Raw genomic sequence first — 72,089 nt, 5'->3', positions numbered from 1 at the left:
TTCATTCTGTCCCACCAATATATTTCTTTGATGTCATGATACATCTTTGTTGCTCCTGGATGGATAGAATAACGGAAATAGTGAGTTTCTCCCATAACCTGCCGACGCAGCCCTGCAACATTAGGCACATATAATCGCCCTTGATATCTGAGAACCCCATCTTCTATAATTTCAAACGGTGTCTTCTCCTTCTGAAGAGTGGTATCTCTACAATGAACTAGCATAGGATCCTCGTACTGGCGTTCCTTTACTTCAGTTACTAAAGAGGATATTGCCATATCCTGAAGAGTAATTCCAATGTCACCTGAGTCAAGTAACCAAACTCCAAGACTAGCTAGCTGATGAACCTCATAGGCTATTCCCTTCTTTTTTGGCTGCAAATACGATAGGCTACCCGTAGATTTACGGCTGAGAGCATCAGTAACTACGTTCGCCTTCCCCAGATGGTATAAAGTATCAACGTCATAGTCTTTAAGTAGCTCCAACCATCTCCTTTGACGAATATTCAATTCATTTTGCTTGAAGATGTACTGGAGGCTCTTATGATCCATATAGATATCAACATGAATGCTATACAAGTAGTGCCTCCACATCTTTAGTACATGAATCACCACAACTAACTCTAAATCATGGGTCGGGTAGTTCTTCTCGTGCTTTCTTAGTTGTCTAGAAGCATAAGCCACAACTTTACCATGCTACATCAGCACATAACCCAATCTAACTCCTGAAGCATCGCAATAGATAACATAACCATCGGTCCCTTCTAGGAGCATTAGAACCGGTGCTGAAGTTAACCTATCCTTTAATGCCTGGAAACTCCGTTCACAAGCATCAGTCCATTGAAACTTTGCTCCCTTCTGAGTCAACTTTGTTAAAAGTTCTGAAAGGGAAGAAAATCCTTCTACAAATCTTCTGTAATAACCTACCAAACTAAGAAAGCTACGAACCTCTGTCGGTGTTGTGGGCCTAGGCCAAGTCTTTACTGCTTCAATCTTTTGTGTATCTACCCGGATGCCTTCTCCTGAAATGGTATGCCCTAGGAAAGTTACAGAGTTCAACCAGAATTCACACTTAGAAAACTTTGCATACAACTTCCTTTCTTGTAGAACTCTAAGCACAGTACGCAGATGACCAGCATGCCTATCCTCTGAACGAGAATATACCAATATATCGTCAATAAATACAATTAAAAATAGATCTAAGAAAGGCCGGAACACACGGTTCATCAAATCCATGAATACTTCTAGGGCATTGTTCAGGCTGAACGACATAATCCGAAACTCAAAGTTCCCATATCTAGTCCTTAATGTTATCTTCAGAATATCTTCATCCTTAACCCTTACCTGATGGTACCCGGACCTGAAGTCTATTTTTGAAAAGCACTTGGCACCTTGTAACTGATCAAATAGATCATAAATTCTTGGGAGCGGGTACTTATTCTTGATCATCACCTTATTCAGTTGCCTATAATCAATACACATTCGTAAGGAACCATCTTTCTTCCTTACAAACAACACAGGTGCTCCCCACGGTGACGTACTAGGTTTGATAAAACCTTTTTCAAGCAAGTCCTTTAGTTGTTCTTTTAACTCTTTCAGCTTTGCAGGGGCCATTCTATAGGGAGGAATAGATATTGGGTGAGTATCTGGTAGTAGGTCAATAGAAAACTCAATTTCTCTCTTTGGCGGGAGACCCTGAAGTTCATTAGGGAAGATATCTGGAAACTCATTTACCATAGAGATGGACTGAATGGTTGGTGACTCTACTTCCACATCCTGAATCCTAACTAAGTGATAAATATAACCCTTTCTCATCATCTTCCTTGCCTTGAGTTAGGAAATAAATCTACCTCTCGGCGATACCGTGTTACCTTTCCACTCCAAAACAGGCTCCCCTAGAAATTGAAATCGAACTATCTTTGATCTACAATCAACGTTGGCATGACAAGAAGCCAACCAATCCATACCTATTATAACATCAAATTCTACCATATCTAACTTTATTAAGTCTGCTACAGTAGGTCGACCATGAACTACTATTATACAACCCCTATATACATGCTTAGCTATCATCGAATCCCCAACAGGTGTAGATACCTCAAAAGGTTTAACCAATTCAGGTTTTATTTCAAACTTACTTGCAACCAATGGAGTAACGTATGATAAGGTGGAACCTGAATCAATTAGTGCATATACATCGTAGGAGGAGACTAAAACAATATCAGGCGATGACTCTTGGTCCTATCATCCTGCCAACGCATAAATGCGGTTCTGAGGGCTGCTCGAGCTAGATGCTCCGCCTCTGCCTCTACCACGACTCATTGGTGCTTGGGGACCTTGCCCAGAGGGGCGTACTGATGATGATGATCCAGCTATAGATCCCGCTGGCTGATCTATGCTTGCATCACCTCTCATCGAACAATCCCTCATAATGTGGCCCGGATAACTACAAGTATAACAAATACCTAATCCCATACAGCACTGCCCGGTATGCTGCTTACCACATTAAGTACATCGTGGCAATGGTGGCCTCATATGATTTGACTCACCCCTATATTGAGAACATGAGGCCCTAAAATTCTGACCAGGCCCTGAATATGTAGAACAATCAAATATTTTACCGCCAAACTGAAGGGGTGCGCTAGCCGAGGGTTGGGATGAATATCTCGAATACTGCTGCCTCTGACCACCTCAAAACCCACCAGAAGGACCTGACGACTTTGCTCTCTTATTCTGGGCCCTATCATGCTCACGATCCGCCCTTTGTTTCTATTTAAGCTCCTCTACACCCTGAGTGTATGCCTGAATACGAGAAATATCCATGTTTGGCTTAAGTGAAACCGACATAAAATCATTAAGCAAGTGAGGCTCTAATCCCATCACGAACTGGTGAACCCAATCTTTCATCTTAGATACAATAGTAGGAGCATATGTAGCCAATGAATCAAACTGAAGACTGTACTCCCGAACACTCATGTTTCCCTGCTGAAGGGTCAAGAACCTATCAACTCTGACTCGCCTAAGCTCTGGTGGCAGATAATGATAAAGAAAAGCTTCTGTAAACTCCTGTCATACCGTTGGAGGGGCATTCTCACCTCTGGACAATTCCCAAGACTTGTACCAAATAACTGCAACATCTTGGAGTTATAGGAAGCTAGCTCAACTGACTCAGTCGCAGTGGCCTTCATTACCCGTAACGTTCTCTGCACTCTATCAATAAATACCTGAGGGTCCTCAATCGGGTCTGCTCTAGTGAATACCGGAGGGTTTAAATTAATAAAGTCACGAACCCTCGCACTCACAGACCTATCTACGTGACCAATACCTGCTTTTTGATGCCGAGCATGTGCGATTACTAATCGGGTCAATAACTGAACAACATCTCTCATCTCCTGACCCGACGCATCCGGCTGAGGTGCTGAATGTACAGGGGCGGGCGCTCGAGCTGGTTCCATTCGGAGATCTTCTAGAAAAGGCGGGGTATGTGAAGTCTGAGATGGAACCTCACCATGATATTCTCCCTGAGCCCTGGTAACTCGTGGCGCTCGACTAGTAGTCTCACCAGCCACGGACTTTCCCTTCAGGGCAGCCGTACTCCTTGGAGGCATTGCTGAAAATTTAATGTATCGTTAGGAATATGAATTCTTGTATTGCACTATCTGAGATAAAAAGAGAGGATAACATCCTATATGTCATGTAGCCTCCTGTTTATAAGTGTGGTGCACGACACGCCCATAAATAAGACTCTACTAGACACGGTCTGTAGACAACCCTAGGACATATCTGCTCTGATACCACTTTTGTCAACACCTAAACCGATGGGCCGCGACCGGTGCCTGAATCCTATCTGTCAAACACCCCTAAGCATGCGTCTAAGATATGAACCTGTATAATATCTGCTGCATTACGAAAATAACATACATGAAGGAAACCTGCCATCAAGGCATATGTACGTATACGTGCAAAATATAGTAGGCGAGCCGGCAAGGCTGTTATAGACAATTATACATCCAAAACTAAAAGCCGACAAGGCCACATACAACCCATCTAGACATACTGTCTACAGACCTCTAATAGAAACATAACTGTAAAAAGACGGGACTGAGCCACATTATACCCATATACAGACATACACACACACACACACACACATATATATATATATATATATATATATACACACACACATAAACGTATCATAGCAACATCAAAAGCAGCTCCTGATCAAATGGAGCACGCCAACTCTTGCTGATCAGGGATCCTAGGAAGGGGGACCGTCAGCTTGCCTACCTGCACCTGCGGCATGAAATGCGGGCCCCGTGAAATAGGGCGTCAGTTCGAACATGAAAATAAGTACATAAATTACATAGATGAAACATGGAATACAAAAATACCTTTAAATTTAAATAACTCTATAAATTTTGAAACGTTTATAATATCATGCACATGCGTATAAATATTGTGCCATGCATAGGTATCGGTGTACATAATACCATCAAGCCACTGAGGGCATCTCATCATATCGTCTCAGCCACTATGGGCAATATCATCAACATATACCAGCTGATCAGGCGGTGGTGCGTATATAATGCCATAACCTCTTCCCATATTTTATAGACATATACATTCATATATACGTATATATAACACCGTTTGAATCATATTTCAGCCACTGTAGGCAACATCATCATAATATACCAGCTGATCAGGTGGTGGTGCGTATATAACGCCGTAACCTTTTTCCATATCCCATATACATATATTTACATATATACGCGTATATAAAGCTATCTGGTCATGTGTCAATGAACATGTATAAATGAGTGAAACGCATGAAAAATACATAATAATCTCGATATTTCTTCCATATAAACTTTTTCAACTGCGTATTCTTCTGAGACCCATGAATAGAAGATAATTCTCATGGGGAATCAAGAATATAGACATCCCTACTATTTCTATAAATAGAGTAATTTATAGAAACTGTGTATTTGCTCGTTTCTTCAGTATAATTTAGACCATGCCAAAAGAAAAAAGGGAGGGCCTTAACATACCTGAAGTAGGAAAAACTCCGTATAATATTTCGTTGGGAAACATTCGTTGATTGAACAAAATTCGCCTCTTCTCCTTAGAAATTCATGGATGAAATTGCTTCTGGTTTAAGATTTTGGAATGAATACCGTTTTTGTCTTGAAATTTTGAAAGAGTAACGCTTCTGGTTCTTTGAAACATTGGAAGGAATATGTTTTTGATTTGGAAAGGAATACGTTTTGGTTGGGAATTTTGGAGAGGAGTATGTTGTTTGTTTCTAGAAATTTTGATTCATATATTGGATTTGTAACAGACAACTACATAGCTATCATTTCTTACATAGGCCTAGTTTGCCATCTAGGCATAGTGACTCCTTAGTCACTCTTTGACATTGGTGGCTTCTTGCCACGCTTGAGAGGTTATTTTATTAATTTTTCTTTATTTATTAGTTAACTAGGTAATGTCCGGTTACCCAGTAATTAATCAATTATTCGCATAATTTAAAACTTACCACAAATTACTTAAAATTTTATTTATTTTTAAAATACTTCATATATACTTTATATATTATACTACTGTGGTCATATAGTACCTTGCATAGTACTAGTTCATAATTATCGGGTATTATCGCTCGACCCATATTTTATTCCAAATTGGCCACTTTCAATGAAACTTGTTTTCTTTAATCCGCGTACCCCTTTATCCTTCATAACACTTATTTTATTGCTTGTTATAAATAGTGTAAATACGTTAACGTCAAGATGATCTCATCCTCGAGTCTACGTTGGTTAACTGAAAACGAAATTTTAACGTACGAAAACGCGAGATGTAACACATATAAAATCAATACATACACTATTATTTCGGTAAAACGTCTATATAAAACTATATATATATTTTCTCAACTTCTAATTTTCCTAATCTCATATAAAGAGTAAAAAATTTCGTACGCTTAATTCTTAAAATGGTCAAAATATAACCTTCTTTTCTTTGAGAAAATAATTTTTATCTTTACAATAAAGAAAATCTCATTTATAAACTTTCTCATATTATGTGTATGATTTACCATATTAAAAAATAGTAATAATGGTAACTATCCAAAATTATACTTATAAAACTTTTACTAAAATATTTCACTTAAAAGAAAATACCACACTAACGTAATATCTAACGGTATCAAGGGTGTAAACTTACAGGGTCTCATAATAATAATGTCTTAAACCCTCTATAACCTCCTAATAGACATAATCCCTTCGAACTTATGTGGATTTACTACGGCACATCCTAATGCTAAGGTACGGGATGTAACATCCTTCCCCCCTTTGGAAAAATTGGTCCTCGAATGTTAACTCTTTGAGATTTTCAAAACATTCGCTAGAATCTCCTTTGTATATGAAACTAAACCGCAACTACTATTTGAGCACCTGACTATTCACAACCTTTTTGAACTTGAGTATCTTGTATCTTCTTCACTTTTACCTTACTTACCTTTCAATCTTGCATCGTATCTTCTATTTCTTTCATAACTTCCCTTTTACATAAGTAGAAATTACATCTACGCCTTAAAGCTCTATTGTGATATGTTTATCGTGAAAGTAGTAATAACAATTAAATTTGATTATGAGACTCTAAAAATACGTGATCTATTTTTATGCTAGTTGTTAAGCAGTTGATGCTAAGTGTGAGGTTTAGAAATGAGATAAAAGTAAGGAATGAAGTGATAACCAAACCAATAGGTTAACAATCGGGGCCTCGAGCTTGTCGATTCGGGGGTCTTGAGGTCGATTTCGGAGTTCGGCTGGGAGCTATCGAGGGGGGTCAAAGTATGGCTAATAGTTATGGTGAAATCAACAAAGGCTCTTTATGGCCAATGATAAGCAATAAATGTTGAACAACAATGAAGATAATAAATAGAAGCAATAATATCAAGAGAATATATTAGAGAACAAAGAGAATGTTCTTGTATATTTCGTGTAGAGCAGCTGAAGTAATAGGCCTCCCTAAAATGATAAGGATACCCTTTATATATGAGAGGAATCCCAACATAGTACAAAATGCATTAATTACAAAGATAATGAGATGAGACAGCTAAATGACACCCTGATTATAGGTTAGGGTAGTCCACTAGGCTTTGTTAGTCCTAACCTTGTACATTGGGAACTCCCCAATTCTACCACAGCTGTGGTCGACATTATCCCAAGGTCAGGCCTCGACGAACCTCGAGGGAGGACACTTGATCATAGCCTTGTAGCCTCGAGGCTTCGAGATGATCTTCTGAAGTGCCTCGATGGCGAGGAATTAGACCTTCCGATTTTTCCATATACAGATAGTCCCCGCATTTCTTACAGAGGAGTGTAGACATGTGATTTTTGACCCTCCCCAAGATTTCCCATATTTTATCACGTAAATATTTAATTTAGGCTCAATATAGCTCTTTCAACTCATTCTTACTCTTTTACTTTATTTTATTACAAGAAAATAAAAATTACAAAAAATATTTTTATTTTATGTACCTTTCTTAAAGTAAAAAAAAAATACAAAAATAGTACCTTAATTTTATCTTTATATAATCTTGAAAAATACAAAAAACTACGTAATAGTTTCATGTTTTAATATAGTTTAGTTTAATTAATTAGAATTTATTTTTGCATCATGTAGTATAGTTATCTTATATTAAGTGAATTTAGCTATGATTTTAAATAATAATTTTTGGAGTCTTTTTAGTCCAAAATTGAAATAAAAGACATGGTCCAACCCAATTGCCCTTAGCCCATTCTTCCCAACCCATTAGCCCATTTAAGTGCAAGATTTAATCCTAGCCATCTATTTTCCTTCTAATCCAATGGTCATCATCCCTTTCCACCTCCCTATAAAATACCCAATTATAGAAACCCTACCCAATTTTTCATCTCCAATACCTAGACTCTAAGCTAGCAACGACAGACCTCCCCTCCATCGATCAGATCTGAGGCATAGGAAGAGTTACCAAAAATTCCATATAAAATCATAAGAGGGGACATATCTGGGGGGCACAAAAGAAAAGGAAAAATAGATCTAGAAAAGATCTTCTTCTCTAAGAAGAAAAGAACGAAACAGAGGGATAAAGAGGGCCTGGGATTAGCTTAATTTTAGCCGCAAAAATCAGCTCCTTTCTCCTCCAAAATACCTGTAAACCAGCCCCTCTTGCCCGTAAAACTAACTCCAAATAACCACCAAATTTCACCAACCTTCAGTAGCTTGTTCTCCATTGAAACCAGCTTCAAAAAGCTCTTCAAACACTGCAGAAAATGCATCAGCAATTCTAGCAAAATGCAGCAGTGGTCGGATTCTCAAATTCCATTTCCGAAATCAGTTTCGAAGTCTTGTAAATGCAGTTCCGCTAATTCACTGCCTTGCCGGTGTTTCGCCGGAATTTCGCCATATCCGGCCAGTTTTCTTTCACTATAAATGCAGCAGCTCCATCCCCACTAACCGTTGTTGCTCTTTTAAGTTTGAACTCAGTCCGTCAAGGTCTTCGAGGTACCCCGGCCCGAGGTTTACGTTTGGTTGATGTTTCGGGTAGTGTTCGAATTATATCGATACTCTCCTCCATGATGTAATCAGAGAGATTCAATATTAGCCAATTTTCCAAGCTTCTGTTCGTTTAAAAGTTAGCTTATGTTTGCTTGTGTTTTTTACAGTACTATTGCATTGGTGTGGTCATCTCTTAGCTAATTTTTGTTGCTATCGATTTTGCATATCCATGTTTAGTTCACATAGACTATTTTATTATCTTTGGTTTTCAATAAGTACATGTTTTCTTTCTTTTGAATTTAAAATATAAAGTTTTTTTTAAAAAAATAAAATATATACGTATATAATTAAAAGGGCTATGTGAACTGTTAGCCAAAAATTGAAAAGATTTGTTAATTGTTTAAACATATCCATGTTTATCTCTTCACGTGAATTATTTACGTGCTTCACTTAGTTGTCAAAATTAGTGTCTTTATTAGCTAGATTGACAGTTAACCTTTAAGGTGCAAACGGAAACTACATAGTGTAAATGACCCTTACGACTTCAAATAGCTAATATCATATACTTATCCCACAAATAATTCCTAGTTTATGGCCTCACATTAGTCTCAAATGTAGGAAATAATATTAAAAAGCGTAGTTTCTTTAGGCACGTAATTTAGATTTTTTTCCTAAACTCGGGTGTGCATTTATGTGACCCAAATTCAAATCTCAACAACGTTAGATAAAATGTGTCATGGATCGCGGGTGCATTTATGTGACGTGGTTCAAAATATATTTTAAATGAAATTGCAATTTTCTTTAAAAATGAATAAAAGCGGTTAAAGGTTTAAAATTGCACCATAGGTTAAAACATGTACTAAAATCAGATAATAGGCCAATTATAACAGTTGAGCGACCGTGCTAGAACCACGGAACTCGGGAATGCCTAACACCTTCTCCCGGATTAACAGAATTCCTTACTCGGATTTCTAGTTCGCGGACTGTTAAACAGAGTCAATCTTTTCCTCGATTCGGGATTTGAACCTGTGAATTGGGACATTATAAATTATCCCAAGTGGCGACTCTGAATTTTTAATAAATAATCCCGTTTCGATTGTCACTTAAATTGGAAAAAACTTCCTTATACACATCCTTTCGGGGTGTAGGTAAAAAGGAGGTGTGACAAGGAGTGACAAGAAACAGTTTTGACATCTAACTCTTCGGACTTCTCACGATGATGTCACATTGATGATATCATACTTATGACGTAAGCCTTCACGATAACTGGGATATCCTATGGACTTGTCTTTTCAGCGTCATTCAACATGCTACCGATTCCCATTCTTCAAAGCGACCGTATCGACGTCGATTTAGTTTCCAATGATGCATTGATTGCGCCTGCCGATCTGTCTTCCTAAGGAATTGATGGCGTTGTTGGCCATACTATCACCCCCTATAAATGGGGGCCTTCCGGTACTACCTTTTTATCCAAGTGCCTTACAACACCTTTCCATCCCTTTCTTCCCACTATCCCTCTCCATTGCTACCCGCCATGTTTGGGGTCTATGGCCTTAAGGTCTTATGGCGGCGTTCTCATCAGCCATGCCATGGCCTTTTGCCTGGGTTTTTCTTTGCTGAGCTAGATTATACTATCTTGTCGCTGTTGTTGTTGTTGTTACGGTTGTTACTGCTGTCGTCCTTGGTTCAGGTGATGAGATAGGGTGGCCGACTTCTTCCGACTTAGGAGGACATTTGGGCTCTACACCGCTGCTCGGGAGAGCGTTCAGACTATACACCGCTGCTCACTCTCCTACCATGGCATGGTGTGGCACTTCATCCCCTTGGTTTTCCAAGGGATAAAATGGCACCACCGATCATTAGACTTGAATAGCACAATGTCCCAGATGGTGGACCCGGAGCAGCCATACAAGTAGGGGTGATGCCCACCGAATCTTCAACCTCTGGCTTCGGCGGGCTATGTCTCTTTTTTCTGCTTCTTCTGCGTCACTTTCCTCTTCTTCACCTTCACCTTTTCCTCTTCTTCATCTTCACCCTCGGATATACTATTCTGGAGGACCGAGGTGAAACCCTAGAAGAGATGTCGGTCGAAGATATTGTCGCTAGGGATGCATGCTCGAAAAGATGGTGCTCGAAGATGCTGCTGCCGAGGATGCACCTTTGGGAGTAGATTAGGCTCTTGTCTTTCGTTACATGTGTACTTTTTCTCTTCTTTGTTTTTGTGTAAGGACCCTTCGTGGGCTTTTGTAATCATATGTTATTACCCATCGTGGGCTTTTGTAATTAAATTTTTATGAATGCGAAAATGTTTCTTCAATTTTATCCTCGATGTTTGCTATATTTCCTATTATTTGCGTTTATGGAGACTCTAAATGCATGACCCTATCGGCTACTACCAATATCGAACCCAAGTGCGAGTGTTTTTTTAACCTCTAATTGACTAATACGACCTCTCGTGGAACCCTTCGCCATTCCTTGGATCGAGCCTAGATTGACCCGATAAAGTCGGATCACCGGGACCCTTACTTCGAGTTGAATGAAAGTAACGCTTTGAGCCTTGAAACCGAAATTTATCACCTAGGCCCCGCGGTAGTCTTTGAGGGGAAATTCTCTCGGAGGTCCGAGGATGGGGACGACCTTTGAGCTTTCGAGAGCAGTCCCCGAGTGGAGGTTCATGGGACCAAGCCCATATGGGTGGAGCTTGAATGCTTATTTCCTTGGAGCCTAACTTCTTTTTGACGAAAGTCCCCGAGGTCGGGTATCACCTCGAGACTTGTAATGAAGTCATTGGCTTCCTGGAGCCTAACCTCTTCCTAATGGAGGTCTTTGAGGTTGGGTACCACATCGGGACTTGCGATAATGCCGTTGGCTTCTTATAGCCTAACCTCTCTTTAGTGGAGGTCCTCGAGACTGGCAATAATGTCGTTGGCCTTTTAGAGCCTAACTTCTCTTTGGTGGAGGTCCTCGAGGTCGGGTACCACCTCGGGACTGGCAATGATGTTGTTTTTCCATATATAGGGTTGTTTCTGCTTTTTTGGAGATCCCACAATTCTAAGTAGTTACCCTTCTCTTTCTGATTTAAGTTTTTCATTACTGCTGTACTAACGCACTTGCACAGATTCCTGCTTTAGTTCTCTTATTTTGCCATAGCCATGGCTGCTACACCGGGGTCTGTTCGGCAGAGAGGGGAGAGTTCCGGTTCCGACATTCAGGACCAACGAGAGTATACCTTGAAGACTACTTCTTTGATAGGAGAAAAACATCTTGAGTTAGTGAGAAAAGACTGCGGATGGGGGGAGAAAATAGTGTTACAGACATTTTCCCTGGATGAGTTTATCACGGATTGTGCCGATGGATTTTTGAATGCTTACACATATCCTTTCACACTGGGCCCCTTTGATAGGGATGTGGTCGACTTCTGTTTAGAGTATTGGGTTACCTTGGCGCAGATCCACCCGTCGTTTTGGCGAACAATGTGGATGATAAGATTTTTTGCGGAGAAGGCAGGGCTTGAACGTATGCTCAGTCATCTTATTGGGTTGTACCGGCCCTTTCACCATTGAGGTTTGCTAACCTTGTAATATCGATCGACCACACCCTTCGTTGTTGATGATGGGGAAGATGGAGATCAAGAGTGGATGAGTTTCTTCGTTCAGGTTTGGACCGCTAACATTATCCCCGTGGAGCTTATGCCATTCCCTGAGGAATGGAACTATACACGTAAGTGGTGCATTTCGTGCCTTCTCAGTTTTGTCTATGGCGAAAGCTGGTTTCGTAACCATGCCTTCTTTTCTTTTTTTTACAGCGGTTTCATGGGCGCCGGGCGATGTTCCTTATCTACCGAATTGGGTGTAGAAGTTGGCTACCCATTCGACCTGTAATGAGCGCAAGTGGCAAGATTTGCCCCGGGGCAGATGTGAAGCAAAATAGCATGGTACGTGTTGTGCTAATTTTTCCTTTCCCTTCCTTTATTTGGAGAGGCATTTTCCTTTTATACATATTAACCTTGTTGTTGTAGGCATCGGGGGGCCTTTCGAGGTGAGGCCACGCTCCTTTGGAGAGGGGGAAGGGTTGCCAGCTTCCGGGCTAAAGAACGACAACAATAAGTGAGAGATGCTTTTATAGGGCGATGGCACTCAAAGCAAGGCAAAACGAGACCGGGGCTTTAGAACAAAAGCATTGTCCGAGCCTGCCGCATCCGTGGTTCCTGGTTCTGGAAAGAGGGTTTATCCGTTGTTGTCGCCTTCTTTTTCCGCCGACAGTACTTCGAGATACACTAGAAACCTGGGGTCACATACATCGAGCGACCGTGCTTTGACCGAAGTCGGCCCTTTCAGAGCTAAGGGAACTAGGTTGGCAAATGTGAGCTCGGCCTTCGAGGAAGCCCAGTGGCTTCACTTAGTGGTGAGTTTCGGCACAGGCCTTTCGAGCTTCGCGCCTTTCCTTCCTTATTGGGATTTCTTTTGCAGGACTTGGACAAGCTTAAGTCCAGGCTGCTCTATCATGAAGCCAGGCTACGGAAAGCTCTGGATGAGGAGAGATACCTTAGGCTCTTTTGTGATTAAAAGGAAGTCGAGTTGGTACACTTGTGGTATGAGGTGAGCCGGAGCTTGAATTATGAGAGTTACTTGAAGGAGCAGGTAATTTTCTGTCCCGGGTGAGCGTGCATTTCGCCTTCTAGCTTCTGAGGCTAACGCTTCATTTATTTCAGTTGCAGAAAAAGATGGAGGCCCTGGAGAACCTTCGGGATGAAGCTGGCCGGGCCAGGTGTGAGAATGATAAGCTAAAAGCTCGGGTGGAGACTCAGGCTTTAGAGAAGAATTGAGCTCTGGCTAAAATTCTCGCTTTTAAGTGTCAAATTTGCTTAGCTCGTGAAAATGTTTCGGTTCAAACAGATATGATTACGGAGCTCGAGTATGAGATTTCGAAGGTCAGGGCTGAGATTGTTGATGCCTGGGCTGAAGTCGTAATAAGCCGAGCTAAGGCTGACCAAGAGATAGCGATTTATTTAAAGGATTCTGCCGATGCTCAAGCTGAGTTGAGAAGGATCTTCGACTGCGAAGAGAGGATTGAAGGATATGCTCTCTACAAGTCTCGAATAAAGACCCTCGAGGAGATTCATGCTAGGGGTTTCGCCTTCTCAGAAGAGTTGGCATGAGCGAGGGAGGATGAGCGTGATGCTTGGTTACTTCTGTCCGACGCCGAAGGAAGCGAAAATGAGGCCGACAGGCCGTAGCTCCCCGAGGGAGTAGATTTTGCCATATGTATATAGCATTTTCAAAGCATATTTGTACATGGAGATTGTGATTTTTCGCATATGTGTGTAAAAGAAAACCTTACTGCTTTATTTTTTCTGTATCTCTTTCTGTCTCGAATTTGGCTAGGTGAACTGGTCTTTGAGTTGGTACGAATCGTTAGATTCGTGGTATGGCTCTAGGGCTCACTAGGCTGGCCCGTAGGCTCTTACGCGCTTGGTCGGAGCGACCTTTTAGTGTAAGCTGGCATTTGCGCTGTTACGCTTTTGCCCTTGGGCATATTTAGTTTACTATTTTGGGTTCAGTCTCCGAATCGGGTTTCGACTCGAGCTCATTCGACCCTCAAGTTTTGTATTTTTGTGGGCTGGCAATAATGGCTCTTACGCCTTGGGCCGATGCAGCCTTTTAGTGTGGGCTGGTGACAATGGTTCTTACACTTTTCTCTTAGGCATATTTAGTTAACTATTTTGGGTTTGGTCTATGAATCAGGATTCGACTCGAGCTTATTCGACCCTCAAGTTTTGTATTTGTGCGGGCTGGTGACAATGACTCTTATGCCTTAGGCCGTTGCGGCCTTTTAGTGTGGGCTAGTGACAATGGCTCTTATGCCTTGGGTCGAAGCGACCTTTTATTGGCTTTATCTTTCCCTCGTTAAGGACTTTTGAAATAATTTTTGCCTGACTCTTCGACGGTTCGATAAAAACCTCGATTACGAGTCATTGGCGCTAACAGAGCACCTCGGGAGGTTTTGCTTGGAGGCTGAGTATCTCGAAGCCTGTGAATTGGAGCTGACATGGTTGTATCTCTTTTTCCTATGTCGAGGGTAGCCTGTTTAACCGGTTTTTTCCAAAGTATATTCGAAGTAATTGAAGTCCTGTGATTTATAGCGACAGTCGAGCGTCCCTGAGTCGCATTAGTTCGGCTGGTACACCTTGTGACCAGAGTCATTTGTGATTTGCCGGAGCCTTTAAGTCCTGAGTGAAGTAGTTTTGACATCTATATCGAGGGTATGCCTTTTTAGGGGTCTTACAAGTTCGATATATAGCCGAAACTTTGAGATTGGGTTTATGCCTTTAGTAAGGTCTTACAAAATTTTCATGTCTTTGAGGTCTTACAGTTTTTTTTAGATACTTGGTACAAGTATGGTTTATGCCTTACTTGAGTTCTTAAAGATGCTACTACAACCTTATGTAGGTCAAGATTGAGTCTGCCTACTCGGGGTCTTATGGCCTCGGGTTTTTTAATAAATGGTGATTGGCGACAGTCCCCGAGTCATCGAGAGTGTCCTGGCTCGGGAGCCGTTACTTGTAAACTTGGTATTGCCTCATTGAGGGATTACAATTTTGGAGATTCTAACCCTGAGGTCGTGCGATTTTTGAGATTTTAATTCCAGTCCCCGAGTGTTCGGGACACTTTCAACCTTGGAGACGTTTTGTGATTTTCATGTTGCCTCGTTGAGGGCTTATGAGTTTTGGATCCCGACCCAGAGGTCAATCAGGTGTTGAATTGTTGACGCCAGTCCCCGAGTGTTCGGGTCGTTTTCGACGGAGGAGTCGCTGTTGCGAATTTCTCTTAGAGTGTGAGCTGCTTTGATAATAGGTATTTGATTACTTGATACAAGTATTCGTGGTTTTTCTATCGGGGGCCCAGCTATACAGATGTGGTTCGTTCGACCATTTAGCCCGGTACATCATTTTCCTATTGGAACCCCATTTGGCGTTTCTTGGCTTTTTCAAGTGGGTGGCCCTCGGGGGGGATACCCCCCTAGTGTTCGAGGTTTATTGCAAAATAAGCCTTGGATATTTGTTGAGTCGTCCTTAGGTAGCATGTGAATGTTTCCTCATTAAAAACCTTGCCGTTAAAACCCTATTTGGGATAAAAACTCGGTCGAAGGAAAAAAGTGTAACGGATGCTTTAAAACCTTAAGGTCTTCGGGCTGGGTTAGTGGTTTGACTGCTTCGGTCGGGCGCTTGCATAAGGGTTAGTGTGAAATATAAAATGAAAAGGGAGAGGGTTATACCTTAGTGTGAGATGTGCGACCTTTCGAGGCTCGATATGTTCTACTCGCTTGTGATGAGGATGCGGTACTGTCCTTTGCTTTGTTTAAACGGGCTTAACTGAAGATACAATTTGATTACCATTTAGCTCCTTTGCAAGCAAAGGTATTGGTGCCGGTGCCACATCGTGCACCGCGAACATTTCTCTTGCCGCATGTTGTTCCCCGTAGACGGTCTTAACTCCATCCTTTGTCGGGAATTTCATCATTTGGTGGAGGGTGGATGGTACTGCTCTCATGTAGTGTATCCACGGCCTCCCGAATAAGGCGTTGTACCTCATGTCTCCTTCGATGACATAGAATTTGACATTTTAGGTTGTGCCTGCCACGTTGACTGGGAGAGTGATTTCTCCTTTCATTGTTTCATTGGCCATGTTGAATCCGTTGAGGACTTGAGTGGCGGGCACGATTTGGTCAAGCAGTCCGAGATGCTCTATTACCCTCGACCTAATAATGTTGGCCGAGCTACCTGGATCCACGATTACATGTTTTATTTGAAATGTATTTACAAGAAAAGAGATTATCAGTGCGTCATTGTGGGGTTGAGACAAGTTCTCAGTGTCTTTTTTGCTGAATGTGAGGGCATCCTCGGGTATATACCCTTGGGTTCACTTTTCTCTGGTGATGGATATTTTAGTCCTTCTCATCATGGGTTCCTGTGGGGCATCGATGCCTACCAAGATCATGTGGATGACATGTTGCGGCTCATTCATTTCGTTCTTCTTGGCCGCCTCTCTTTCCTGGAACTGATTTTTTGCTCGGTCGCTAAGGAATTCCCGGAGGTGACCTTTGTTAAGTAGCCGGGCTACCTCTTCTCGGAGTTGGTGGCAATCCTCGGTCCTGTGGCCGTGCGTGTTGTGAAATTCACACACTAAGTTATGATTCATTTTGAAGGATCTAATTGTACAGGCCTGGGCCACCTGGTGTCTCTGATTTATTGATGGCAAACACGATGCCCGATACATCGACGTTGAAGTTGTATTCTGATAAGAGAGGTGCCGCCGTTCGCCTTGCGTTCCTATTGAATCAGGATCTGTTGATGAGTCCCTGAGGATTCTGTCCTCGGTCTATCCTTTAATCGTTGCAAGGTGGGTTGCGCCTCGGGGCGTTCCTTCTGTCTTCGGTGTATGGCTGATACCTTTCTTTGTTTGGCTTCGGCTCCTTCGCTAGAAGCCTGCATGGGTATACTGAGCCTGAGGGGGCTCCTAGCTGGTTGTTTTCGACCCTGATCTTCGACTGGTATCGGTTGTGGACGTCCGACCAGGTCACAGCGGGGTACTCGACCAAATTCTGTTTCAACTACTTTGAAGCCACTGAGCTTCATTCATTCAGACCTTGAGTGAAGGCCTGCACTGCCCAGTTATCGGAGACTGGCATTAGTTCCATCCGTTCCATTTGAAAACGAGATACGATCTCTCGCAGCATTTCGTTCTCCTTTTTCTTGATCTTGAACACGTCGATTTCCTTGTTGCCACTTTGTTGGCACCGACATGTGCCTTTATAAAGGAGTCTGCCATGATGGCGAATGAGTGTATGGAGTTAGGAGCTAGGTTGTGATACCATATCATGGCCCCCTTCTTGAGTGTTTCCCCAAACTTCTTTAGTAAGACGGACTCAATCTTGTCATCCTTTATGTCGTTGCCCTTCAGTGTGCAAGTGTAAGCAGTAACATGCTCATTGGGGTCTGAGGTCCCATTGTATTTTGGGAGGTATGGCATTATGAACTTCTTTGGAATGGGTTTCGGAGCCGCTTCCTCTGGGAACGGCCTTTGTACGAACTTCTTCGAATCCACACCTTTCAGGACCGGGAGTGCGTCCGAAATTTGGTCGACCCTAGAGTTGTAGGTCTCGACCTTCTTATCGTTGGCCTCTATCATTTTCTTGCCCACTTCGATCCTTCCGATGAGGTCCTTGAGCATTTTTATGATGACGGGATCGGTCATCGATCCATTATTGCTCGATCTCTCCGGTACCTATTAGGCCGGGAGCTGTCCCCTTGTGCTACCGTGCTAGGAGTTTTCTGGTGACTTTGCAGCTGAGAAATGGCTAGCGGTTGTGCCTGCAACATTTCAAAAATAACATGAAGGCTAACCTCCCATTCTCCCCCAGTTGGGGTTTCTGGGCTTCTTGTTGATCCCCTTTGTTCACGCTCCTATCAGTGTGGGAGCTTATGTCGATGTGTTGGGTGTCGCGTGAGACCGCGTCCACGGGGATTTTTTCTGGTGCATTCCTAGGTTTTCATGGTGGCACACCAACACCTGGAATGACCACACCATTTTTTCCGTGGTCCTCAAGATTGTCGTTTTCACCTCCGTTCATTGAATTAGACATTTCGACCAGAAATCAAAGATCATGGACAAGAGAAAGCGTGATAGATAACTTGCGTTATGTAGTAAACCCAGCAAGAAAATAATCATTAGTATTTTTAGCCCTACGGTGGGCACCAAACTGTTTACCATGAAAATGGTAATAACAATTAAATTTGATTATGGGAATCTAAAAATACATGATCTATTTTTATGCTAGTTGTTAAGCAGTTGATGCTAAGTGTGAGGTTTAGAAATGACATAAAAGTAAGGAATGAAATGATAACCAAACCAATAGGTTAACAATCGGGGCCTCAAGCTTGTCGATTCGGGGGCCTTGAGGTCGATTCCGGAGCTCAGCTGGGAACTATCGAGGGGGGTTGAAGTATGGCTAACAATTATGATGAAATCAACGAAGGCTCTTTATGGCCAATGATAAGCAATAAATGATGAAAAACAATGAAGATAATAAATAGAAGTAATAATATCAAGAGAATATGTTAGAGAGCAAAGATAATATTCTTGTATATTTCGTGTAGAGAAACTGAAGCAATAGGCCTCCCTAAAATGATAAGGGTCCCCTTTATATATGAGGGGAATTCCAACATAGTACAAAATGCATTAATTACAAAGATAAGGGGATGGGACAACTAAATGGCACCCTGATTCAGGGTTAGGGTAATCTAGTAGGCTCTGTCAGTCCTAGCCGTGTACCTTGGGAACTTCCCATTTCTACCATAGTTGTGATCAACATTATCCCAAGGTCGGGCGTCAACGAACCTTGAGGGAGGAAACTCGATCATAGCCTTGTAGCCTCGAGGCTTCGAGATTATCTTCTGAGGTGCCTCGATGGTGAGAAATTGGACCCTCCGATTTCACAATATACATGATAGCACCTCTAGTGCATACGAAATTCGGTGGAAAATTTTATACTGACTTCTCACGACATAGCTCTATGGCACGATTTGGAAAAAAAGAGGGGTAATATTTCATTGATGCCCTATAGCCTCTCAATTATAAATGTGGCGCACAACACACCCATAAGTGAGACTCTACTAGGCACATCTTTGTTGACTCCCTAGGACACAACCCGCTCTGATACCAGTTTGTCATGCCCCAAACCTGAGGAGGCGTGGTTGGCACCCGGTGTTGAGCTGGCCCGAGTGAACCACTCTGTAACTCATAATCATTTGATCAAAACAAGAACATACATAGGTTGAGTTGGCTGAACTCATTCCTTTTTGTAACAATCATGGGCCAACATGGCCATAACTCATAATGTACAACTGTAAGTGGGCAACACTGTATCAATAAACTATCGTTCTTAAGACATGAATACATATGGGCCGTCAAGGCCTCTGACATGCTTTACAAACTGAACATCTGTCTATAAAGCCTCTAAGATTATTTGACATTAAATGGGATAGGGTACCGGACTACCCAAAAGTCTGAAGCAAAACTCTTACATGATGGCTCATAGACTCGGCTGCACTCCGAATGAGGTGGAGTCTTACCGATCCTTCGCTGAATGCTAACCTCGTCTATTATGAGGGCTCATCAAATTGATTAGTTATACCTACAGGCATGAATGCAGCATCCACAACAAAAGGACATCAGTACGAATAATTTACCGAGTATGTAAGACATGTAAATCAATATATAAATGACATAAAAGAAACATGGAGTACATGACTCAACCTGTAAATCTAGATAACTCTGTATATCATTTAATACTTATAGTGGCATGCATATGCATATGAATGTCATGTCGTGCAAAGGTAAATGTGTTCATAACATCATCAAGTCTCTCAACGCATTCCATCATATCATCTCGGCCATTGTGGGCAAAATCATCAACGTATACCAGCTGATCTGGTGGCGGTGTGTATATAACGCCATAACCTTTTCCATATCCCATATAGATATATATACATATATATATATATATATATATATATATACGCATATATAACACCATCTGATTATGGGTCGATGTACATGTATAAATGTATGAAAATATGTTAATAATCTCAATATTCCTTTTGGATAAACTTTATCAACTGTGTATTATTTTGAGACCTATGAACAGAAGAGATAATAATATGTTACATGGGGAATCAAGAACAAAAAGACCCCTAGTATTTCTATGAATATAGTCATTTATGAAAACTGTGCGTTTGCTCGTTTCTTCTGTATAACTTGGATCATGCCAAAAAATAAAGAAGGGATAGCCTCAACATACCTGAGCCGGTTCTCCGGACAATCCCTTTAACACACGATAATAGAGACAAAATACGTGACGGCAAGACCGAAGTAGGAAAAATTCATACTATATTCTTGAGAAGAATTGCACCGTACTCCCTTAGAATTTCAAATCTCGTTGCTATTACACAGTCACTTCTTTAATTGTCCTTGATACATGAAAAAACCTCTTTAAATCATCATGATCAACTTCACACACTATCCTTATCAGAACATCTTTAGACAAGGCTTCAATAGGAGATTTGTCATCACAAAAGAAAAATTAATTGTGACTGCAACCTTCTTTATAGGTGTTGTTATTGGACTGAAATCAACATCCATTGTAATTCTTTTCCTCCCAAATGAGGTACTCCTCACTAGCCCCGACCCATAATGTTTAATGTGAAATGGTTACAATAATTAAATTTATAAATGTGATTCTAAAAATATGTGATCTATTTTCTTGCTAGTTGTTAGAGCAGATAATGCTAAGAATATGAAGTTAAACGATGAAATGCATGCTAAAACGAGATAGTTATTGGACCGAGGGGCTTATAGCCTTGGCTTCGAACTGGTCGATGGGGGACCTTGGGGTCGATACCTGGCTCGATCTCGAGCTATCGGGGGTAGTCAGGAATGGTATAACAGTTAAGATATGATTAAACAAGGCTCTTTATGGACAATACCAAGCTATAAATGAAGAACAAACGGGAGAACAGTAAGTGCTAAAGTGGCCTCGAGCTAATAAGAACAAACAAGTTAGAGAATAAAGAGAGAGAGAGATATTATTGATATTGTGTAGAATTGTTGGAGCTATACCTTACAGGGTGTTAACGACTCCCCTTTTTATAAGAGGGGGGAGCCCAAACTTAGTACAAGATACGTTGCGTGATAAAAAGAAATTGGATGGGACAACCAACTAGCTTTATGACGTATGCGTGGGCCAATGTTGAGCTGCTCAAATAGACTTAATCTACCCTAGATGCATTCTTCGGGGGCTTCCCGCGTTCTTCGAGATTTCGGTTGATGTTATCCTTGGCTAAGTGTCGACAAACTTTGAGGGAAATGACCGGCTCGAGGTTCCGGGCCTCCGGGGTGACCCTTTGAAGCATTTTACCACTGAGAAATTGCCCCCCTGATTTCACCATGCATAGATAATCTTTGCGTTTCTTAGAGGGAAGTGATAAGAAGCATTTTTGACACCCCACTTCGTGGGCTCCTGAAACGATGTTGTGCTGATGATGCAACCCCTTTTACAAGTATTGAGGTGTTTCACCTTTCCGCTTCTCCAGGATCATCCGAAATGTCGCGAATCTTCGTTCTTCAGGGTTGTGTTATTTCTATAGTTTCAACTTCCATGAATGCATTGATTGCGCCTGCTGTTATGCTTTTTGAGGGCGGTAATGGCACCGTTAGTTACTTTGCCCTCCCCCTATAAATAGGGATTTTTGTGGTCGGCTTCTCATTCAAACTTCCTTTGATACCCATCTTTTCCTCCTTTCCTGCTATCTTTAGTCCTTGCCATCCTATTATGTTTGAGGCCTATGGCCTCAAGATCTTACATCATGTGTGTCTTGGCCTAACTCTCGATCCCTTTGTGGTTGGACGAAATTGTGTCGCTGTGATGCTATTATTGTTGTTGTTGTTGCAGTCGTAGTCGGCTCGGGGCGATGAAGCAGAGGGCTGATTTCCTCTAACCCTAGGAGATACTTGGATTATGCACCGCTGCTCAAGAGGGGGCTCGGATTATACACCACTCACCCTCCTCCCTCGGCTTGGCATGTTACACCCCTTTTGGATTCCTGGTGGGTATGGCGATAGTCTCTGCTGGCTGTTGCCTCCCAGGCCGAGGCAACATCTCGAGAAGTGGCTTTAAAATGGTAGTACTAACAGAGTTCGTACTAGCCAAATTTTTCACCCAGCCACTTCTTGTCTTCTTCCGGCCTCTCCTTCGTCATTTTGCTCTTCTCCCCCGCCTTCTTTTTTCATATCCTTCCTTTTGACGATGCATTTTGGAAGGATTAGGATGAGGTCCCCGAGGGGATTGGACTTGGAAGATATTGTCTTTGAGGTCATACGCTTGAGGGGATTATGATGGAGATGTCGCTTTTAGGGAACATGCTACTTTCTTAGGCTCTTGTTGTGTGCATATCCTTTGAACTTTTTTATTTTCACATAAGGAACCCCTTGCGGGCTTTTGTAATCATATGTAAGGACCCTCCGAGGGTCGTTGTAAGCGAACATTTTATAAATACAAATATATTTCCTTGGTTCCTTCCTTCGACACTTACTGTATTTCTTTATGTTTACGGCAGCTCTGAATGCATGATCATGTTTTGTTGTCTGTAATACTGACATTGGATATGAGTATTCCTTCCAGCCTTCGGTTGATGGAAACGGCTTCATGTAAGGCCTTTTTTGGTTCCTTAGACTGAACCCGAATAAGGCCAATAACCTCGGGCCGTCGGGACCCTGACTTCGTGTGGAAGTGTAGATACTGTTTTTTGGGCCTCACACTAACCTTTGAGAAGAAATTTACCCGAGGGCCCGCGGCCGGGGAACATTGGTGATTTCCTGAATGCAGCTTTTGGATGGAAGCTTGCTCGTACTTAGACCATCTTGTGCGGCACTCAAAGCTCGCTTTATATGGGTGTTGTTCCCAAATGCTTATTTCTTCACAAACTGGTTTCCCTTGGCAGAGACTTTTGAATTTGCATGCCTGTATGGTGTTAAATGAGGCATTGTTGGCTCTCCGGAGCGCCGTCTCACTATGATGGAGGTCTTCGGGTTTGAGTATGGCCTCGAGGCCGGAGGTGGTACTTACTAGTTGGCGTCTTTGGTCGACTTTGAATCGTCATTGTTCTTCCAATGTATGGCACAAGGCTGTTTCTGCCACCCAGAGGTTGCTCTATCTCATGCAGTTGCCATTTTTCGTGCTATGTTTCTGGTATCAATGCGCCTGCACGTCTCCCCACTTTTTAGTCTTCTAATTTCGCGACCGCTACGGCAGTAATATCGGGAATAATCCGTTAGGGGGGAGGGGAGCTCCCCCCATTTTTCGGGGCCAATGGGGCTTGTTGATTCCATGGTGCCGGTTGGTCACGTCCTTACTTGCTGTTGCTAGGGATATCAGAGGTTGGTTATGGACACATTTCTCTATTTGGATGCCGACCGCTGGTATTATGATTTAGGAACCTGTATTATTTGCTTGAAAAAATTGAGCAATACTCTTTAGGCAGCGCGCTCCGTGCTTTGCCAGTTCTGCCTTCTTCTATCATGTTTAGGCGAGCGTTCGTAGGTATCGGATGATCCTCCCAGGGCGAGGCAGTGTCTCTCTGGAGAGGGGAAGGAGTTGTGGGCTTCCGAGCTAGGAGACTATGGCGATAGATGGGATGCGCACTCGTAGGGCGATTGAGCTTTTGGTCAGGCTAAACGGGTCTGTGTCTTTGGCAAGAGAGCATCGTCCGAGCCTGCTGTTCTTGGAGTTTTTGACCCTGGAACGATGGTTCCTCCGAGTGGTCATGCTTCGAACGAAGTTGGTTCTTCTCAAAACCGAGGAGGCTAGGCCCGTAGGAATGTGTTTCGGCTTTCGTGGAAGTCCGCTATCTTCACTTTGCATTGAGCGTCGACACAACTTTTCCGCGTCCCGTATCTTCCCTTCTTTGTCAAGTTTTTCTCCTACAGGATTTTGATAGGCTCAGATTTGTGCTGTTCCGCCATGGGGCTAGACCTCGGAGGGCTCTGGATGAGGGTGAGTCCCTCAGGTTCCTTGGTTTGGAGAAGGATGTTGAGCTAATGTACTGGCGATATGGGGCGCACTGGAGCTCGAGTTACGAGAGCTATTCGGTAGGGTAGGCAACCTTCCGTAGTAAGCATTTTGTTCAAGGGCGAAGCCGGCCGATTCATGAATGGTTGTGGTGAATTGAGGGCGTAGGTGCAGGTTCAAGCTTCAACTCGAGTGGATATGATCGCGAAGCTGGAGCCTGATCCCTCGAAGGCCCGGATCGGAATAATCGATGCTTAGACTGAAGCACCATCGGGTCGGACCAAGGCTGATGATGGAATGATGATCCATTTAAAGGACGTCATTGATGTTCGAGCCGAGTTGGAGCGGATCCCCGATCACAAAAAAGGATCGAGCGATACATTCGTTGTAGTTCTCGAGGAGAGATGCCTGAAGGGATCATCGCAAGGGGTTTTGTTCTCCTTGAAGATTTTGAGCGAAGCTAGGGCTGGTAGGCCGTAGCCTAGCGGAGTGTAGATTTTGCCGTTATATTTTTATTGTTCGCGGAGTATGTTTGTATATGGAGGCCGCACTTTTTGCGCTTGCGATAAGGAAGAAACTTGAGACTTCATCCCCTTCGTATCTCCCTTAGTATCGTTTTCGGCCAGGGGGGATGGTTTCGATGTCCGGTGGGAGCCCGGTGGATTCGACGCTCACTCAAATAGGCCTGGAGGCTTTTAAGTGAGATTTTTGATGCGAGTAGGCGTCAGGGCCTTTGTGCCTTTATCTAACTGTCTTGGCCTAGTCTCCGAGTCAAGCCTTGACTTGAGCTTGCCTGACCTTTAATCTCCTGTGCCTGTGTGGGCGGATAGCAATTGCTTTTATTTCTTACCCTTAGGCATTTGCTGTTTTAACTATTTTTGGGTTCTGCCTCCGAGTCGCGTTGCGACTTGAGCTTTAATTGACCCTCAAGATTTTTCCTACCTGCATGGACAGACGGTGATGACTTTTGTGCTTTGGGTCGAAGTGACCTTATAAGTGCGTGGCCTGGAGGCTCGTTTGGCTAGTGACAATGGTATATTTGCCGTGCCCTTAGGCGTAGTGTAGTTAACTTTTTTGGATTCGGTCTCCGAATCGGATTATGACTCGAGCTCATTTTATTCCTCTAGTTTTCAATTTTCGAGCTGGTGACAGTGGCTCTTACGCTGTTTGGTCGTTGAAACCTTTTTAGTGTGCAGCCCGGAGGCTCATTTGGCTGGCGATAATGGCTCTTACGGTTTTGCCCGTGGGCTTTTTTGTAGGCTTTGTTTTCCTCTCGTTAAGGTCTTTTTGAAATGATTTTGCCGGACCCGTCGTCGGTTCTGGAAGAACCTCAATTTCAAGTTGTTAGCGGCGATGTTCGAGCACCTCGGAAGGTTCTTAGCTCGTAGGCTGAGTAGCTCGAAGCCTTGTGATTTGGAGCTGACATGGTTGAAGCTCGTTTTTGCCTGTTGAGGGTAGCCTGTTTTAACCGGTTCCTTTCGAAGTATATTCAAAGTAATGGCTTGCGATTTTGTTAGCAACATTCGGGTGTCCCTGAGTTGCGTTAATTTGGCTGGAGTAGCCGTTTTGACCGTAGTCATATGCGTTTGGCCGAAGCCATTTTTGATCCCGAGTGATAGTTTAGGCGTCTATATCGAGGGTATGCCCTTTCGGGATTCTTACAAATGCGACATATATAATACATTTTAAGTTTGAGTTTTACGCCTGTAGTAAGGTCTTACAAAAATTTTCATACCTGTTGAGGTCTTACAGTTTGTCATGCCTGTTGAGGTCTTACAGTTTGTCATACCTGTTGAGGTCTTACAGTTTTTGTGGCTATGTAGAACAGATCTGGTTACACTGAGTCTGCCCGCTCGGGGTCTGACGGTTTCGGGTTTTCTAGTGCATGGTGATTGATGATAGTCTCCGAATCATCAAGTTTGCTTAGGCTCGAAGGCCGCTATTTTGTGAGCTCGGAGTTGCCTCATTGGGGCCTTATGAGCCCGGAGTTCTGACCCTGGAGTCGTGCAGGTGTCAAATTGTTGGTGCTTAGTCTTCGAGTATTTCGGGACGTATCCAATGTAGGGATCCCTGAATATTCAAGGTACCCTCGATGTTGGCGATGCTGGGCGGTTTCTGCATTGCCTTACCTGAAGGCTTTGTGATTTTAGAGTTTTCGACCCGGAGGTCATCTGAGTTGTGAATTTGCGGGCGTTAGTCTTGCGTGTTCGAGATCTTTTTTGGCGATAGAGTTGTTATCTCACTTTGCGAATGTGTATTTGACAAAAGATATTCTTCGATTGATTGGTACAATGATACACACGTTTGCCGACAGGAGTCTCACTACATGGGCATGGTTTTTTCTCGACCATTTGGCCTTTTACGTGGCTTCCCTATAGGGACCACGTTTGGTGTTCCAAAACCTCTTTCGAGCAGGTAGCTTTCCGGGGGAACACCCCTCATTGTTCAAAAGGTTGTCTGCCAGAGGAGTCTTGAGTATTTGCGGAGTTTTCCTTAGGCGGCTCGTAGAAGTTGCCTCGTTAAAAACCTTGCCAGTAAAACCCTTCTTTTGGGACAAAAACTCGGTCGAAGGAAAAGAGTGCAACGGGTTCATTTTAGAGCCTTGAGGTCTTCAGGCAGTGCCAGCGCTGTGACAGCCCCGACTGGGTGCTTGTGCAAGGGCCAGTTTTGAATTTGAAACAAAAAAGGATATGGTCGTACCTTGAAGTGAGATGTGCTGGCGATGCCTCGGGATTGACTTATTGTAATTTCCTGAGACGAAGATACGGTACAAACTTCTGCTTTGTTTGTCAAGTTGGATCGAGGGTGAGACCTGATTCGCACTTAGGCTTATTCGGGGGTGGAGGTGGGAACGTTGGTATCATGCCGTGTATTGCGAACATTTCCCTTGCAACATGTTGTTCTCCGTAGATGGTTTTGATCCCGTCCTCTGTCGAGAATTTTATCATCTGGTGAAGGGTGGATGGCACTGCTCCAATGCAGTGTATCCATGGCCGCCTGAATAAAGCGTTATACCTCATGTCTCCTTCAATGACATTGAATTTGGTGTCTTGAGTCGTGCCTGCCACGGCGATCGGGAGGATGATTTCTCCCTTCGTGGTTTCGCTTGCCATGTTGAATTCGTTGAGGACCCGCGTGGCGGACACGATTTGGTCGAGCGATTCGAGTTGTTCTATTAACCTCGACCTGACAATATTAGCCGAGCTACCTGGATCCACGAGTACACATTTTATCTAAAAAGAATTTACAAGGAAGGAAATTACCAGGGCATCGTTGTGGGGTTGAGACAGGGTCTCGGTGTCTTCTTCGCTGAATGTGAGGGCGTCTTCGGGGATATATCCCCGAGTTCGCTTTTCTCTGATAATGGATATTTTTGTTCTTCTCATTACAGGTTCCTTCGGGGCGTCGGTGCCCCCCATGATCATGTGGATGACGTGTTGCGGCTCGTTTACCTCATTCTTCTTGGTTGCCTCCCTTTCTCATAACTGTTTTTTGGCTCTATCGCTGAGAAATTCTCGGAGATGTCCTTTGTTAAGCAGCTAGGCTACCTACTCTCGTAGTTGATGACAATCCTCGGTCCTGTGGCCGTGCGTGTTATGGAACTCGTATACTAAGTTGTAATTCCTTTGCGAAGGATATGACTGTATTGGTTTGGGACATTTGGTATCTCTGATCTTACTGATAGCGAACACGATGTCTGACACATCGACATTGAAGTTGTATTCTGACAGGTGAGGTGCACCTGTCGGTACTATATTTCATTCGATTCGGGCTCTATTGATGAGCCCTCGAGGGTCCTGTCCTCAATCCACCCTCCAATCATTGCGGGGTAGGTTGTGCCTCGGGGAGTTCCACCTATCCTCGAGGTATGGTTGATATGTTTCTCTATTGGCTTTAGTTCCTTTGATAGGAGCCTGTTTGGGTACACCAAGCCTGAAAGGGCTCCCAACTGATCATCCTCAGCTCTGATCTTCGACTGGTCTCGGTTTTGTACGTCCGACCAGGTCATGGCCGGATACTCGATCAAGTTCTGTTTCAACTATTTTGAAGCCACCGAGCTTCGTTCGTTCAGACATTGGGTGCCTGTACTGCCCAATCGTCGGAGACCGGCGGTAGCTCCATTTTTCCATCTGAAAACGGACATGAATTCCCGTAGCATCTCGTTCTCTCTTTGCTTGATTTTGAAGACATTAGATTTCCTTGTTACTACTTTGATGGCTCCGGTATGCGCCTTTACGAAGGAATCTACTAGCATGGTGAATGAATCTATGGAATTAGGAGCCAAGTTGTGATACCACATCATGGATCCCTTCGAGAGTGTTTCTCCGAAATTTTTAAGCAATACGGACTCGATTTAATCGTTCTTTAAATCGTTGCCTTTTACTATGCAGGTGTATGTAGTAACGTGTTCATTAGGGTCAGTGGTACCATTGTACTTAGGGAGTTCTGACATTCTGAACTTCTTTGGGATGGGTTTTGGGGCCGCTTCTTCGGGGAATGGCCTTTGTATGTACTTCTTTGAGTCCATACCTTTGAGGACTAGGGGTGCTCCCGGGATCTGATCGACCCTAGAGTTGTAGGTCTCGACTTTTTTATCATTGGCCGCTATCCTTTTCTCGCCCGATTCGATCCTTCTGGTGAGGTCCTCCAGCATTTTTTTATGGCAGGGTCGGTTACCGACCCGTTATTGCTTGATCTCTCGGGTACTTGTTCGACGGGGGGAGCTGTTTCCGGTGTTGCTGTGCTGGGAGTCTTCGAATGACTTTGTAACTGTATGATGGCCAACTGTTGTGCCTGTAACATTTCAAAAATAACATTAATACTAGCTTCCTGTTCTTCCCGGGCTGGGGATATAATACAAGCTATCGGCGGTAGTCAAGAATGGATAACAGTTAAGATATGATTAAACAAGGCTCTTTATGGCCAATACCAAGCTATAAACGAAGAACAAACGGGAGAGCAGTAAGTGCTAAAGTGGCCTCGAGTTAATAAGAACAAGCAAGTTAGAGAGAAGAAAGAGAGAGATATTATTAATATTGTGTAGAATCGTTGGAGCTCTTCCTTACAGGGTGTTAACGACTCCCCTTTTTATAAGAGGGGGAGCCCAAACTTAGTACAAGATACGTTGCGTGATAAAAAGAAATGGGATGGGACAATCGGCTATCTTTATGACGTATGTGTGGGCTGATGTTGAGCTGCTCAAATAGACTTAATCGACCCTGGATGCATTCTTTGGGGGCTTCCCGCGTTCGTCGGGATTTCAGTTGATGTTATCCTTGGCTAAGTGTCGACTGACTTTGAGGGAAATGACCGACTCGAGGGTCCGGGCCTCCAGGGTGACCCTTTGAAGCATTTTGCCACTGATAAATCGGCCTCCCGATTTCACCGTGCACACATAACTTTCACATTTCTTTCCCAATACCATTTTCACTCAATACCTGATTTTTAAACAAAACCATTCAGAATTATCCAAATCCAATAAAACTATATCTATAATCTAAAATTTTCTTCCCAACTTTTTTATCTGAACTTAAAAATAGAACCCCATTAGCCCATAAACAAATCAAACATAATGTATCTCCAAGATATATTACTTAGTGGGTAAGCAACAATATATGGATACACACCTTAAAATTAATCCTTAATTTGCACTGCCAAGTCTCCATAAACCACACATGTATGTTGTCCCCCCTAACTCTTACCCAAATCTCACTTAAATAATTATCCACAAAATTCAACTTACAAGTTAATCTTCCACTTAAAAATTAATAATTATCCAATTATCCACATAATTAAAAATTATCTCAAATTACTTAAAGTACTACTCACTTTTAGCTCACTTTATACACCTTACTATCATGGTCATGTGGTATATTACTAGTCCATAAACACCGAGCATTATCGCTCGAACCGTATTTTATCTCCAAATGTCAAACTTCGACCAACCTCATTTTCTTCAACTCGTTTACCCTGTCACCTTCATGATACTTATCACTTGTTATAAATATCACAAATACTTATAACCTCAAAAATAATCTTGTCCTCATCCTAAAGTACTACTATTAAAGTATTAAAATATTAAAATATTAATAAAGCATGGTACCATATAAAATCAATAAATACACTATTTGTGATAACCGAAAAGGTCATCTCTTGTTTTAACAGTCAAATTTGTATTCTGAGGCCTTAAAACCTCCTTTTTTCTCACCTCGTTTGCATGCACAGTTCGGGCGTATATTCGGAAAGCCTTTATGTGAAAATTTGAGAAAAATGCTAATTTCGCCTTTAAAATTGAATTTAAGTTGACTTTGGTCAACATTTTGGGTAAACGGACCCTGCCCGTGATTGATAGTCTCGAAGGTCCGTAGAAAAATATGAGACTTGGGCGTAAGCCCAGAATTGAATTCCGAGGTCCCTAGCCTGAGAAATGAATTTTTAAAGAAAATTATTTAAATGAAAAATATAAGGAGTTTAGAAATTGAACAATATTTGAATTTGGTGGTATTGGGCTCGTATTTTGGTTTCGGAGCTCGGTACAAGTCTAATATGGTATTTAAGTTGTGTCTGTAAAATTTTGTATGAAACGGAATTCATATGACATGATTCGGACCCTCGGTTGTGAAAATCAAAACTTTAAGAGTTCTTGAGATTTTCAATGATTTTGACGCTAAATTCGTTGTTTAATATGTTATTTTGGCAATTTGATCGCACGAGTAAGTCTGTATGATGTTTTTAGACTTGTGTGAATGTTTGGTTTGGATCCCCAAGGCCTCGGGAGAGTTTCGGATAGGCAACGAGGTGATTTACACTTAGAAAATCTGGTATAAGTTGTTGTTTCTGGTGTACGGGCATTTTGTGCTTCGCAGTCGCGAAGCTACTCTCGCAAACGCAAAGTGTACTCAGGGCTGGGGTTAGGTTTGTTCATCGCGAATGCTTAGCCATGGTCGCGAACACGGAGCACTGGGGGGCTGCTCTATGCGAACGCGACCGGTGTCACGCGAACACGTATAGTAAAATGGAGGTGGGCCAGGAATCAGTCATTTCTTCTATGCGAACGCGTACGATGGTCTGCGAACGCGATTGCCAGGGGGGCATACCCTTCGCGAACGCGTGGAAGAACTAGAGAACACGTAATCCTGAGCAAGGCAGCTCTTCGCGAACACGGCAGGACCTTCGCGAACGCGAAGAAGGCCTTGCCAGTCTTTTAAAACAAAACTCGAACGGGATTAGACCAAAATTTCATATCTTCTTCTATAGAATCCGACTTTGGCCGATTTTTGAAGAGGGATTTCATCACCAAATCATAGGTTTGTATTCTTAAACTCATTTCTTTCATTTTCCATCAACACCCATTAGATTTCTAGGCCTAAATCTTGTTCTTTAAGGGTAGAAATTAGGGATTTTTAGAGAATTGGGGATTTTACAAATTTGGGGATTTAGACCTCGATTTGGGGCCCGGGGTCGATTTTTGACTTTTTGAGGAAAATGATACAAAACCTATAATTTAGCATTGGAGTTGAATTCTTTAGCATTTATTGATGTTGTTAAGTTAATTATGGCTAGATACAAGTGAATTGGAAGTGGAATCTAAATGGAAAGCGATATTTGAGGCTTGCGTTTGGCCGTAAAATCCGAGGTACATGTTCGGCCTAACCTTAGCTTGAGGGAATAGGTGTTATTTCTTATTTGATACGTGTTAGTGTTGTGTACGACGTATAGGTGTGGTGACGAGTATCTATACGTTGGTGTCGAGCATGCCCGTGAGTCTTACACTATGACTGTTGTGATTCTTATTATGTACTATTTATGCTTAAATTGGCGATTATTCATGTTGGACAAGACTTATGGTATTTTCTTGATGATTAGCCATTGTTGCGTATTGACTCAAGTTGAGATTTATTTTGTGAAGTTAACTGTTGGAACGAGATTGGTTATAGCTGATTCCCTTGCCGGGAAGTATTTGTTTCTATTGTTGACTCCCTTGCCGAGATGTTATTGTTTCTACTATTTGGGTGAGGTTAGAGTGATAAAGCACGAAGGGTGATGCCGTGCACATTCATACTTATGCATATGATGAGGAAAAGGTGATAAAGCACGAAGGGTGGTGCCGTGCATATTTACATTTATTGATGCATATGGAAAGGAAGAGAGCTAAAGCACGAAGGGTGATGCCGTGCACAATCATACTTATTCATATGGTGAGGAAGAGTGATAAAGCACAAAGGGTGATGCCGTGCACATGTGTAAATTTGAATCCTTGTATCTTGTTTCTTTTCTATTTCTATCTATTTCAGAGACAAATGTGTATTTTCTTTGTTCAAATAATGATTCACTGCTATTAATATGCCTTCATGACATATGTATATTTATACCTAGAATATTTAAGGCATACTACTTATTATAATTTTTTTATCATGTAGATTAATTCTACTATTTAGTAATATAGTTCATACTATATTAAATTTTTTAAAAATTGAATTTGTGATGATCTAAAATTATGTTCCATTCTCTAAATAGAGTGAGATAATTTGTGATAAATATTATATGAGCATAAGACAGCGGGATCAAGTCCCACTGCACCATGAGGTAAGACACCAGGTTCAAGTCCTTGTGCACCATGATGATAAGATGTTGGTTCAAGTCCCATCATATTATGGCCTAACATGTCTCATATGGGTAAGACATTAGGTTCAAGTCTTAATGGCCCATATTGATGATATAACAATGGCAGTGTGAAAATGATACCTTTTAATGAAAAGTCATAAATTCCGCCCCAGTATCGGATCAGCTCTATTTCCAGAAGTGAATGTGGTAGCGATAAATCAAAAGTTTGAAAGAAGACAAAATAATTATCATGGCCGTAATAAATATATGTGGGCTTGGAAAGGGACGAAATAATAATTACTATATTGGTGGTTATAAACAAGAGAACAATAAGGGTTTTCATAATAATTTTCAAAAGGTAAAAGGTAATAATGTCCACCGATATGGTATGAAAAATCATTGGGCACGAATTTGACGTATGGCTGAATATTTTGTCAAACTTTATGAAGCCTCTAAAAAGGAAACAAAATAAAATTAAGACTCACTTGACATTTAAAAATGATGTTGAGGCGGTCCCTATGAATAGTTATGATAAAGTTGAAGAAAAACTTACATATAAAAGGATGTTGGCGAAGAACAGGTGAAGTTTTGAAGAATGACAAATGAACTCAGTCATGGACCAGGTCCATCTTGTGAAGCACTGTCATGATCAACCTACACATGTGAGATACACGTGAAGGAGATAAGTCCTACTGATCAAGCAGCAATATCTCCTAATCTGATCGAAAAGGTTGCATATTGGATAAGGGGAGAAAGTCTCCTTATATGAAGAGAACATAATTCGGATAAAGAGAGTGTTAGAGTTTGATATCTTTAAGGACTCAACTACGATAGAAGATCAGAAATTGAGTCCTAATCAAACTCTGATTTCTAACCTATTAAATGACAGGGATTATTCTCTTTTAGAGACATTGCACAAACGCAGAAGTTAAACTAAATTGAAAGCAAAAGAGCAAGGTGATTTTGCAAGCAATTTTTGTGAGATTTGAGTGTGCACTCCTGAAGTTACTCGAACGAGATAGAAGAACCAGTTCCATTGTGTTTTTTCTTATTCTAGTTCAATTGTAGTAGGTGGTTTAAATTTGTACCTTTTAGCTTTCGTAGAAGCAATTGTATTAGGTACTTTGAGTGTTCAAGTTATAAGCTAACTTAAAGTCGTCGCAACAGTTGAGGCTGTGTGCTACAAGGGATTAGAGTTAATCCTTAGGTTTACAAAGAGTTTTTGTAAATGCTGCTTTGGCTAAGTGATTTTAATGGAAGTTTGGGAAAATCCTACTGAGTAGTAGGTCGTGGTTTTTTCACCTTTTGAGCCAAGTGTTTTCTACGTAAAAATCTCTGTGTTCTTTATTTTATATACTTTTTATTCCGCAAATAGTAGTAGTTAGAACACCTAGAAGAACCAGGTTCTTCTAGAGCGAAAATTGGGTACCACACAAATCACCCCCCTCTTGTGTGGTACTGACGTTTAGAACATCAATTGGTATTAGATCGGGTTATCCTTGAAGAGGCTAACACCTTAGGAAAAGATCAACATGAGTGCACCACCTGGGAACTGGGAAGGGCAATCCACTGCTAGGCCTCCACTTTTCAATGGTCAGTACTATTCTTGGTGGAAGAACAAGATGAGGGATCACATCATAGGAGAAGGTTATGAACTATGGGACATAGTCACTGATGGTCCTCTAGCAACTACTAAGAAGAATGCTGAAGGAGTGGATGTGCCAAAGACAAGAGCTACTACACTGCTGAAGAGCTGAAGAAATGGGAAAATAATGCCAAGGCCAAGAAATGGCTTGTGTGTGGACTAGGTCCAGATGAGTATAGTAGAATTCAAAGTTATACCACTGCTAAGGAAATGTGGGACACTTTGCAAGTGGCTCATGAAGAAACACCTCAAGTGAAGAGGTCCAGAGGAACACTACTGTATTCTCAGTATGAGAATTTCACCATGAATAAAGGAGAAACCATCCAAGAGATGTATACAAAGTTCAGCACACTGACAAATGAACTTAAGTCTCTTGGAAGGATTATTCTTGAAGAAGACAAAGTTGAGAAGATTTTGACAAGGGTTCTGCCAGTCTCTTGCGAAAGCAAAATCATTGCTATTCAGGAATCAAAGAACATTGCTACCCTCTAGTTGGATGAACTAATTGGAAACCTTACTACCTATGAACTGAGAAGGCAAACCATGAAAATGGATGCACCAAAGAAGGAGAGAAGTCTGGCTCTCAGAATTGTTGAAGGTTCAGATCAGGGGGATGATGAAATGGCTATGATCACAAGAGATTTCAAAAAGTACTTGATGAGAGGAAAGGGTTCTTCAAGAGGTACAATCTTCAACAAACCAAGGGCTCCTGAGAAACAGACCAATGAGGGTTGCTACAAGTGTGGTAAGACTGATAACATGATCAAGAATTGCCCTTAATGGGAAATTGAGTGGAAGAAGTAAAGGGCTGAACGAAGGAACAGGAAAAAGGAACAGGTACAACCAAAAAGGAACAAAGGATCAACAAAGGCTATGGTTGCTGCCTGGGGAGAAACATCAGATGAGGACTCAGAAGATGAAGGTGGAGATGAACAAGCACTTATGTCCATCGGAGAATTAGATGATGAACAAGAGGTAAGTATTCTTCATCTCAAAGACAAGATTAAATTCCTGTCTAAAGAAAGGTTGTTTGAGCTACTACTAGACTTCATTGATGAGTCTGAGATAATTAACAATGAGAAAGAAGAGTTGTCTAGGGAATGTATGATCCTAAAATCCAAGTGCAAAAATCTAGAGTCTAGGGCTAATGAGAGTGAAAGTGAAAATACTAAGTTGAAGAACCAGGTTCTTGAACTTGACACTAGTGTCCAAGAACTTAGGTCTCAGAACTTAAAACTGAAACTAGGAACAGGAAAGAAGAAAGATGATCACACACATCTCACCCTAGAAGAAAACTTAGGAAAAATGAAGGATGAGTTGTACAGGAAAGATGAAGAGTATTAAAAGAAGATCTAGGGAAGGGAAAACGTGAACTAGATAGAACTTGCAAATGGAACAAGGCTTCTGATGCACTCTCCTGGCTACAAGAACATCACAGTAGCAACAAAAGAGGACTTGGTTATGGGACTCAAGCACCTAAGTGGGAACCTAAAAGAAAGTACCTCACTCTTCTTGAGAACAAAATTTGCACACACTGTGGCAAGACTGGCCATTACAAAAATGAATGTAATACAAAAGAAAAGGCTAGTCAAAAGAACAAAACTTTTGTTCAAGAAAAAATAGGCTACCTGGGTGGGCTAGAAGGAATCTGATTTATCCCTTTGCCTATAGAAAGGGACCCAAACTAGTTTGGGTTCCTAAGACTAACCCTTGATTTCTTTTTGTAGGTCCAAGTGAAGGGAAGTAGCCAAATATGGTACATGGATAGTGGCTACTCAAAATATATGAATGGAAGCAAGAACCAGTTCCTTTCACTTGAGGACTTAAGGGGAGGCAATGTCTCCTTTGGAAATGGGAAGAAATGTGAGATCATTGGGGTTGGAAAGGTAGGTAAGACAGACTCTCACTCCATTGAGAATGTCTACTTGATAGATGGCTTCAAATACAGCCTGAACAGTGTGTCACAACTATGTGACAGAGGTAACCTTGTAGCATTCACCTCTACTAAATTCTTTGTGATTAACCTTACCACTGACAAGATTATTTTGCAGGGAAAAAGAGTTAACAATATTTACATTGTAGATTTGTCTACTCTCTCAGAAAATGAACTAACCTGCCTAAGTGTGCTGGATAATGATCCCCTCATGTGGCACAAAAGACTTGGTCATGCCAGTCTGAATCAGCTAAACAAATTGGTTTCTAAGGACTTGGTGACAGGGTTACCCAACATCAAGTTAAAAGAAGACAAAGTTTGTGAGGCCTGTGCAAGGGGGAAGTAGGTAAGATCATCTTTCAAAAGAAAGAAAATGTAAGCACAACCAAGTCGTTGGAACTGGTCCATATGGATCTCTATGGTCCAATGACAACCATGAGCAGAGGAGGAAAGAAATATGTAATGGTACTTGTTGATGATTATCCTATATTTACCTGGGGTACTATTTTTAACATCTAAAGATGAAGCATTTGACATGTTCATTGCCTTTATTAGAAAAACTCAAAAACAATTAGGAAATCAACTTGCATCAATTAGGTCTGATCATGGAACTGAATTTGAAAATGATAAGTTTGCTGAATTTTGTGATGAAAATGGTATAGTTCATAACTTCTCTGCCCCTAGGACCCCTCAACAAAATGGAGTAGTTGAAAGAAAGAACAGGGCTTTTGAAGACATGGCTAGGACTATGATTCTTTCTAGTAAACTACCCCATAGCTTCTGGGCAGAGGCTGTAAACACTGCATGTTACATTATCAATAGATGCATGACTAGACCTCTTGTAGAGAAGACTCCCTATGAGTTACTTAAAGGGAGAAAACCAAATATATTCCATCTTAGGGCATTTGGATGCAAATGCTTTATGCCTAATAATGGAAAAGACTCCCTAGGTAAGTTTTATCCCAAAAGTGATGAGGGAGCATACTTGGGATATTCTTCACATAGCAAAGCATATAAAGTGTTCAATAAAAGAACTTTGTGTGTAGAAGAAAGTGTACATGTAGTATTTGATGAAACTAACATTCTTTCTGAGAGACAGAAACATGAAAATGAAGCCATTGGATTGGTAAATGATTTGACTGAAGCCTAAGCACAAGTCAAAGTGGCACCAAAAGAAGGAACATGTGATAGAACAGATTCTTCTATCTAGGGCAACCTGACAGGGGGAACTAATCAAAGAGGAATTGAAATAAATCCCCTAAAAGAACCTATTCATGACCCTATTCCTTAGCAACAGAATATGGGAGAAACATCTAGCAGAAACCAGTTGGTTGTAAAACCTCACAAGTATCAAAGTTCTCATCTTATTGAGAACATTATCACTGATCCAACATCTGGAGTCAAAACTAGATCACAATTAAAGAATCTGTGTGCTTTTGATGCCTTTTTATCTCTTATTGAACCTAAAAATATTGTTGAGGATTTGCAGGATGCAGATTGGGTGAAAGCAATGCAAGATGAACTCAATCAGTTTGAGAGAAGTCAAGTTTGGCATCTAGTTCCAAGACCCAAGGACAGATCAGTTATTTGTACAAAATGGGTCTTCAGAAACAAACTTGATGAAGATGGAACAGTTACAAGAAATAAGGCAAGACTGGTGGTCCAAGGTTACAGTCAAGAGGAAGGCATAGATTATGATGAGACTTTTGCTCCAGTTGCAAGACTAGAGGCAATCAAACTCCTCATAGCCTTTGCAACACACATGGAATTTACTCTTCATCAGATGGATGTCAAAAGTGCCTTCTAGAATGGCTACCTGAAAGAAGAAGTGTTTGTAAAACAACCTCCAGGGTTTGAGAGCAAAGAATGTCCTAAGCATGTGTACAAGTTAGACAAGGCTCTCTATGGACTCAAGTAGGCCCCAAGAGCATGGTATGAATGATTGTCCAAATTCCTATTGGAGCATGGTTACAAAAGAGGTAAAATTGACAGTACCTTATTCTTAAGGGAAAAAGGTAAGGATCTCCTTGTGGTACAAATATATGTTGATGACATAATCTTTGGGGCCACCACTGATAAGCTAAGTAAGGACTTTACAAAATTAATGGGGAATGAGTTTGAAATGAGTATGATGGGTGAGCTTAGCTTCTTCTTAGGCTTGCAGATCAAACAAAGTCCTAATGGAACCATGATCCATCAGCAGAAGTATGCAAAAGAGCTTATCAAAAAGTTTAAAATGGAAGAATCAAAAGAAATAGACACACCCATTGCAACTGCCACTAAATTAGACATTGATGAACCTGGTTCATCAGTTGATCAAAAGTTGTATAAGGGTATGATTGGTTCACTCTTATATCTTACTGCCAGCAGACCTGACATTGTTTTCAGTGTAGAGCTTTGTTCTCGTTTTCAGGCAAATCCAAAAGAGTCTCACTTGACTGTTGGCAAGAGGATACTAAGATATTTGAAAGGCACCACTCATCTGTGTCTTTGGTACCCCAAAGGTAGTAATTTCAATCTAGTAGGATATGCTGATGCTGATTATGCAGGTTTCCTAGTGGATAGGAAGAGCACCTCTGGTATGGCACACTTCCTTGGTTCATGTCTAGTGTCATGAGCTACTAAAAAGCAAAATTCAGTGGCCTTATCTACTACTAAAGCTGAGTATGTTGTTGTTGCCTCTTGTTGTGCTTAATTGTTATGGATCAAACAACAACTAGAAAACTTTGGCATTGAAGTTGGTTGCATTCCTATATTATGTGATAACACTAGTGCTATAAGTATGACAAAGAACCCTGTTCATCATAAGAGGACTAAGCACATATATGTTAGACACCATTTCTTAAGAGACAACTATGAGAAAGGTTTGATCTGCATAGAATTCTATGCTACTGATAAGCAAATTGCTGACATCTTCACTAAAGCACTGAGTAGAGAAAACTTTGAGAGGAATAGGTTAGAACTATGGATGATTAAGATCACCTAATAGATCCAGCTTAGAATGCACAAAAAATGAATTTTTTTTTGGCTAGGAATTCTAACCTTGTGTAAATATCTAGATTAATTCTTACTCAGTTTCATACTTTAATTAGTATACTCCTGTGACATGTGTATATATGACTCACTGATCTCTTGCAACATTTTCTCTATTATGGCATTTGAAGCATGTTCAAGAGAGTTCTATATGAAGAACCTGGTTCATCAGTATGGGTTCATATGAAAGCTCAGGTATATTTTCTATACTCTGCACAATTAGAAAGATTAATAATTCAATCATGAGCAGAAGTCCTATACTTGTCAAATTCCTAGAAAATTCTATCCGTTGAGCATTGAACCAGTTTCGTCCATCTAGAACTCTAAATCTGATTTTTGCCTAATATCTAGGGAAGCCAAATCTATCATTAAAATTCTGAAATTTTAGTTTGATTAGACTTCTATTTGACCCCTGAAAAAGCTATCATTACTTATTTAATGTCTAATTCACTTTAAATACACACCACATCTCCAATCTTCTTCATAATTCTAAAACCATCAAAAATTCCTCTTCAATTCTAATTGCCCTATTCTCCAAAATTCCCAAATTCTCTCAAGAAAGAAGAATCATGTCTAACCCACAAGATCATCCTGGCACTCCTCCACCACCATCTCCCTCAAATTCATCCTCGTCTACTCCACCCAGTGTATCTTCAAAACCTATGTTTTGAAGGCAGAAAATATTTGCTCAAAAAACTGTAACATCTAGGGCTCTGAGGAAGGTTTTAAATGAAAGGTTGAAAGCTAGCCAGCTGAAAAAAAGCCCAGCTCCAAAGTCTGATTCTAGCTCTGAGTGTGAATCCTTTCAATCCGTGACTGGGGGAGATGGACATGGGTCTTCTGACTCTGAAAAGACTCAAGAATCTCCTTCTTAGGTAAGTTCTTCTGTGGTTAAAAAACTTAGAAACTAGGTTTGTTCTAGTTGGACCCATTAGCGATGTTGATTTGCCTGAGATGAGTAGGAATGGAGATAAAAAGAAGTCTAAAAAAGAAAAAAAAGAGAGGGTGCATGTGGTGAAGAGAGGGGAAAAGGGAAGGGAGCAGTTCTTGCTATATGTGGGGTTGCACAAGATAGGATAGATGAGAGTGGCATGAAGTCAGGGGGAAGTGGTTCTGTGGAAGCAGCTGAGGGGTTGGTTCATCTAAGCAAACAAAGAGATGAACCTGTTTCATCTTCTGAAGAAACCTTGGCTGACCTACTGAAAAAGGTTGGGGCAAGTTATGACCCAAAGAAACGCAAAGCTATTACACCAAAAGCCTCAAATGTTCCCAAGCCATCCAAGAAAAGAAAAGCCTCATCCCCAACACCTACTACCTCTTCAGTGCCTAGGGGTAGAGCCACAAGAAGCAGGGTAAAACAGAGTGAAGTTGATCTATAAAAGGCTTTAGAAGAAAGCAAGAAAAGGAAAAAGGATAAGGGAACAGGAAAGGTTGCAGAATCCTCAGAGGCTGTTAAGGAATAAAAGATGGAACTAGTCCATCAAGAGAGGGGTACAACAGTGGAGGTTCCTACACCCAAGCCTAAGAAACCCAAGACTTCCTCTAAGAAGTCCTCCTCTGTGCCTGTAGTTGCTGAACCCACACTAGCTAAGAGTACAAGATCTGTAGTGAAAGCTAAACAAACCAAAGTTTCTGATGATGATGATTGGAGTGGAGAAGAAGAAGAAGAAGATGAATCTGAGAAGGAATAGGATAAGCTTGCCATTTTTGGCAGAAGAAAAATCTTAAAAGGTAGATTATTTACGGACCTGGTGGAACCAGGGATAATGAGATTAGTAGACTCTTTGGTTGCTCAGGGATGGAAGGACATGATCCTTCAGATGGAAGGTAGGCTAGCTAGAAATGAGTTGATTGAATTCATGGCAAATGCTGCTGTTAAGGATGGAGTTGTCAGTAGCCAGTTGAAGGGAGTTCAAGTGTAGTTTGATGCTGTGAAACTGGGAAAGATTCTGGATATACCCTCTGAAGGGTTTGATGACTATAACAGGAAAAGGTGGCCATGCCTGGACTCCCTCCCCACTGCCCTTGAATTCACCAAAAGGTTCTATGATCTAGAGAATGTGAATGAAGCCAGAGTTATGCAGAAAAGTGAGATGAGGCCTCAGCACAAGGTGGTGTTTGAATTTGTCAACAGGTGCTTATTGCCAAGACAGGAGAGAAGGCACACTGCCAACTACATGGATCTAGTTCTTATGGAATGCCTGGAAAGAGGAAAGCAAATCAACTGGCCTATCCTCATAGTCAAACTACTAGACAGGGTCATAAATGGTTCTAAGGCTCATGCTACCCCATATGGCTTCATACTAACCACAGTTCTGGACAAGCTCAATGTGCCTTTGAAGAAGTGGGAAATGGCCTCGAGTAAAGAACACTTTGGCATTAAAACTCTTCTTGCTTGTGACTATCCAGTCAATGACATCCCAGTTGAACCTGGTTTATCCTTGAGGACACCCATCAATAGCAAGGTTAGGACTTTGGTTCAAGAATGTGCAGCTAAGGATGCTGAAATTGCTAGGCTCAAGGCTCGTGTGGTTGAAGTGGAAGCTCAGAGGGATGGTCTCAGAATTGAGCTTGCAAAAGAAAAGGAGAAGAATGATGGAATTCTTCAGAACATGCTGAATTTTCTCCAAACTCAACCCTCCAGTTCCTCCAAGCCTTAGGACTCCTAGTTTCTGTCTCCTGAACTAGTTCTAGTACCCCCCAGTGACCCAGATTAGGGATTTTTATATTTTTTGCTCATGGTTTGGATGTTTTTCTTTCTTTTTGTGGATTGTTAGTGGAAAAATATCTCTCTTAATGACAACTGTTATTTTCTCTTGTTCAATGATTATTCTGACCTTGATAGTTTGAATATGTTTGTTTGATTACTTATGATTGCACCATGATTGCACTTGCAGTTGCCCCAATGGCCATGAGTACTTATTAAAATCTGGAATTCACACTATGTATGCAACTTTTCGATGATGCCAAAAGGGGGAAGAGATATTGTGCTTTACACATTATTATGAAATAAGTGATATTTATAATCTAATTAACCTAGTCCTTGATGAAAAGAAAATTTTCTAAGTTTAGTGTTGATGGTTAAGCTGAGTTTTTACAGGTTTTTTGATCAGTAAAAAGCACAGAGTTTGTCATAATCAAAAAGGGGGAATTTGTTGGCCCAAGAATAGGTGAAGTTTTGAAGAATGACAAATGAACTCAGTCATGGACCAGGTCCATCTTGTGAAGCACTGTCATGATCAACCTACACATGTGAGATGCATATGAAGGAGATAAGTCCTACTGATCAAGCAGTAATATATCCTGATCTGATCGAAAAGGTTGCATATTAGATAAGGAGAGAAAGTCTCTTTATATGAAGAGAACACAATCCGAATAAAGAGAGTGTTAGAGTTTGATATCATCAAGGACTCAACTACGTTAGAAGATCAGAAATTGAGTCCCAATCAAACTCTGATTTCTAACCTATTAAATGACAGAGATTGTTCTCTTTTACAGGCATTGCACAAATGCAGAAGTTAAACTAAATTTAAAGCAAAAGAGCAAGGCGATTTTACAAGCAGTTTATGTGAGATTTGAGTGTGCACTCCTGAAGCTACTTGAACGAGATAGAAGAACCAGTTTCATTGTGTTTTTTCTTATTCTAGTTCTATTGTAGTAGGTGGTTTAAAGTTGTACCTTTCAAGTTTCATATAAGCAATTGTATTAGGTACTTTGAGTGTTCAAGTTATAAGCTAACTTGAAGTCGTCGCAACGGTTGAGGCTGTGTGCTACAAGGGATTAGAGTTAATCCTTAGGTTTATAAAGAGTTTTTGTAAATGCTGTTTTGGCTCAGTGATTATAGTGGAAGTTTTTGGAAAATCCTACTGAGTAGTAGGTCATGGTTTTTTACCTTTTGAGCCAGGTGTTTTCCACGTAAAAATATCTGTGTTCTTTATTTTATGTACTTTTTATTCCGCAAACAGTAGTAGTTAGAACACCTAGAAGAACCAGGTTCTTCTAGAGCAAAAATTGGGTACCACACCAATAACCCCCCTCTTGTGTGGTATTGACGTTTAGAACATCAAAGGATATTTTTGAAGGCCTTGCAGACATTACTCATTTAGAAGCTGGAGACTTCTTTGAGCATCATAACTGAAGACTTATTACTGGAAAAAATTATAAGAATAATTTTTTTACGAAGTTCATATTTTTGAATGAAACGTTTTATGTTGCCATTATTTACTTTCCTAAGTATAGTTGTCACGACCCAAAACTCAACATGTCGTGATGGCGCCTATCATGTTACTAGGCAAGCTCACAACTCAGATTTTTACCAACACTTTCAAATTAAAAATATACTAAAATAGATTTTAATAAGTAAAACTCTCATAAAACGGGATAAAATGTCATAACTCAATACAAAAGTTTCCCTAAACTACGGTGTCATTGAGTACATGAGCACCTATACAAATACAAAGTCTGAAACACTGTCTAAGAAACTGAAACAGAACAAGTAAAACTGAGGGATAGGGGATGAAGGTCATGGTCTGCGGACACTAGGGCAGCTACCTCTATAATCTCCGAATGACTGAACCCAAAGAATCAGCAACTGCCGTGACCGGAAATACCTGAATCTGCACACGAAGTGCAGGGTGTAGCATGAGTACAACAAACTCAATAAGTAATAAATCCAACCTTTGGACTGAAAGTAGTGACAAATTCGAGTATTACAAGCCACATACAACATTAATAGTACGGAATTTTACAAAAACTATGACATTGATTCTCAGAAATTCATAATTTACGGGTAACGATACAAGAATTTAAACATGCTTCCAGATTTAGCAATAAAACTCAGCCCTATACAGGGCCGATCCAGCTCAGGATAGATCTAGCCCAAATGCAAATAAATCCAAGGGAGATCCATCCCAAATGTAAATAAATACAAGGAAGATCCATCCCAATGCAAATAAATTAACAACAACTGCGCTCACTGTAGATGTGTAGACTTCGGAGGAACTGATCCAGCCCAAATGCTATAATAAGCCAAATTCTGGCATGAATCAATAAAGCCTGTTGCGGCTTGCAACCCGATCCTATAAATATCACTCACAATAGGCCCTCAGCCTCACTCATTTATTAATCTCTCTAGTCTCTCGAGCTCACAACATTCGTGCTAAGCAGCCACAATCAATTATTCGAGAAGTGGAAATATACGATAACTCAGACTGAGATGTGATATGTAATGATGAATATGGCTGAGTACATAACTACAATTAAGCAAATAACTCAACAACAAAGAACGAACATCGTGGGTCCTAATAGTACCATCATATAGCCTAAACATTATTCTAGCATGAATCACATCTTAAGTGCTCTAACACATAGAGTACAATAAAAATGTTCACATAAGATGACTACGTAGTTCCATGGAATCGACTAAATCACATTTACTATGGTGCACGCCTACACGCCCGTCACCTAACATGTGTGTCACCTCGACATAAATCATATAGCATGTAATTCAGGGTTATATGCCCTCAGAACCAAGTTTAGAAGTGTTACTTACCTCAAACTGTGCAAATATCTACTCCAATAAACCCTTGCCTCATGAATCGTCCTCCAAATGCCTCGAATCTAGCCACAAACAATTCGATACAATCAACACGAGAAAAAGGAATCAATTCCATAAGAAAATACTAAGTTCTTAATATAAAGTCAAATCGTCAACTCAAAAGTTGACCCTCGGGCCCATGTCTTGAAATCCGATAAATGTCACTAAATCCGAAAGCCCATTCAATCGTGAGTCCAATCATACCAAGTTTACCATATTACGACACCAAATAGTCATCAAATACCTAAATTAGCACTCCAAATCCCTAGCCTCAAACTCCGAAAATTCCACCTCAAAAACACACAAACTAGGTGGGAAATCCAATGGAGAAATAAGATTATTGAATAAAAATGACCAGTAGTGACTTGCCTCAAGAAACCCCTTGAACTCCCTCTAAAAAATCTCCTTGGTCCGAGTTTACAAAGTCCAAAATGAGAAAAACCACGAAAACCTTCGGATTTAACACTGCCAGTGCTTTTGTACATGCGACCCACTTAACCGCATCTACATTCTCGCAGCTACGGGCACTTCCCCGCTTCTGTGGTTAATCACTAGAGACTCAGCCTTCGCACCTGCAGAACAAGCTCCACTTCTGCGCAAACGCAGGTGCGACCCCATTCTCGCTCCTGTGCTGCTCCTCGCTTCTATGCCCAAGCTCACTGCATCTCCGAGATCGCAGGTGCAGAACTTTCCTCGCATCTGCGCAAACACCCTAACTCACCCAGAACCACATCTGCGACCCCATGGCCGCTTCTGTGGCCTTTCCCTCAAAGGTGCGGTTGCACCAGACCTGATCACGCCAGCCTTCTAAAATTCCAAAATCCAATCTGATTTCAAGCCGAATCACTCCTGAGTCCCCCCGAACCTCAATCAAATATACCAACAAGTCCTAAGATATGATGCCAATTTAGTGGATCCCTCAAATCACATCAAACAATATCAAAAATATGAACTGCATCCCAATTCAAGCCTAATGAAAACTAAGGATTTCCAACTTCTACAATCGATGCCGAAACCAATCAAATCATGTCCGATTGATCTCAAATTTCGCACACAAGTCAATAATGACACAAAAAACCTACTCCAACTCATGGAACCAAAATTCGATCTTGGTAACCACAAAGTTCACCCTCGATCAAACATCTCAATTTTCAAAACTTCTAATATTCGAACTTTTGCCATTTCAAGGCTAAATCAACTACGTACCTCCAATTCACTATCCGGACACACTTGTAAGTCTAAAATCACCCAACGAAGCTAGTAGAACCATCAAAACTCCATTTTAGAGTCGTTTACACATAAGTTAATATACGGTCAACCTTTTAAACTTAAGCTTCCAACATTGAGACTAAGTGTCTCAACTAAGTGTCTCAAATAAAATGAGAAGTAAATAGGGGAGAGGGTCTACAACACTCAAAATGATCGGCTGGGTCATTACATCCTCCCCCTCTTAAGCAAATGTTCGTCCTCGAACGGGTCTAGAAACGTATTTAGAGTCTCAAATAGGCGTGGATATCTGCTCCACATCTCCCGTTCAGTATCCCGAATGGCCTCCTTAACTGGCTGACCTCTCTACTACAACTTCACTAAACCTATGTCTTTTGACCTCAACTTTCCAACCTGCCGGTCCAAAATGACCATTGGCTCCACATCATAAGTCAAATCACAATCAAATTGATCCATGCTAAAGTCCAAAACATGAGACAGATCGCTGACATACTTTCGGAGCATAAAAACATGAAATACCAGATGAACACTTGATAGACTAGGCGGCAAGGCAAGCTTGTAAGCCACATTTCCAATCCTCTGAAGTACCTCAAATGGCCCAATATACTGAGGGCTCTACTTTCCCTACTTCCCGAACCTCATAACACCATTCATGGGTAAAACCTTGAGCAGTACCTTCTCCCACACCATGTAGGTAATATTACGAACCTTTCGATCGGTGTAACTTTTTTGTCTAGATTAAGTTGTGTGAGGCCGATCCTGAATCAATTTAACCTTGTTTAAAGCATCATAAAAAAAGTCAGGGCCCAATATCCTAGCCTCACCCAGTTCAAACCATCGCACTGGAGACAAACACCGTTTCCCATACAAAGCCTCATATGGATCCATCTGAATGCTCGATTGGTAGTTGTTGTTGTAGGTAAATTTTGCGAGCAGAAGAAATTGATCCCAAGAACCCCCAAATTCTATGACACACACGCGTAGCATATCCTTCAATATATGAATAGTGCGATCGGACTGTCCGTCCGTATAAGGGTGCAATGTTGTACTCAACTCAAACTGGGTGCCCAACACTCACTACACTACTCTACAAAACTGCGATATAAGTTGCATACCCCGATCTGAAATGATAGACACTAGTACACCGTAAAGGCGAACAATCTTGTGGATGTAAATCTCAGCCAACCGCTCCAAAGAATAGGTAGTCCCAACTTGAATGAAATGTGTTTACTTGGTCAACCGATCCCCAATCACCCAAATAGCATCAAATTTCCTCGAAGTCTATGGGAGCTCAACTACAAAATCCATGGTAATACGCTCCAATTTCCACTCTGGAATCTCAAGCTTTTGAAACAATCCTCCTAGTCTCTAATGCTCATATTCACCTACTAAGAGTTTAGGCACCAAGCTACAAACCCCACTATATCCTTCTTCATCCTCCTCCACCAGTAGTGCTGCCTCAAGTCTAGGTACATCTTCAGGCACCCGGATGAATGGAATACCGCGAACTATGGGTCTTCTCAAGAATCAACTCTAGTAACCCATCTACATTAGGCATACAAATCTGACCCTACATCCTCAACACCCCATCATCCCCAATAGTAACATCCCTGGCATCACCGTGTTGAACAGTGTCCTTAAGGAATAGCAAATGGGGATCATCAAATTAGTGCTCTCTGATGCGACCATATAAGAAAGACCAAGAAACCACACAAACTAGAACCCGGCTGGGCTCTGAAACATCTAATCTCATGAACTGGTTGGCCATGTCCCAAACATCAGCGGTGTCTCACCAACAGGAATAAATGCAAGGCTACCCATACTCACCGCCTTCCTACTCAAGGCATCAACCACCATATTGACCTTGACCGGATGATACAGAATGATAATATCATAGTCCTTCAGCAGCTCCAACTATCACCGCTTTCTCAAATTTCGATCCTTTTGTTTGAACAAGTGCTTGAGGCTCTAATGATCTATAAATTCCCTGCAAGACACACCATAGAGATAATGCCTCCAAATCATTAATACATGAATAATGGCTGCCAACTCCAAATCATGAACATGGTAGTTCTTCTCATGGGGCTTTAACTGGTGCAAAGCATAAACAATCACTCTACCCTCCTGCATTAAGACACACCCAATACCAATCTGAGAAGCATCACAATAAATTGTATTAGAACCAGAAGTTGAAGGTAGAACTAGAACTGGAGCTGTGGTCACGGCATTCTTGAGCTTCTGAAAGCTCTCCCCGCACTCATCTGACCACCTGAAAGAAGCACCCTTCTAGGTCAATTTGGTCAAAGTCAATGCAATAGACAAGAAACCCTCCACTAAGCGACGATCATAACCGGCCAGGCCGAGAAAACTCCGAATCTTAGTAGCTAAAGATGGCCTGGGCCAATTCTAAACTGCCTCTATCTTCTTTGGATCCACTTTAATCCCCTCAGTGGACACCACATGTTCCAAGAACACCACCGAACTAAGCCAAAGCTCACATTTGGAGAACTTGACATAAAGCTTCTCATCCCTCAGCTTTGTAATACAATCCTCAAATATTGGGCATGATCCTCCTTGCTATGTGAGTACACCAAGATATCATCAATGAACACTATGAAAAATGAGTCGAGATATGACTGAAATACACTGTTCATCAGATGCATAAATGTTGTTGGGGCATTGGTCAACCTAACAGATATTACAAGGAACTCATAATGATACTAACGGGTCCTGAAAGTTGTCTTTAGAATATCTGAGTCCCAAATCTTCAACTGGTGATATCCAAACCTCAAATCAATCTTAGAGAACACCTCTCTCCCTGAAGCTGGTAAAATAGATCATCAATGCACGACAAAGGTGTAACGATCCTGCCAGTCATTTCGTGAGTTACAGCCCCGTTCCTTATCATTCTGCTACATTTGTATTCTTCAGATGTATTATGTCTTACAGGGTCAATTGGTTAGGGTCTGGAGTAGTCTTGGAGTGAATTGAGACACTTAGTCTCTTTTGTGAAGGCTTAAGTTGAAAAAGTTGATTGAATATTGACTTATATGTAAACAATCTCGGATTTAAATTTTGATGGTTCCGTTAGCTTAGTTAGGTAATTTTGTACTTTAGAGTGTGTCTGTAATGTGATTTGGAGGACCGTGGTAGAATTAGGCTTGAATTGGCGGAAGTTAGAATTTTAGCGATTTTGGTCGACAATGGAAATTTTGATATCAGGGTTAGAATGGAATTCTGGAAATTGGAATAGGTTTGTGGTGTCATTTTTTACTTGTGTATAAAATTTGAGATCATTCAGACGTGGTTTAGCGGGTTTTGGCATCGTTTGTGGCATTCAGAAGTTTAGAAGTTCTTAGGCTTGAATACGAGTGCAATTTTGTGTTTTGATGTTGTTTTGTATGATTAGAAGGTTTGAATAAGTTTGTATGATATTATGGGATGTGTTGGTATGTTTGGTTGAGGTCCCGATATTCTCGGGTGAGTTTCGGGTGGTTAACAGATCATTTTTGTCCTTAGGATGTTAGCTGATCTGCTGGTATTTTTCTGCTGCTAATTTCCTCCTACACATTCGTGAGGCAGGTCTCGTGTTTGCGAAGAGCATCAAAATATCAAGAGAGGATTGTTCTTCACATTTGAGAAGGAAGAGACGCGTTCGCGAAAGTTCAGGAGTAGAGTGCATCACAAACACGAGAGGGGTACCGCGTTCGCAAAGAAAAGAAGAGGCAACTGGGATTCCCGTCTATTTGGTCTACGCATTCGTGAGGGGTGGTCGTGTTCATGGTTGTTTGAGCTGGTAAAGCTTCAGGTTCGCAAAGAGAAGGTTGCGTTTTCCAAGAGTAAATTGAAGATGCAGTTCAAGTGGTCTACGCGAACGCGAGAGTGCTGTCGCGTTCGCGAAGAAGAAAATCTGGGCAAGCAGTGTTATATTCAAAATCGAGATTTTGAGCCCATTTTTCATATTTTGAGCTAGAGACCACGAATTTGGGCAATATTTGAAGGAATTTTTAGGGAGTTGATTGGGGTAAGTGTTCCTCACTTGATTTTAGTTAAGTTCCATGATTGTATCTTGATTTTTATCATCTAAATTGGGAATTGGGGTGAAAAATTAGGGAAAAAATGGAAGAGTTCTTGAGATGTAATTTTGGGGTTTTAAAGGGGATTTTATTGTCGGATTTGAGTAAATTTTTTATGGTTAGACTCGTGAGTGAATGCTTTTATAGTTTTGTGACTTTTGTCGGATTTCAAGATGTATGCCCTGGGGTTGAATTTGAGCCAATTTCGGGATTTGGTTTATAATTTGGTATTTTCTTGTGGAATTGGTTCCTTTAGCCTATATTGATCGTATTGTATTGCTTGTGGCTAGATTAGGGGCATTTGGAGGCCGAGTCGAGAGACAAGGGCATTGCAGAGTAGAATTTTTACTCGGTTGAGGTAAGTAACACTTTCAAACTTGGTTCTGAGGGTTCGAAACCCCAAACTACGTGTTATGTGGTTAGTATTAAGGTGACGCATGTGCCAAGTGACGGGCATGAGTGCGTGAACCGTGAGGATCGTGACCTGGTTCATTCCCTGGCACCGTTTAATGACTCTTTCTTGTTGATATTCGTGTTTCCATTATGTGATAAAGTAATTGAGCTGTAAAGCATGCTAAATATCATGTTAGGGCTTCATGCCGATACTGCTGAGACCCCTAGTGATCGTTTCTTGCTATCATATCATTGATTTCACTGTTATTTTTTAATCAGTCATATTCGTGCATCTCATATCATATCTCAGTCTCAGTTGTTATTATTGGTTTAGCATATCATTATTTCCGGGTTAGTTTCCACGACATTGTGAGCCCGTGGGTGAGATTGGAGAGTGATGACTGAGTGAGGTCGAGAGCCTGATTTTGATTAACAATTACGTGGTCAGGCTGCACACCGCAACAGTTATATTGATTATGAAAGTGCTTGGGCCATAGCAGCCTTTCCGGAGTGTGTATACCCACAGTGGGCGCGAATGATATTTTTGAGGGATGGATTTCCCCGGACATGGATTTTTCTGAAGTATTGGTATCTGGAGATGGATTTCTCTACAGGGTTGGATTACCCTTTTTCCTCGGTACTAATTGACTCACAGTCAGTGTTGTATATGTTTCGGGATGGATTTCACTGGGCCAAATGGCCATATTCAATACCGAGTAGTTGAGCACTTGAGAGTGAGAGTACATTGTGCATTTCACGTAGTCGGTGCATTGGCATGTAGAGGCAGTTGAGTTATATATTTTAAACTGTTAAAATTTGTATTTACCTTATTACTTTGAGCTGTCTATTTAACTAAAGGCATGCCTATGTTTCTGTACATTGATTCTATTATATCTGTTGAGGTTGAGTTCGTCACTACCATTCGGTCCATATTTGGACTCGTTACTTACTGAGTTGGTGTACTCACATTACCCAGTGCACCTTGTGTGCAGATCCAGGCACTTTTGGACCCAGTGCCGGTTGTTGATCGAGGCTTCAGGATTAAGATATTATTGAGGTATCTGCATGGCGTTCACATGCCTTAGCTCTCGTTCTTATTCTCCAGTTGTATTTCAGTTGCTCCTTGAGACATTGTATTAGACCATGTATTTTTTTAGATGCTTATGCACTCAGTGACACCCTGGTTTTGGGCTGGATTGTATCTTATCTTGGAATTTCTTATGTTTCAAATAGATTCTTTAAATATTGAAAGCTTTCGTTAATGTTTCAAACTTATTATTGTTGTGTTGGTTATTAAGTCGAGGCTGGCCTAGTTCCACGATAGGCTCCATCTCGATGAGTTGGGTTTTGGGTCTTGACAAGTTGGTATCAAAGCCTAGGTTCCATATGTCTCACGAGTCATGAGCAGGTTTAGTAGAGTCTTGCAGATCTGTACGATAACGTCTGTACTTATCTTTGAGAGGCTGTAGAACCCTTAGGAAACTTCACATACTTGAATTCTTGTCGTGCGAATCTGTTGATTCTGGTAACTAAACTTCTGTTATTCTATTCTCTCACAGATGGTGAGGACATGTTATACCGACCAAGATGGACAACCTCCAGTACTACAAGTTGGGGCCACGAGAGGCCGAGGTCACGATAGAGGCCGTGGTAGGGGTAGAGGTGTAGCTGACACAGCAGCTAAGGTAGCAGCTGTAGACCCACGAGTTGCCCTAGTACAAGATCGAGTCCCAGTTGTGGATGCACCAGCGGGACCAGCTCAGGCACAACTGTGCCCTTCGTGATTCTAGGTCTTCGGGAGACCTTGGCTCAGATTCTGACCGTGTGCACTAGTCTTGCTCAGGTGGTCTCTGATTCTACTATAGAAGCCACTTCCCAAGCCGGGGAAGGCACTCAGACTCCTGCCGCTTGCACACCCGAGCAGGTTATTTAGGGACTTCAAACATTAGGGGCACCACCAGCCAAGCCAGTTGCAGTTGCTCAAGACTATGTGGTTCCTGCCATGCCTAATGATGAGCAGTGTAGATTGGAGAGGTTTGGTAGACTTCAGCCTCCAACTTTCAACAGTGCAGAGGGAGAGGATGCCCAGGGTTTCTTAGATAAGTGTTAGAGAATCCTCCATACAACGGGGATTTTTGAGACCAGTGGGGTATTGTTCACTACTTTTCAATTCTCTGGAGTTACCTTCACTTGGTGGAACGCTTATGAGAGGCGTAGGCCGGTTGGTACAACGCCCCTTACCTGGAAGCAGTTCTACATTCTCTTCCTGGAGAAGTTTGTGTTGTAGTCCTGTAGAGAGGAGTTGCGCAGGTAATTTGAGCAGTTGCATCAGGATGATATGACTATGATGCAATATGAGATGAGATTCTCTGAATTGGCCCATCATGCTATCTGGTTGGTTCCCATAGATAAGGAGAGGATCAGGAGGTTCATTGATGGCCTCACATATCATCTGCAGATTCTTCTAACTAGAGAGAGGGTGTTTGGTGCTTCTTTTTAGGAGGTTGTTAACATTGCTTGGGATATAGAGTTGGTTCACCACCAGGAGTGAGTAGAGAGAGAGGCCAAGAGGCTTGTGGATCTGGTAGTATTGGTAGTGTTCTTTTGGGAGGCCAGTTTCACCATGGCAGGGGCCATCCCTTTAGGCATGTCAAACGGCTCGTCCAGTTCACCATCGAGCATCATCTAGCTATGGTTATTATAGTTATCAGTAGGTCCACTCATCTTTCAGTGCCCTTCTATCTCAGAGTTCATCTCATGCACCATCAGCTCAAGGCTCATCTATGTCTAGTCCTTTTACCGGGTATCCTGGTGCTCGGGGCTCACTTCAGTTCCTATTGCCAGTGGCAGGTAGAGGTTGCTTTGAGTGTGGAGATTTAGGTCATATCAAGAGGTTTTGTCCCCGCCTTACGGGAGGTTTATCCCAGCAGAGGAGTCAGCCTTCGGCTTCAGCACCAGTTACTTCACCACTCGCCCAGCCAGCTCGGGGTAGAGGTCAATCAGCTAGGGGTTACCCTAAAGGGGGAGGTCGATCAGGTGGTGGTTAGGACCATTTCTATGCACTCCCTTCCAGACCAGATGTTATTACTTCAGATGCCGTGATCACATGTATTATCTCAATTTGCCACAGGGATGCCTCGTACTATTTGATCCCGATTCCACTTTTTTCATATATGTCGTTCTATTTGGCTCATTATTTGGATACGTCCCGCAAGTCTCTTATTTTATCTTTTTAGGTATCTACACCAGTAGGCGATACTATTGTTGTGGACCGTGTATATCAGTCATGTGTAGTGACTATTGGGGGACTAGAAACTAGAGTGGATCTATTGCTGCTTAGTATGGTTGACTTTGATGTGATATTGGGCATGGATTGGTTGTCTCTGTGTTATGCTATTCTGGATTGTCACGCTAATATGGTGACGTTGGCTATGCCAGGAGTGGTACTTATTGAATAGTGAGGTTTGTCGGATTATGTTCTCAGTAGGGTGATTTTATTCATGAAAGCCCAATGGATGATTGGGAAGGGTTGTCTTTCTTATTTGGCCTTTGTGAGGGACATCATTGTAGAGACTTCTACTATTGACTCAGTTGCAGTGGTGAGGTAATTTCTGGATGTGTTTCCTACAGACCTGTCGGGCATGCTGCCGGACAAGGATATTAACTTCGGTATTGACTTGGTGCCGGGCACCCAACCCATTTCTATTCCACCGTATCGTATGGCACTGGCGGAGTTAAATGAATTAAAGGAACAGCTTCAGGAACTCCTTGGTAAAGGGTTTATTCGGCCTAGTGTGTCACCTTGAGGTGCACTAGTTCTATTTGTGAAGAAGAAGGATGGCACCATGAGAATGTGCATTGATTATAGGCAATTGAACAAAGTCACAATCAAGAACAAGTATCCATTACCTCGTATTGATGATTTATTTGACAAGCTTCTGGGAGAGAGGGTGTTCTCCAAGATTGATTTGAGGTCAGGGTATCACCAGTTGAAGATTAGGGACTTGGACATTCTTAAGATAGCTTTCAGGACTCGATATGGTCATTATGAGTTCCTAGTGATGTTTTTTGGACTGACCAATGCCCCAACAACATTCATGCATTTGATGAACAATGTTTTCCAGCCTTATATTGACCCTTTTTTAATTGTATTCATTGATGATATCTTGGTGTACTCTCGTAGGCAGGAGGAGCATGCCCAGCATTTGCGGATTGTGTTGCAGCAGTTGAGGGAAGAGAAGCTTTATGCTAAGTTCTCTAAGTGTGAGTTTTGACTCAACTCCATGGTGTTCTTGGGGCACGTGGTGTCCAGTGAGGGTATTCAAGTGGATCCGAAGAAAATAGAGGCGGTCCATAGTTGGCTAAGACCGTCCTTAGCCATAAAGATTTGTAGCTTTCTTGGTTTGGTGGGTTATTACTGCTAGATCATTCATGGTTTCTTGTCTATTGCATTACCCTTGACCAAATTGGCCCAAAAGGGTACTCGTTTCAGGTGGTCGGATGAGTGTGAGACAAGCTTTCAGAAGCTTAAGACTGCATTGACCACAACCCCAGTGTTAGTTCTGCCATCAGCTTCTAGTTCATATTCAGTATATTGTAATGTTTCTCAGATGGATATTGGATGCGTTTTGATGCAGGAGGGTAGAGTGATTGCTTATGCTTCTCTTCAGTTGAAGCCTCATGAGAAGAACTACCATGTACACGATTTGGAGTTGACTGCCATCGTCCATGCATTGAAGATTTGGAGGCACTATCTCTATGGTGTGTCTTGTGAGGTGTTTACTGATCATCGTAAGCTCCAGCACATGTTCAAATAGAAAGATCTCAATTTGAGGCAGCGAAGATGGTTGGAGCTGCTAAATGACTATGATATTACCATTTTGTACCATCTAGGAAAAGCCAATATGGTGGCCGATGCCTTGAGTAGGAAGGCAATGAGTATGGGTAGTCTTGCATTCCTACCTCTTGTGGAGAGACCTCTTGCAGTTGATGTTCAGTCTTCAGCCAATCGTTTTGTGAGATTTGATATTTCAGAGACTAGTCGGGTCCTATCTTGTATGGTTTCTCGGTCTTCCTTGTTTGATTGTATCGGAGAGCGTTAGTATGATGATCCTCATTTACTTGTCCTCAAGGACAAGGTTCTGCGTGATGATGGTAGAGATGTGATTATTGGTGATGACGGGTTATTAAGGATGCAGGGCCGGATATATGTGCTAATGTGGATGGGTTACGGGAGTTGATTTTAGAGGAGGCCCATATTTTGCGGTATTCCATCCATTCCGGTGCCGGGAAGATGTATCAGGATTTGAGACATCACTATTGGTGGAGGAGAATTAAGAAAGATATAGCTGGGTTCGTAGCTTGGTGTCTCAAGTGTCAACAAGTGAAATATGAACATGAGAGATTGGGTGGCTTGCTTCAACAGATAGATATTCCAGAGTGGAAGTGGGAAAGGATCACCATGGATTTTGTAGTTGGGCTCCCATGGGCTTCGAGGAAGTTCGATGCTATTTGGGTGATTGTGGATCGGCTAAACAAGTCCGCACACTTCATTCCTGTGTGTACTACCTATTCATCAGACTGGTTGGAATAGATTTATATCAGAGAGATTGTTCGCCTTCACGGTGTGCCATTTTCCATCATTTCAGACAGTGGCACATAGTTCACATCACAGTTTTGAAGAGCCGTGCAGCGAGAGTGGGGAACTCAGGTTGAGTTGAGCACAACATTTCATCTGCAGATGGACGGGCATTCCAAGTGCACTATTCAGATTCTAGAGGATATGTTATGCGCTTGTGTCATTGATTTTGGGGTTCATGGGACCAGTTTCTACCACTCACGGAGTTTGCTTACAATAATAGTAATCAATTAAGTATTTAGATAGCTCTGTATGAGGCTTTATATCGGAGGCGGTTCAATCCACAGTGGGTTGGTTTAAGCCAGGTGAGGCTACGCTTTTGGGTACAGACTTGGTTCCGGATGCTTTTGAAAAAGTGAAAGTGATTCAGGAGCGGCTTCGCATAGAACAATCAAGACAAAAGAGTTATGCTGACAGAAAGGTTCGTGATGTATCTTACATGGTTGGGGAGAAGGTTTTGCTGATGGTTTCACACATGAAGGGTGTTATGAGGTTTGGAAAGAAGGGCAAGTTTAGCCCTCAGTTTATTGGGCCCTTTGAAGTGCTTCGGAGGATTGGGGAGGTGGCCTATGAGCTTGCTTTGCCACCTAGCTTGTCAGGTGTGCATCAAGTATTTCATGTTTCTATGCTCTGGAAGTATATCAGTGACCCATCTCATGTCTTAGATTTCAGCACAGTTTAGTTAGATGGTGATTTGATTTATGATGTGGAGGTAGTGGCTATTTTGGTATGGCAGGTCCGAAAGTTGAGATCAAAGGATATAGCTTTAGTGAAAGTGCAGTGGAGAGGTTAGCCCATGGAGGAGGCTACTTAGGAGACCGAGCGGGAGATGCAGAGCAGATATCCACACCTATTCGAGGCTCTAGGTATGTTTCTAGACTCGTTCGAGGACGAACGTTGGTTTAAGAGGGGAAGGATGTAACGCCCTGGGCGGTCGGTTCGTGAGTTATATCCTTGTTCCCCATCTTTCTGCTTCATTTGTGTTCTTCAGATGTATTATGTCTTACAGGGTCAGTTGGTTCGGGTTCAGAGTGGTATTGGAGTAAATTGAGACACTTAGTCTTTTTTGTGACGGCTTAAGTTGGAAAAGTTGTCCGGATATTGACTTATGTGTAAACGATCTTGGATTTTAATTTTGATGGATCTGTTAGATTTGGTAGGTGATTTTGGACTTGGGAGCATGTTCGGAATGTGATTTAGAGGCCCATGGTAGAATTATGCTTGAATTGGCAGAAGTTAGAATTTTGGCGATTTTGGACGGCAGTGGAAATTTTTATATCGGGGCCGGATTCGTGGTGTCATTTTTAACTTGTGTGCAAAATTTGAGGTCATTCGGACGTGGTTTAGTGGATTTGGGAGATTTTTGAAGGCATTTTCAGGGAGTTGATTGGGGTAAGTGTTCCTCACTTGATTTTGGTTAAATTCCATGATTGTATCTTGATTTCTATCATCTAAATTGCGAATTGGGGTGAAAATTGGAGGAAAAATGGAAGAGTTCTTGAGATGGAATTTTGGGGTTTTGAAGGAGATTTTGTTGTCAGATTTGAGTAAATTTGCTATGTTTAGACTCATGAGTGAATAGTTTTCTAATTTTGTGACTTTTGTCGGATTTCGATACGTGGGCCCGGGTGCTGGATTTGAGCTAAACTCGGGATTTGGCCTATAATTTGTTATTTTTCTTGTGGAACTAGTTCATTTAGCCAATATATATATTATTTTTTTTCTTGTGGCTAGATTCGGGGCGTTCAAAGGTCGAGTCGAGAGGCAAGGACATTGCGGAGTAGGATTTTTGCTCGGTTGAGGTAAGTAATGCTTTCAAACTTGGTTCTGAGAGTTTGAAACCCCAAACTACGTGTTATGTGGTTAGTATTGAGGTGACGCACATGCCAAGTGACACGCGTGCATGCATCAACCGTGAGGATCGTGACCTGGTTTATTCCATGGCACCGTTTAATGACTCTTTCTAGTTGATATCCGTGTTTCCATTATGTGATAAAGTAATTGAGCTTTAAAGTATGCTAAATATTATGTTTGGGCTTCACATCGATACTGTTGGGACGCCTAGTGGTCGTTTCTTGCTGTCATTTCACTAATTTCATTGTTACTTTGTACTCAGTCATATTCATGCATTTCATATCATATCTCAGTCACAGTTGTTTTTATTGGTTTAGCATATCATTATTTCCAGGCTAGTTTCCATGACATTGTGAGACAGTGGGTGAGACTGGAGAGTAATGACTGAGTGAGGCCAAGAGCCTAATTTTGAGTGACAGTTACGGGGTCGGGCTGCACGCCGTAACAATTATATTGATTATGATAGTATTTGGGCCGTAGGAGCCCCTCCGGAGTCTACACACCTACAGTGTGCGCAGATTATATTACTGAGGGATGGATATCCTAGACATGTATTTGTCTGAAGTATTGATATCTGGAGAAGGATTTCTGCACAAGGTTGGATTCCCCTTTTTCTTCGGTACTAAGTGACTCACAATTAGTGTTGTATATGTTCCGGGATGGATTTCCCTGGGCCAAATGACCATATTTAGTACCGAGTGGTTTATCACTTGAGAGTGAGAGTACAATGTGCATTTTACACAGTCGGTGCATTGGCATGTAGAGGCAGTTGAGTTATATATTTTAAACTGTTCAGATCTGTATTTACCTTATTACTTTGAGTTGTCTATTTAACTGAAAGCATGCCTACATTTCTGTACGTTGATTTTATTATATCAATTGAGGTTGAGTTCGTCACTACCATTCAGTCCATAGTTTTGACTCGTTACTTACTGAGTCGGTGTACTCACATTGCCCCATGCACCTTGTGTGTAGATCCAGGCACTTTTGGACCCAGTGGCGGTTGTTGATAGAGGCTTCAGTCTTAGGATATTATTGAGGTATCTGCACGGCATTCACAGGCTTTAGCTTTCCTTCTTATTCTCCAGTTGTATTTCAGTTGCTCTTTGAGACATTGTATTAGACCATGTATTTTTCCTAGACGCTCATGCACTCAGTGACACCTTGGTTTTGGGCTGGATTGTATCTTATCTTGGAATTTCTAATGTTTCAAATAGTTTCTTTAAATGTTATAAGCTTCCATTAATGTTTCAAACTTATTGTTGTTGTGTTGGTTATTGAGTCGAGGATGGCCTAGTTCCACAATAGGCGCCATCACGATGGGTCGGGATTTGGGTCGCGACAAAAGGATACTTGTTCTTGAATATAACTTTGTTCAATAGCCTATAATCTATGCATATCCGCGTAGTACCATCCTTTTTCTTCAGAAATAGAATCAGTGTACCCCAAGGCGACACACTAGGCTTAATAAATCCCTAATCAAGAAATTCCTGAAGTTGCTCTTTCAATTTCTTCAACTCAGCTGGTGCCATACGATATGCAGGAATAGAAATGGGTTAAGTGCCCGACACCAAGTCAATACCAAAGTCTATATCCTTGTTGGGCAGCATGCCAGACAAGTCTGCAAGAAACACATCTTGTAAGTCTCGCACCACCAGAACAGAATCAATGGTAGGAGTATCAGAACCAACATCCCTCTCAAAGGTCAAATATGACAGAAATCCTTTCCCTACCATCCATTGGGCTATCAACTAAGAAATCACCCTACTAGGAACTTAATCTAGAGAACCTCTCCACTCGATCCTTGGCAACCCCGGCATGGCCAATGTCAAGGTCTTAGCGTGACAATCCATAATAGCATGACATGGAGACAACCAATCCATACCCAATATCACATATAAATCAACCATATTAAGCAATAAAAGATCAACTCTAGTCTCAAATCCCTAATAGTAACTACAGACGACCGATATACACAATCCATAATAATAGTATCGCTTACTTGCATAGAAACATGATCAGATGAAACTAAGGACTTAGGCCGCAAATAGTATAAATAGATATGTATAGGTCCCAAGCTAAAGTATAGTAAAGTGACAAAGTTTTATGATAGGAGTAACAACGAGAAAGGGCGAGTGAGAAGGTGACGAGAATGGATAAGTCCTCGGGATTAAGTTCATGAAAACAAGAGAGTAAATGGTTTCTCTAAGTTATAGAAAGTTCAGTATAGCCTGAATGAACTCAAAGGAGTCTAAGACTAATAATATCTAGAAAGAAATGGAATGCTACCCCGGTAGTAGAATGAGGGTGTGATTGTGATAGATAAAGGATGACGTTTGGGCCTTCAATTGAGCAATCACTTGAAGAGGGTTTCATGAATTGTAAGGGACAAAAATACCCATATAAGGTGAGTCACTTTGGGATGCTATAAAGTACGGTTATGGAAGTATAGTATAACCCCTAGGTGGATCAATTTAATTACTCTAGATGCCCAAATGAGACGCGAGCCCTAGCGATAGTGTTACATTAAAGATCTAGTTATCAATGATAGGTGATGGATCAATACTAAGGTGAATCAACAATAGATGGATAAAAATTCAACATTATGAGACGAGATTAGACCATCTGTCTTAAGAATAAGCAACGAGATTAACCTGGAGTTGGTTGCAGACCTCAGTAATGATAAGTCGAAGTAAGAGTTATGGTATAGTATGACCTACATAGATGCAGTAAAGTCATATGAATGGATAACAAGGTCTATAAAATAAGATATAACAATATTCGCAAGTTCTACAAAGTACTGAGCGAAGAACTTTACTATACCTATAGATGGCTAGAGGAACATTTTATTAAGCTCTGTATATGTTTACAAAGTAAGGCCTAGAGATTGACTAAAAGCTGGAGAAAAAGGAGAGAAGAGTCGCATAGGCACACTTACAAGTTTTGTATCGTAAAGGCTGCATCATAGACCGTAGCACCAGTTATGAGATTGGAAGGATTTTGATCACAAGTCATGGTGTGGGAATGAGGCCTAAAGGGGGGAATGCCCTGACCTTTGGATTTATTCACAGGACAGCTGCCTAGATGGCAAGGAGAGTACTAAAGTATTCGCAAGAGCCATAGGCTATAAAAATGATAAGTGCATCAGTCAACATTCGAGGACGAATAATCCAAAGGGGGGAATGATGTTAAATCCCGCATTTTCGTATGTTAAAGTTTCGTCTTCAGTTAATTGACGTAGACTCGGAGATGAAATTTTCTTGGGATTATAAGTATTATGCTATTTCAAATAAGTGATGAGTAAATTCGTGAAGGTGAGAGGGTAAGTAAATCGAAGAAAATAAATTTCGTCGAAGATTGTCATGTTGGAATAAAATGCGGTCCAAGCTATAATACCCGGTATTTATGGCCCAGTGCCATACAAGGTACCACATGACCGTAATTATGAGGTGTATAAAGTGTGTTAAAAGTGAGTGATATTTTAAGTAATTTGAGATAATTCCTAATAATATGGATAATTGAATAATTATTGGTTAATGGGGATTAACAAATTAATTAAGGAACTAAGTGGGTAAAAATTGTGATAAGGCTAAATTTTCCCCATGTGGCAGCAAACCACCTTATCATTCATGACTCATTAAGTCATTAGATAAGGTGGCAAAATTAGGGATATAGTGGCTGCCACATCCACATATAAGGCATCTAAAACCTTAAGTTATTGTAGGATGGGAAATAATATTTGATAAGAAAGCTTTTGTATGACACTTACGTTGGAGTCTCAAACATGATTTTACAAAGTGACTTTTGTTTCATATATCTTTCTTCATCAGACTCCCCTACAAAGTGAGACACTTTGACGTGATTTTTCTCATCAAAAACATCATATGAAATTATACTGCGTAATAGCAATAGGATTGCGATTCTAAGGGAGTACGGTGCAATCATTCTCAAGAATACCATACGGATTTTCACCTACTTCGATCCTCCGGTACGTGATTTGTCATAAAAGATGTGATTTGGAAGGATTGTCAAGAGAATCGGCTCAGGTATGTTAAGGCTATCCCTTCTTTCTTTTTGCATGATCCATACGGTACAAATGAAACGAGCAAAATACGCAACTTTCATAAATGACATTATTCATTAAAATACTAGGGGTGTCTATATTCTTGATTCCCCATGTGAATTATTATTATATCTTCTATTCATTGGTCTCATAAAAAAATACGTATTTGATAAAGTTCATCCGAAAGGCATATTGATTTTTATGGCATTCTGAGAAAATCTTATTTACATATTTCTTATGCATTTCATGCATTTATACATGTACATTGACCCATGACTAGATGGCGTTATATAAGCGTATATATGTATATTATATTTATATGGGATATAGGAAAAGGTTACAGCATTATATATGCACCATCACCTGATCAGCTGGTATACGTTGATGATTTTGCCCACAGTGGCTGAGATGATATGATGGGATGCCCTCATAGACCTGATGATGTTATGAAACATGTAACTATGCACGACATGACATTCATACGCATATGCATGACACTATAATTATTTCATGATTTACAGAGTTATCCAGACTTATAGGTTGAGTCATTTACTCTATATTTCTTCCATGTTTGTTATGTACTTATTTATATGCCTTACATACTCAGTACATTATTCGTACTGACATCCCTTTTGCCTGGGGACGCTGTGTTTCATGCCCGCAGGTCCTGATAGACAGGTCGAGAGCTCTCCAAGTAGGCTATCAGCTCAGCGGAAGATGTTGGTGCACTCCATTTGCTCCGGAGTTGCTTGTTTGGTTAGTATGATTTAGACGTATATTGTTTGGTATGGCGGAACGCTGTCCCGACCTTAATGAAAATTATGTATTCTTAGAGGCTTGTAGACAGATGTCATGTACGTAAAAGATTGTATGGCCATGTCGGCCAATGTTTAGTATATGAGTGGGTATTTTGGTCTTATAGGCCCTTATGTCTTATGTATAAGTTGGTATCACATGTTGTATCCTACTTATCTCATGGTAGCCTTCCGGCTCAATTATCTATGATAATATGACATGAAAAGATACGTTATACTGGTATTCGGTTGAATAAGGTACCGGGTGCCTGTCGCGGCCCATCGATTTGGGTCGTGACATAAATAACAACGTAAAGGTAAATATCCCAACTCGCATGTTTTAGCCCATGACAATGCATATACACTCGTCATCACACATATACGCTATCCACCACATATAATTCACATAGAAAATAGACCAAACAAGTCCTATATCTCTCAAGTCAAAGTTAGAGACAACATTTACCTCATTTTGCAACCATATCAATACTTAACCACTACCTTTCTTGTAGAACAAGTCTTCAAACCAACCGAATCTAGCCAAATATCGGTCAAACAATTCAAAATAAGCTTTAGAAACTACCCACAAATAAAAAAGGTTCAATCTTTAGCTAAATTAAAAAAGTCAAAATAAAAGTCAACCCCGGGCCCGCTCAGTCAAAATCTGAGATTCGGACCAAATCCTGATTATCCATTCACCCTCGAGTTCACATATGTGATTTGTTTCGAAATTCGACCTCAATTTGAGGTCTAAATCTCAATTTTATAAAATTCCTAAATTCTACACAAAACTCCTAATTTCTACCATGAAATTTCTAGATTTGATGTTAAAAGTTCATTAAAAGTAATGGGAATTGATTAAAAACTAGTTAACTTTATTCACCAATGATTTGGGAAGAAAATCTCTCAAGAAAATCACCTATAGAGTGTTAAGGATTAAAAAATGGTATAAAATGAGCTAAGTCTCGACTTTCCCCTCTTTTACCCAGCTGCAGGTATCACAATTGCGACTCATGTTTTCAATTGTGACCATCGCTAATGCGAAACACTGGTCGCAAATGTGAAACACTGCTCGCAAATGCGAATAGTGCCCCCAGCCTGCATAAGTCACAAATACGACGAAAATATCGCATTTGTGAGTCCCCATTCCATCGCAAATGCAATCAAAGTTTTACATTTTCGAATCCTTCTAATTATAATTCCCAATCGCAAAAGCGATTCAGCTTTAAAACCCATTTTAATAATTTTTCACATAATGCACCGAAATGCGCTCGGGTCACCCTGGACTCTAGCAAAATGTGTGTAAAAGTCCAAAAATATCATACGAACCTACCAAAATCATCAAAATACCGATCTGAGGTTGTTTACCAAGAATGTTGACCTACGTCAATGCAAGTCTCATTTTAGGCTAGGAATCACACTTTCTTCCAAAATTTACGTAAAAACTTTTAGGAAAATAACACGGACCATGCACACAAATAAATAAATATAGAATGAAGGTATGGGAGGTTTCGGAACTCAGAAATAAAGACTAGTACTCAAATGACCTATTGGGTCGTCACATTCTCCACCTTTAAAAGAAACGTTCGTCCTCGAACGGACATAGAAAAGTACATGAACTAGTAAAAAATTGGAGTATCTACTGCGCATATCAGACTCGGACTCCCAGATAACCTCCTCAATCGGCTGACCTATCCATTGCACTTTCATGGAAGGAAATCTCTTCCATCTCAACTTACGAACTTGCCGGTCTAGAATAGCCACCGACTCTTCCTTATAGGCCAATTTCTCATCAAGGTGCACTATGCTGAAGTCCAAAATATGTGATCAGTCCTCATAGTACTTCCGAAACATGGAGACGTGAAATACCGGATGTACCTCTACTAGGATAAAAGGTAATGAAAGCCTGTAAACCAACTCCCCAACTCACTCTAAGATCTCAAACGGGCCAATACCTTGGGCTCAACTTGACCTTCTTCCCAAATTGCATCACACCCTTCATAGGTGACCCTCGAAGGAGAACCTTCTCATCCACCATATAAGCTATATATTGAACTTTTCGGTCCGGTTAACTCTTCTGCCTAGACTGAGCTGTATGAAATTGCTCCAGAGTCACCTTGACCTTCTCCATAACATCACAGACCAAATCAGTGCCCAACAATCTAGCCTCTCCGAGGTCAAACTAACCAATCGACGAATGAACCGCCTTCCATATAAGGCATCTTATGGAGCCATCTGGAAGATCGACTGATAGCTACTATTGTACGCGAACTCTGATAGAGGTAAGAACTGGTCCCATGAACCTCTATCAATAACATAATCACATATCATGTCCTTCAAGATACGAATAGTGCGCTCGGATTGTCCGTCCATCTGAGGATAAAACATGGTACTCAGCTAGACCCGCGTGCCTAACTCACACTACATGGCCTTCTAAAAATGTGATGTGAATTACGTGACCCTGTCAAAAATAATGAAAATTGGCACGCTGTGCATGCGGATAATCTCCCGGATGTAAATTCGAGCCAACTTCTCTGAAGAATAGGAAGTCATCACCGAAATAAAGTATGCGGACTTAGTCAACGGGTTCACAATAACCTAGATTGCATCATATTTTTTCAAGGTACGTGTTAAGCAATCCACAAAGTCTATAGTGATGCGCTTCCACTTCCACTCTGGTATCTCCAATCTCTGATCAATCCACCCGGTTTCTGATGCTCATACTTCAGCTATTAACAATTCAAATACCGAGAGACATAAGTGTCACGACCCAAAAATCGACCTGGTCATGATGGCGCCTATCGCAAAACTAGGCCAGCTGACACAACTCCCGAATCAACCATTATTCAATAAAAGTCATTTTTATACCATTTATTAATCGATAATCTCATGATGTAAGTCTAAATGAAAAGCGCGGAATAAATACACAAGCTCGACCTCGGGGTGTCACTAGTCATGAGAATCTACTACAACTGTCTAACAACATCAACACCAATATGGCCAGGAAAAGCACAAGAATACATAAGGAAGAATAAGGAGGGAGAAAAGCAGGGCTGCGATCACCAGGCAGCTACCTTGCTAACTCCGATGAACCTGCCACCGAGCTCAGAAATACCTGAATCTGCATACAAGGTGAAGGGAGTAATGTGTACGCCAACTCAGTAAGTAACCAAAGTAAATAAAGACTAAGCAGTAAGAAATCAAGTAAACCACGTCATAGCACCATAGTGGGTACATCATGTTTCCAAAATAGGATACAAATCAAATCATCTTGTTCAACTCCCATTTAGGGAAAATCCTTTGAAAAAATGTCTTTCTAACAGTTTTGGTAGAAGTTCAATGTAATTTATAGGGAAAGTGATGAAAATCATAACCGGCCCCTCGGCCAAAACATAGTTCGTATACAGCCCATCGGGCAAACAGAAATTCATAACCATCTAATAACTTAAAAATCTCAGTGGAAGTAACAAAGCCAAATTAGTAACTAAATTCCGAACACCTCGTAAAAACTTCAGTTTAAATTAAAGTTGTTTAAAATATTTTTTTAACATTTTCAATATGGCTCGGTCTAAAGACAAGTGAAAGCAGTAATTTAATCAACATATTCAATAGTGACTCACTTTAAGGAGGAGTGAAAACAGTAAGTTCATAAACAGTCCCCTCAGGTAAAGCATCACTCGTATATGTGTATATAGCTCTCGGGCAAGCCACTCACTCACTCATGACTCAACTCTCAGCAATCAGAGCTCATACTCAGCACTCACGCTCAATAGGTACCATATCATAACCGCTGCGGCGTGCAGCCCGATCCATATATATAGTCGACTGTGCTCACTGGGGGTGTGCAGACTCCAGAGGGGCTCCTACAGCCCAAGCGCTATATCGCTGCGACGTGCAGCCTAATCCAACATATCACTGTGACGTGCAACCGATCCATAAATATATAATCCTCACAACCAGGCCCTCGGCCTCTCTTAGTCATTAACCTCATACTCAGACCCTCGGTCTCTCTCAGCCATCAACCTCAGAAGCCACTCGGACTATCAGTCAAAACAGGGTGTCAACTTAAGAATATCATTTATAATATCCAAATTGAGTAAATAAGGCTGAATTATGAAATTAGTAAAACACAGCATATCTGAGTACAATTATTAAGTCAAAACAGTGAGGAAAAAGTAGTAAAAGCCCCATAAGGGTCCAAAACAGTTGGCACGAGGCCTAAATATGGCATTCCACTCAAAACATAGCAATACTTTCAAACCACAATGATATCAAACAGTTTTCAATCAAATATGCGACTTAACAGTCGTACGAGACGGACCAAGTCACAATCCCCAATGGTGCACGACTCCACGCTCGTCATCTAGCATGTTCGTCACCTCAAAGTAGCACAACAATGTGAAATCCGGGGTTTCATATCCTCAGAACAACATTTACAATCATTACTTACCTCAAATCGGATGAAAATCAACTCCGCAATGCCCTTGCTGCTCGACTCGGCCACAACTCGCCTCGAATCTATTCAACATCAGAATCATAACATCAATATACGCTAAGGAGACAAATCCCACGCTAAAATAATCAAATTACATCAAAAATCCCGAAATTGGTCAAACCCGATCCCCGGGACCACGTCTCAAAATTCGATAAAAATCATATCAATAGATTCCACATCCTTCCACGAGTTTATACATACCGAGATCATCAAAATCGGACCTCAAATGGCCCCTCAAATCCCCAATTTAACTCTCCAATTTCAAGTCTTAATTTCCCAACTCTTTCCCTAATTTTTCTCACTAATTTTCATGATTAAACAATAAAATAATCACCATAAACACAAGATACAAAGCCCAAGTAGCTTACCTCTCTATCAACACTTGATTCCCTCTTGAAATCACAGCTTGTAGATCCAAAGTCGCACAAAAATGATAAACAAATGACTGAAAATCGCGAAGGGCCCTTTTTATACATTCTGCCCAGCACTTTCGCACCTGCGATCCCATAAGCGCACATGCGCTTCCTCTTCTGCAGAACAACATCCGCTTATGCGGATTTCACTTATCTCACCAGGCATCGCATCTGCGGTCGCCTCACCGGTCCTGCGGAATCGCAGATGCGGTTACCAAGCTGCACCTGCGGTCCTCCACGCACTTGCGCCTCTGTTCCGCTCTTGCAGAGCTCGCACCTGCGGTCCCCAAATCCGTAAGTGCAGATATGACAGAAGCAACAACATCATCTGAAATTTCTCAAGTTCAACCTTTCTGAAATCATCCCGAGGCCCCCGGGACCTCAACCAAAAATACAAACAAGTCACATATCACCATTTGAACTTATGCCAATCTTCGGAACACTCAAAACAATATCGAATCATCAAAACACCCTCGGGTTCAAGCCTAAAGATTCCAATACTTTTGAATTCCGCATTCGATCAAAAAGTCTAACAAACCTCATCTGAATGACCTGAAATTTTGCACACACATCAAAAACAATACAATGGACCTACTCCAACTTACGGAATTCCATTCCGACCCCGATATCAAAAATTCCACTACTAACCGAAAAATGCCAAATTTTCAATTTCGCCAATTCAAGCCTAAACCTTCCACGGACCCCTAAAATACATTCTGATCATGCTCTTAAGTCCCAAATCACCTAATGGATCTAACCAAATCATAAAAATTCCAATCCGAGATCATATACTAACAAGTCAAAACTTGGTCAAACCTTTCAAATTTTAAGCTTTAAACTTAGAATTGTTCTTCCAAATTCATTCTGATTACCCTGAAAAACCAATATCGACGATTTACATAAATCATAATACATCACACGGGGCTAGTCATGCCGAGAACTAGAGAGTGAAGTGTAGAAGTTCAAAACGACCGGTCAGGTTGTTACATCCTCCCCCACTTAAACATACGTTCGTCCTCGAACATGCCCAGAGTTGTTCCAAAAATCATCAAATCACTGTGTAACCTTACCATGCACATACTCGGGGGTGATCCCACGTCACCCTATATCATATACGTCCGATAACACAACGTAACTGTAATTTCACAATCCAACCTAGCCCATAATCCTTAGAACCATCTTTCCACTTCTGAAATCATTTACAAGATTAGAATATCACATCTATACTATGAATAAGTCTGAACAAACTGTATCAAACCATATCTGCAACCTCAGATGCAATTACATGATATACCACATAACTCAAACACTCGTAGCGATAACTTCTAATCACACCAGTTGCTCAAAACAACTGAATATCGATAATAAGCCTCTTATCACATAAAGCCTCCTTCCAACACTTTTGTATACTGCCAATGATAAATGAGACACATAGAAAGTCATAACTATTTCTCAGATCAACCATTCGTGAAGCCACTCCTCCTTCGGCAAGGACCATAGCAAATTTATAAGCCGAACATCGATATTATCCTTCCACATGCAGACACCGAATCCATTCGTATTCATTCTAGATCCCAACGATCTCATCTAATCCAACACAGCTACTCTGGTGACATGACACATCAATACAATCTAAAGCCATAACTCATGCAACCCCTGCACCAATAAGCAACAGTCCCAATGTACTCAAACCATGGAAAGTGAATCAAATGAGAGAGCTGTACTGCAGGCTCACCAGTACCACCAGAACACAATGCTAAGAACCCATCACACATCGTAGAACCAGAACACATAAATCTAACCCGAAGGATCATAGCTCGACATAACTTCATCGCAATGCGTGACCCTATCCAAACACTCGTTAACATGAGACACTTCAAATTACCATGCTCAAAATCATCCACCAAGCGCAATTTGATGCCTAGCACCCAAAAGTGAATCATCATAACCATGGAGAAGCAAATGACGCAATGCCATATCAGTACGAAAGAACATACCCAATGCGCAACAAATCATACAACGCCCAATTACCTGTCTCGCTCAAATTTCACTATAAAGATCAAATGGAATCGCATCATTTATGCATATAACCCATAAATCACTACTCCTCATAACACAGAAGAATAACTCACAGATCACTCCAGAACACAGATAAGCTCAACAACAATTGAATGGCACATCTCTCAACAATAACAGTTTGGAGTCAACAATTCCAACCAGATGCAGAACAAACACCCATGATGGGCCTACCAATGAACCACAAATCAACTCTGGTCACCCACAAGATAAATAACCCTCTGAAAGTCCACAGTGACTAAATCACAATGCATACTACCCACTAACTAAACTTGGCTACATTTTCACAATCCACGACCACGAAACCATCTACTCATGGAAACTCTCAGCAATCCCAATCCATAAAGCACAAGAATCACCATATCCTATCCTAGTTACACTGCTGAACATCTAACACACATCTGATACTCGATCATCCCATGAGAGGTACTCCTAAAATTCTTCTGTGCCACTAAGCAAACTCGAATATCAGCAGTCGATCCAACAAGAGAGTGCCACAATACTAATAAAGTATCATCAACTGAATGACATTGCCCTTTTCTTTAATGTATACCCTCATCAAGCCACACCAATTAGTAATATCATTTCCCTAATCATCTGAAGCTGCCTGTGCTGCCTAAGAATTTTACGGCCTCCCTTTCAGAACTGAATCGTGACCTTACACATGCAAATCTCAATCCTACACAACATACAGTATATACCATACCATCCTAGGATAAACACGAGAACGTCATATCCCTTCCGAGCCACAAACAACTACGTTCTCACTAGCTAAGAACCTTCCATTGATCCCATCCAGAAGAAAATTACTATACATCCCATGCTTCTCACGCTCGTAGAAAATATACATCTCTAACCGTGTAGAAACCATCAAGAACTCTCCGAATTCCATTTGCACAAAACTAAACCATCAGGACTGAATCCTTTTAACTCAACCAAGCTACGCAGACCACTAAAGCCTAAGAGCATTATCGTGAAACACCTGTAGAAAATCATTACCTCAAAGCACCCAAAGAACTAATCATATCATTACCATGTCGACCCGGTCTATACCAAGCTATCCCATCTATCCAATTTCCTTTTGATTTACCTTCAACTTGATACTTCTTTTCGCTATAACACCACAATCCTCGACCCAGACTCACCACACGAGACCCCAGCATAAAACCACACCGTTTAAGGCTCATAAGCCGCTGGATACTCTCTTAAATATACCCAAACGCACCTCATTCAAAATACCTACCCTGAGGTGACTCTCTGCGAACCCAAAGCCATTACTTTCACCTTTCTAATACTGATATATAGAATCCCAATATTGATATCGAAATACCAGGAGTCTTGACACCCTCCAATGCAAACCTCAGTTTCTCGCTAATTATACAACTTGAAAATCACCAATTATTACATGTAAAATCTTAAACTCATTAGAACCATTCTCGAGAGTCATCAACTCTATTCATACTGCAATTAGGCCGATCAAACGTACCGGACGACCTGTGCTCCAATAGCACTCTAACACCGCAGAATGTAACCTCACCTTAATGCAACCAAACAACTTCCTGTTCGATGCACCGCACATCCTTTACCAAAAACAACTCAAGTCATTCCGTGATTCTGATACACTAATAAATCATAACATAACCTTTATTGAAATTTCCTTTACTCGAGCCATCCTCGGTCTCAACCTCCATAAGCCATAACTGATTTACCAGTACGCCCCAAACTGGAACCAACATTGCACATAACCGTGCAACCATTAATCAATAGCAGACTCCCCCACTTGGCTCAAAGCCATAGATCAAACACACCATAACCCATAATGCATATACTCTATTACTACCATAATACCATAGTGAGATTAAACTCAATCCTTCATGGGCTCGTGCAACACAGACCATCTAGTATTTCAAATCATTTGCAAACTTCGCGTTCACCCTTGTAATGGTCAAGACAACTTTTCTATGCGACCCAAACTCAAACTGCAGCATGTATAATTTCACTGATAAAGGAGATCTTCCAACAACAACATAAGGATCACACAAATATTAGAACACTCCACAGGAGATAACCCATCTGCTTCGC

General features: G+C 41.3%; 2 protein-coding genes across 2 annotated transcripts; both read left to right on the top strand.

Annotated features, from left to right (window-relative positions):
• The first annotated feature begins 34,965 nt into the window (after positions 1 to 34,965).
• Positions 34,966 to 35,760, top strand: LOC138868997 (uncharacterized). The gene is made up of 2 exons (XM_070146582.1): positions 34,966 to 35,098; positions 35,318 to 35,760. The coding sequence occupies exons 1-2, from the start codon at positions 34,966 to 34,968 to the stop codon at positions 35,758 to 35,760; spliced, it is 576 nt and encodes a 191-aa protein (XP_070002683.1).
• A 17,697-nt stretch (positions 35,761 to 53,457) lies between these two features.
• On the top strand, positions 53,458 to 56,994 carry LOC138868996 (uncharacterized). Its single transcript, XM_070146580.1, has 7 exons — positions 53,458 to 53,701; positions 54,305 to 54,452; positions 54,858 to 54,937; positions 55,099 to 55,166; positions 55,285 to 55,371; positions 55,492 to 55,771; positions 56,600 to 56,994. The coding sequence occupies exons 1-7, from the start codon at positions 53,458 to 53,460 to the stop codon at positions 56,992 to 56,994; spliced, it is 1,302 nt and encodes a 433-aa protein (XP_070002681.1).
• Positions 56,995 to 72,089: the final 15,095 nt, after the last annotated feature.

The sequence above is a fragment of the Nicotiana sylvestris genome, chromosome 5, assembly GCF_000393655.2.
Source record: "Nicotiana sylvestris chromosome 5, ASM39365v2, whole genome shotgun sequence".
Taxonomy (NCBI): domain Eukaryota; kingdom Viridiplantae; phylum Streptophyta; class Magnoliopsida; order Solanales; family Solanaceae; genus Nicotiana; species Nicotiana sylvestris.
The sequence above is the reverse complement of the archived record's forward strand: the minus strand, read 5'-3'. Positions and strand labels throughout refer to the sequence as shown.

What these genes read in the sequence shown, in the direction of transcription:
- LOC138868996 (XM_070146580.1), top strand. Translation starts at nt 53,458, where the DNA reads ATGTCTAGTCCTTTTACCGGGTATCCTGGTGCTCGGGGCTCACTTCAG. An exon ending in CTCATGAGAAGAACTACCAT is followed by an intron (nt 55,372 to 55,491) that starts GTACACGATTTG and finishes ATGTTCAAATAG; the next exon opens with AAAGATCTCAATTTGAGGCA. An exon ending in GTTTGATTGTATCGGAGAGC is followed by an intron (nt 55,772 to 56,599) that starts GTTAGTATGATG and finishes TTCAATCCACAG; the next exon opens with TGGGTTGGTTTAAGCCAGGT.
- LOC138868997 (XM_070146582.1), top strand. Translation starts at nt 34,966, where the DNA reads ATGGATGCACCAAAGAAGGAGAGAAGTCTGGCTCTCAGAATTGTTGAA. An exon ending in AGGAAAGGGTTCTTCAAGAG is followed by an intron (nt 35,099 to 35,317) that starts GTACAATCTTCA and finishes GAGAAACATCAG; the next exon opens with ATGAGGACTCAGAAGATGAA.